This window comes from Bidens hawaiensis, unplaced genomic scaffold (assembly GCF_021521415.1).
Source record: "Bidens hawaiensis isolate Kalapana, Puna unplaced genomic scaffold, B.hawaiensis_p1.1 tig00015451_1, whole genome shotgun sequence".
Lineage (NCBI taxonomy): Eukaryota > Viridiplantae > Streptophyta > Magnoliopsida > Asterales > Asteraceae > Bidens > Bidens hawaiensis.
Window position 1 is genome coordinate 409,798 of NW_027492381.1, and position 71,604 is coordinate 481,401.

The following is a 71,604-nucleotide window of genomic DNA, read 5'->3' on the forward strand; positions in this document are numbered from 1 at the left end:
CCAGGGCCAGGGGCTCCAGCGGGGGCTCCAACACCCATCTTATCCAGTTTATCTCTCTGCCACACATCACAATATTATTGGCTGGAGCCCCCACTCGCGCCCCCGTTGGAGCCCCCCACACCCCTCAGCCTAATTCACGTGGCCATGTTTCTCACAAACTCAAACATCTGTTCATCCACGTGTCTTTAATCTCATAATTCAGTTTAAAGGACATGAATGTGCCACGTAGGTTCATGAGTAAAACAACAGAAACAAGTGGATCAGACTCTAGGGTTTCAACTTTAAAACTATATTATAATTATAATAATAAAATATTATTAATTTATTATTATATCTGGTTTTTGTTCATTCCCAAAGAAGAAAACATTTTATTTTTAATACTATTTTATTATATGGCTATAGACAATGGTCTGATTTTTTAGGTAGCATTTATGTTGTTTTATGATCGTTTATTTTATTTTATTTATTAATAGCGTTTGGATCTATCACTTATACAGATCGTCTATACTGATTTTAACGTTTCATGTCTAACTGTCTAAGGAGAAAACCCACCACTATGAGAAAACCTTGTTGAGTCATATTTCGAACCTGAGTCCTCAAGGATCCCAAAATTATGCCAATTGCTTATTATCGTTTATTTACGTTCGTGAATGTTCTTTGTGTTCATTTACGTATATCTGTTTATGTTAATGAACTGTTTGGTATAAATTTTTAACCACTTGACTACGACGTTGGTATTAGGGTTCCGACAACCTCAATAGCTGAGGCTTTTATTAAAAACTGTTCATAAATGCCTAATCTAAGGTTCCATAGAGGTTTCGATAAAAAAATTGAGTTTTCCGGTGAAAAATGTGAGTTTTCCTGCCAAAAGCGTTTTTCATACGACTTGCAACTAACGGTATTAGGGTTTTGTTATCGTGGACCGTTTTAAACAAATACACATTTGGTTGGGACCACCACTAGCCAAATATAAAGTTGAGAATGTTATTTGCCAATAAGTTATAAGTAGGATTATTTAAAACCAATTCTCTCTCTTTTTTTAAATGAACAAAAATAAATGCAGATATTTGTTCGACTAATTATCCGTGTTCGTTTAACATTTAATAAACGAATAAGATATTCGTTCGGTTCGTTTACATGCCGGACTAGAGTTTAGTGTTTCAAATTGAAAACTATAGAAAAATATTATTAATTTATTATATTCATTCCCAAAAAGAAAACATATCATTTTATATTCATTTTACTATTCCATTTTATGTGGCTGCAAACAAAAGGTCACTGTTATTCAATTAAATATCTGATTTTTGAGGTTCACATTTGTATACCTGAAGAACAAACTTAGCTTGTGTAACTACTTTTATCAGGTACCATAACAATAATAATCTGTTACTTGAATATCAATCTTCATTTACATGTTTTTTTTAAATATATTATTATTACTTAGAATGATGTAGTTAAGTTTATAGTTTTGCACTTTATGCTTTCAGGTTCATAACATGTTATGTACTTATGTAATGTTATATTATTATTTATGAAGCTATAGATTATTAAACATGGATAATTCATCTGAATGCTCTAGAGGGTTGAATTCACTAACAGAAAAAAATGTTTTGGATCATTCGAACCGAGTAGGAACTCGGTTTGGATACTTTAAGGAAGATGATGATGGTTCGGTTGAATCGAAAGATGTTAGTTTGAGACAGTGGTTGGATAACAATAAGCGTGTTGTTAACGCGCTTGATTGCTTGCATATATTTATGCAAATTGTTGAAGTTGTGAACTTGGCTCATTCTCAAGGGTTTGTGGTACAAAATGTTAGGCCCTCGTGTTTTGTCTTGTCGTCGTTTAATCGTGTTTCGTTTATAGAGTCGGTGTCTTGTTCGGACTCAGGATCGGATTCTTGTGAAGATGAATCGAATAACCCGAAAACGGAATTTACTGGATTGGTTTCGTCATCGGGTCAAAGTCAACTTGAGTTAGATTCAAAGTCAAATGCATTTCCAATTAAACAAATATTGCAAATGGAATCAGATTGGTACACTAGTCCAGAAGAAGCTGTCGGTGCTGCGAGTTCTTGTGCGTGTGATGTTTATCGATTAGGGGTTCTTCTGTTCGAGGTATTATTATTATTATTATTTTTTGTTTAGTTTAAGATAATTTGTTGTTAAATCATATGAAACAGAATTGTCTAATGTTGTGATTTAACTTTATAGTTATACTGCACAAGTAATTCAGCAGATGAAAGAAATGCAACCATGTCTAGTTTGAGACATCGCGTGTTCCCGCCTCAGTTTTTATTAAAATGGCCAAAAGAAGCTGTCTTTTGCTTGTGCTTATTGCATCCCGAGCCTGCTAGTAGACCAAAAATCCAGTGAGTTTCGTTTAAATTACTTCGGGTTAATATCATAAAAAACCAGCATACTTTCAACATAGTTTTGGTATATTAAAGTCGTTACACTCGTCTAGAATGCATGTACTTGTGAAAAAACATTTAAAAAAAATAACTTGTTACCCTTTAAATTCATCATAATAAGATATATAACTTTTTTTTTACAAAATAAGTTGATTAGACAAGTGTATCAACTTTAATATAGCAAAATTCGGTTGAGAGGCTTTTTCGTGTTTTTTGACACGCGCACGAAACTTTTATTAAAATTATGTTAAGGGGCTTTTCCTAAAGACCATGAGAAAGTATGTTGCTTTTTAATGATATTTTAGCGGTTGCATGTTCTTATGATAATTTAATCTTGTGTGTTATTAGCGAAGTGCTGCAAAGCGAATTGCTTAATGAACCGAGGGATAGTTTAATGGAACGTGAAGCGCTTATAGAGATTAAAGAAAAGATTCAAGAGCAAGAATTATTACTTGAATTTCTTTTAACGCTGCAACAAAGAAAACAAGAATCTGCAGACATGTTACGCATGACGGTTTCGTTTATATCTTCTGATCTACAAGAAGCTACAAAGTTACAAACATGTATTCGTGCAAAACAAGGTTTGACTTCAAATGACGATGACTCTGCAAGCTCGGGATCCAGAAAACGAGTCAGAAATGCAGATCATCAAGAAAACGCCATCTTGAAAAACTCTCGGTTGATGAAAAACATCAAGAAACTAGAAGCAGCCTACTTTTCAACCAGGCGCAGGGCGTTTAAACCATCGGTCAAACCAAGAGTCAAACCGTTGACCAAAATTGGACCGATGAGTAGTGATGGTAAAAGGTCTGTTGCTCTTACAGAAAAAAGCCCTGCTAATAATTTTCAACCGGTTAACCAAGGCAAACAAAGTGGATGGATTGGCTCGTTTTTAGACGGTTTAACTAAATACCTGTCGTTTAAGACTTTAAAAGTCAAAGCGAGTTTAAAACAAGGCGATCTTTTGAATTCTTCAAATCTTGTATGTTCACTTGGTTTTGATCGAGATGGAGAATTCTTTGCGACCGCGGGTGTGAATAAGAAAATTAAAGTTTTTGAATACGATTCGATTTTGAACGAGAGCCGTGACATACATTATCCGGTTGTTGAAATGTCGAGTGGTTCTAAGTTAAGCAGTATATGTTGGAATAACTACATTAAAGGCCAGATTGCTTCAAGCAACTTTGAAGGTGTAGTACAGGTAATGTTACATATATATGTAAATATTAGAAATTTGAAAATTACAAATTCGGTCCTTTAGTTGTAGGGGTAAAATTATCATTTACAAAAAAGTTAACAGAAAATATAACATCTGTTAATGGAAAGGACATAACGTGCTACAACTTTTCAAATAAAGTATGAAAAATTACAAATTATGTCTTCTAGTTGTAGGGGTATAATTGTCATTTTAAAAAAACTTTAACCAAAAATCTAACTTCAGTTAGTGGAAACTGGAAATCATAATGTGTAACGACTTGTCAAATAAAGTATGAAAATAACAAATTATGTCCTTAGTTGTAGGGGTATAATTGTCATTTTAAAAACGTTAACAGAAAATATAACTTCTCTTAGTGGAAATCATAATGTGTTACAATTTGCAAATAAAGTATGCAAATTACAAATTATGTCCTTTAGTTATAGGGGTACAATTGTCATTTAAAAAAACGTTAACGGAAAATCTAACTTCTGTTAGTGGAAATGACATAATGTGTAACAAGTTTTCAAATAAAGTATGCAAACTACAAATTATGTCCTTTAGTTGTAGGGGTATAATTGTCATTTTAAAAACGTTGACGAAAAATCTAACTTCTGTTAGTGGAAATTACATTGAGAGCAGCTAGCCCGTCATCAGCAGCAGCAACTTCATTAACCTTCTCCACAACCGGATGAGAGAAAGCAGCATACTGGTTCACAGCTTGGTCATAGGCAGCCTCAGTATCAACATCGTGTAAAGGAAATTTGGAAGGCGAGATGCCTTTCTCTGCAAATCCTAGGCCAAGTAAGAAACCAGCTTTTTCTCCATCCTCATGAGAAGCGTTGAGGGCTGCGCTCATGGCATCATCATAGGATGTGTTCGCGAAAATCCGATGCACAACCTACAAAAAAAAAAAAAACTTTTCTAAGTATAAAGAAAAAGAGCAAAAAGCAAAGAATTATGGAGCTATGCGTACCTGCGGCAACGCTTCTCGTAGAAGCCAATCGTTGTTGGATAAGGACTCTTGAAGGATAGCTTGAGCTTGATCGCGTGCGCGTTCGGCCTCATTCTTATTAAGGTTGGCAAGCAACACTTCCTTGGCAGCAGCCTTCTCAACGCCTTTAAGCTTGCGCTCAGTGCGATCAAGCACACCCCTCTGATCCAAGAGCTCCTGTAGCTTCTTGGCGTCCTCCAAAGCCAAAGCCTCATGAGCCTGCTGAAGCTTCTCCAGTTTGGCTTTCAGTTTCTCATTCTCAGCGCGTAGAGGCTCAGCAACGGCTTCAGCTTTTGTGGCCCTTTCAATGGCATTACGCGTCGTTTCCTTAGCCAACCTAAGTTGTTCATTAACAACTTGAGTAGCCTTGGAACGGGCCTCATGCCTAGCTTGCATTTCGGCCTCAAGATCCTTAAAGGCCTTCTCTTTCTCAGCAGCGGTGGCGGCAAGCTTCTTGTTCTCTTCTCTCAGCGATCGCACCTGAGCCCCCTCTAAGCTACGCGCAGTCCTTAACTTATCGTTTTCACGACAAAGTAATTCGACACGCGGCTGCATCCGAGCAAGTAGAATTCGGAGCTCGGTGGACAACCTGCCTTCCTGGTAGCTAACCATTGCCTCCCCCAATGCACCACTTGGAGCGGCATGGCGCGTCCGGTCGACGCAGTCTGCGGCCGTCCTGAGAGTTGTTCCTCGGCGGATATTCCACCCTGGAGCATAAACCTCATTGGAATCCGAAACTGCGAAAACAGAAAACAGTTAGGAAAAAATGACAAGGATGGATAACAGGGCAAAGTAACCCCACGCACCTGTAGGGTCAATAACAGGCCGATAGCCGCTAAACCCATCACCCGAACCTAAAGGATATCCATCCAAGAGGTCAAGGAGATGGGAAGGAGGCAAAGATTGGACCCCCTCATCAACAGAGGTAAGTCTAGAGGTCCCAACTCTAAACATACCTGAAGAACCGGCCAAGGACGAAGTAGTCATTGACGCCGAATGTGACACCGTAGAAGCCACAGAGGTAGAGACCATCGGAGATGAACTCATCTGAGATGAGCTCATAACCGTGGCAGCCACTGCAGATGAGCTCACGGAAAAAGTCATCGCCGGTCCGGTGAAAGACGTGGTAAAAATGGCACTGACGGCTGGAGAAGTTGAACTGCTCAACGCAGCAACGAAAGTAGACGCCATCGTCGGCCCAGCAGCCATGACAGACGACGTCATCACCGGAACAGTTGCTTCAACGGTAGAAGCAACGGAAATAGGCGCAGCTGCCTGGGTCATCGCCTCGGATAGGTTGACCAAACCTATCGTCGTGGGTCCTGAACCACTTCCTCCCGCACCACTCTCTTCAAAAACTGAGAAGTCCACTCCTGCATAAAGAAAAACCAAAGATATAAAAAACAAAGGCGGAAGGAAATGCGGAAAAGGTACACAAAAAGTATACTTACTGGTTTTCTTGATCTTGAAAGCCCTGACAGGCGGAGATGGACCCGATGAAACTGGCCTCTTCACGCCAGTTACCTTCGCAACGCTTGGCGGCTCGGAGGTGACAGCCGTTGTCTCAACCTCTGAGACAATGGTCTCGTCACCACCACCAAGGTTCCTCGCCGCCTCCTCACTCTCAGTCTCGGAATCAGACTGATCCCCCAAGTCAACGAAGGGAGCAACCTTCGTTTTGCCCTTCACGCCAGCCGCCTTCTTTTTCCTTGCGATAAAAGGCCCATCTGCGGATCCCTCATCAGAAGATGACAAGATCAGAGGAATTCCAGCAGAAGTGTGAGCATGAAGAGGATGAGGATTAAAGAACTCCTTACCTGGCCAAGTGGCGCTTAAAATCTCGTGGCCTGGCGGGTAGACCTCTACGAATCTATCCGCGGTCTTCTCCAAAATGGGCAACTCGTTCTCATCAAGATCACGAGTACCCAACCGCGCGGGACTACCAGTCTCCCGCAGGTGCAAGAGCGACTGTAAGTCGTTCCCCTCTGAAATAAAAATGATAACAATGTTAGAAGGAAATCCTAAACCAACACAAAAGACGGAGCATACCATAAGGAATATAGTTCAAACCGTATTCAAGAACGATGGGTATTTGCGGCGTCCCAGACCCGGCATCCTTCCACACGCGGCTCATCCCAAGCATGACCATCCCAGACTCCGCGAAGCGATAAACAGGAGTCCGAATCTGGGAAATCTTGGTGAACCACTCCGTCTCCTGGTAATTGGAAGCCGGAAGATTAGGGAGTGCCCTCCCATTCTTGAACGTTATCGCAATGGGAACGACGCGAGCGGCAATGTAGAAAAACTCACGCTTCCAAGAGCGGAGACTACGCTCGGTAGTGCAGATCTTCAAACCCTTGATCCGAGTGACAAGGGTATACCAACCCTGGACGCACCTCCAGGTATAGAAGGTCATCAAGCGGTCGACTCGAGGCTCGATGTCCAAAATACGGCACACCCATTCGAAATGGCGAACTTTAGCAATTGCCATTGGGTGCACCTCTGTCAAATGAACACCGTGTTTCTCTAAAACACGGTATACGAACTTCGTTAATGGGAATCTTAGATTCCCATATATGAAGAACGAAGCGTAAACCCCTTTCTTGCCCTTAGGGGCGTCGTATACCGTCTGGTCGGCCTCCGGGAACTCTGGCTCATAGGGCTCCAGCATGAACTTCTTGACGATGTAATGGTATACATCGACAGAAAGAGTACACTGACACTCGCCAGCAGTACTCTTATCGTCCTTATCGGACGTGGACGTCGGGTTCTCGGGGTAAACGTCGGACTCCTCGATGTTAACCTCTGGGTCAAGAGAAGAAGACATTTTTTAATGTTGAGGAAAGAAAGCGGTTTCAGGAGAATGCTCGCCGGAAAAGATGAGTATTCGCCGGAAATCGCTTAAAAGGAAAAGGAGAGTGAAGTGAAGATAATGGACGAAATACACCCTCTCCCCCTTATATACTCATCGCAATGAATGCGATGAATTTAATGCGGATGAGAGAGAAAGCGCAGGCGCAATGACACGGCGACACGTGTGGATAAAGCAAGCTGGCAACAGGTGTCGGAATGGCACGTGTCATGAAACTCGCGACCACGCGCCTGAAAAAGCGTCCTGATTGACCACATGCTGCCACGTCGTCATAACTTCCCGCACATCCTGAAACCGTCAGAAGACGCCAACGTCCCTTCAACCGTTTGGACTATCCTTATCCTTTCACCAACTCTCCGAATTTCAAAAAGATTCAAGAATAAGAGGGAATATACCCCCTTACCTTGGAAAGCAAGAAACCATAAGACAAGTGCGGGTACAGTGTCAAGGCGAAACCCTTCACATACTTAGCACTTGCAGGGAATTGAAACCAAGAAGATCGATCTTATGGGCCATGCTTGCGGAAAGAGAAATAACACCCCCGCATGGCGGGAACGTTGAGAACTAGATTGTTTGAAGCTTCAAGGTGGAATTGGTTGTTTAACATAACTGATCACTATGTCTAAAACTACCAAAACCTTGTGGAGAATCTACACAAGTGAAACTCAACGCTCCCGACTTGCGAAGAGGTTACACACCTACCCGCATCATACCCAAAGATCAGGCAGAAAAGTCGGGAATTTTCTGCAAGTGACATTAGGAAAACTGCGGGAAGAATCCCCACGGATGTAACACCCCGACCGATGGCGGATTATACATCGGGGCGCTACGAATTGTTTCATTACTCGTGACACTATTTGGGTGTCAATATTTAATAAATACATTTCATTGCGCATGCGCTTAACACACCATAAAGTAACATAAATCACATATCATAACTCATATTATTCAAATACATAAATTTGTCTTGTTATATTTTAAACTAGGTCCAAAGTAAAAGAAAACATCCTACGTGTCCTCGAGTTTCCAAAAGCAGCTACAGCAAACCTGAACATGTGTTAAAATAAAACGTCAACACTTGCGTGTCGGTGAGAAATCAAGTTTAATAGATATAAATAGATAATAACAAAGCACTGCGCACAACATGTGTATAACTGGTGTTCAACATAGTGTGTAAACAGATTGTGATCAAGCCTAAATAGATCATAGCTCATAGTTCATAGCGTGCTCCAAATCGAGCAAAAACAAATAATCATTCGTGTATGTGCAAACAAACCAAGAAAATCGTAACAATAGGTCTCCCGTGTTCATCTAATGGATCCATGAAAACTTCGGAATAGGCCGATCAAAGCGGTTAATGATCAACACATACAAATATACAACACTAGTAAACGTCCATAACACATGGGTTTTGCGCACAAAATTTCATAAACAAGTTTAAGACTCAAGTTGTACGAACACATGAACATCCCAAAACGTTAAAAATAAAAGGGGATTAGGTACGAGATTACTCACTTGTAAAAGGTGCGTTGAAAGATAACGTAAGAACCAACTTTTAAACAAGCGAAAGTTAACCTATAAATAAGAGGTTATTGGTTTAACGATTGGTTTTTAGGCCTTGAATATATGCAAGTCACTTAAACAAATTATTAAAAAAAAATTATATATTATATATTTACCGAGATTTCTGGGTAGAAAAGAAGAGAAGACGGATTGCAAAGAGGGGAGTGGAGGCGTCGCTGAGGATCTTCGGCTGAGAGTAAGGGAGAAAGATTTTGGGGAGTGTTTAAGTATTTGAGTGTAGTGTTTAATTATCCAAGAAATTAGTTTTATTTATAGGAAAACCCTAGGGAACACATCCCTTGAATTGGGGAAAAAGATCTTATCAAATCAAAGCAAAAGATATCAAAAGCAAGAGATATGGTGGCAGCTGCAGGGGATGGGGAAGGCTGACAGGTTACTGTTCATAGCATGGGAGGGGTCAGTCAAAGTACTGTTCAAGACATGGAAAAGAAGATTTTAAAAGATTATGCCAGTTACTTTTTCTAACAACCAAGAGGGTTGGTAAGCAAGCTGCGCCGAAAGTGACTTTTCGGACAGATGTCAGATCTGGCCTACTGTGCCCATACCTTGGCTGGTATAGCACAGAAGATAAGATATTTCAAAAGCATACAGGCTGGCTTAAACTGGAGAAAAGACTTAAGTGTCTAGCGCGAGAAGGCTTGAGTGCGCGAGGGCGAAGGCAGACAGAACAATCCTTAGCGCGCCGCGGGAAGAACTACAATCCTTTGCGCGCCGCGGGAAGAACTACAATCCTTAGCGCGCCGCGGGAAGAACTACAATCCTTAGCGCGCCGCGGGAAGAACTACAATCCTTTGCGCGCCGCGGGAACAGTTCGTCTCGCGTATCGCAGGAACAGCTGGTCTTCACGCAGGCTTCCTTGTAAGGAGTCTGGCGCGTGGAGCTGCGCAGACATCCTTAGGCGGGAAGAACCAAAGGACAAGCAAGGAGTTAAGAGAAAAAGGGGTTCAAGGCTTAAGGGTTAAGCAGAGGGGCGGGACGGCGACAAGAGAGAAAAAGGGGCGGGACGGCGGAAAGGAATTATTACTATTAATATATATATTTGATAAATTTATAAAGATTATAATCAAATTTTAAATCTTAAAATCGGATCCGAAAACGGGTACCTGGGTCGGGTCGGGTCGGATTTGGGCAGTTGCCACAACGGAGAACCTTAAAAAACGAAAACCCCTCTTTAAAACCCCTTGCTTAAAGTCCAAAAGTTCCCCTCACTTATTAACAATTCATGAGAAGAACAATGGACTGGGGGGACTTGAAGAGGTAGGTCCCCGCAAAGCCCAGTTGGACCCGCAAGACTCACCTTGAAGAGGTACGTCTGCGCAAAGACCAACTGGATCCGCATGACCCACCATGCTCAGAGAGATGAAGACCTTACACGCAGTAAGCCAGCTGTCCCCGCAGGAAAGCCTCCCTTGGTACAGTACCCTGCCTGTTCCCGCAGCTGTGGGTACAAGCCAAGAAGGAAGGCTACCCGCACTAACAGTAAGGCTACACGCATAAGGCACTAACTCTTATACTTCAGCAATGTCACCTGAAAAAGGAATGAGCAGGGCGGGAATATTCCCGCCCAAAAGAGCCAGTCCGTACGCTTCTAGAAGATCTTTTGTACTATACCTACCAAGGTATGGACAAATGGACAAGATCTGACAAAAGCAACCCATGAACCAATCACAGGGTGACAGCTCACTGACAATAGTACGAGGAGGAGCACGCTCCAGTACAAAATGTCACTATCAGCCGCTGCCTACCCACCAACTCCCATCGTGGCACGAAAGTAGCCCATAGTTGGTGGAAAAGGAATATTATATACAGCTGGCCGTACCTGCTTGGAAACCTACCTTCGGCTATAAATACTCCAACACCTTGGAACGGTATGATCATCTTCTCTCTAGCTATTTCTCTCTATATACACTTATATTCAGAGCAACCTAGTCTGATTCTCACGCCGGAGGGTGGTCATAAGGAGGAACCCCCCCCCCCTTCTCAGTGACGAGCTTACGGTGTCTGTTTTGCAGATTGAGAAGAATAACCATCTTTGCCGGACCTAACCCTCGTGGGAAACATCTACTTAACCCTAAGATTATCCTTAATCTGTCGGGGTCACTTAGTGTTTCTTCAGTAACAACTTGTCAAATAAAGTATGAAACTAACAAATTATGTCCTTTAGTTTTAGGGGTATGATTGTCATTTTAAAACACGTTAACAGAAATTCTAACTTCTGTTAGTGGAAACTGGAAATCATAATGTGTAACAACTTTTCAAATAAAGTATGCAAATTACAAGTTATGTCCTTTAGTTGTAGGGGTATAATTGTCATTTTAAAATACGTTAACAGAAAATCTAACTTCTGTTAGTGGAAACTGGAAATCATAATGTGTAACAACTTTTCAAATAAAGTATGCAAATTACAAATTATGTATTTTAGTTGTAGGGGTATAATTGTCATTTTAAAAACATTAACAGAAAATCTAACTTCTGTTAGTGGAAATGACATAATACGTTACAACTTTTCAAATAAAGTATGAAAATTACAAATTATGTCCTTTAGTTGTAGGGGTATACTTGTCATTTTAAGAAACGTTAACAGAAAATCTAACTTTTGTTAGTGGAAATGACATAATGCGTTACAACTTTACAAATAAAGGATGTTTTTTGTAGTTATTGTAGTTAATTTCAATATGAAAGTTTCAGATATGGGATGTGACACGGAATCAAGTATATAGAGAACTAAAAGAGCACGAGAGACGCGTCTGGTCAGTTGACTTTTCCTGGTCAAACCCGACACTGCTGGCAAGCGGGAGCGATGACTGTTCTGTTAAGCTTTGGAATATCAATCAGGCAATTTGAAAATTAAACGTACTGCGGTTATTTATAAGAAATAAATAATAATCTAATATCTTGATGTATAATAAGTTGTTTTTTTTTTACAAATGTTTATACTGCAGGGAAAAAGTGTTGGTACAATTAAAACAAAAGCAAATGTGTGTTGTGTTCAGTTTCCAACTGATTCTGGTAATAGTTTGGCGTTCGGGTCGGCTGATCATAGAGTTTATTATTATGATCTGAGGAACCCGAGTGTGCCAGTTTCTACGTTAATAGGACATAGTAAAACCGTTAGTTATGTTAAGTTTGTTGACTCGTCAACTCTTTTATCGTCTTCAACTGATAACACTTTGAAGCTGTGGGATTTGTCCGAGTCAACATCACAAGTGGTTGACTGTCCCGTTCAGACGTTCACGGGCCATACGAATGTTAAGGTATGCTTGTTTTGACTTTTGTTGACCTGCTATGTATCGGTTTCGGCTGGATTTGTGCACCTCTAAAGGCTAATATCAAAATGGGCCCATTTGGACCTGGCCCGACTTGACCCGTAGGGTTGAAATGGGGCTGCAATACTTTGCATTGACCGGTTTGAACATGGTCAAACCGGTCCCAAACCGGTTATAACCCGGTCAAGCTCGATCCTTTTCCCCTCAAAACCCAGTTCCAACCCGACCCGGTTTTGACTTTTGTTGACTCGCCACGAACAGGTTTGGGCCCAAAATCAAGTTTGTGCACCTCTAGTGGCTAGTATCATAATGGACCCGTTTTAGGCTAGCGAGTTTTATAAGACTGACCCATTGTATAACTTGAGTTGACCCAAATTGACCCGCTGTATAATTTGAGTAGCCCCAAATGAACCCATAAGTAAACAAAAATCCAAATCAACTCATTTATTTCTTTATGAGTTATGTAATTTTTTTTCTTTATTTTTTTTAGTATTTTAAACTGAAAAGCAGTGATTACATTATTTAACTTTGTTTTTTTTTTTATTTTTTTTCAGAATTTTGTTGGTTTATCTGTATGTGATGGTTACATTGCTACTGGTTCCGAAACAAATGAGGTACTTATTTTATTTTTTTAAATATATGTGATTACAAAATTATATAAAAGATCAAATTTTTATAAAAATATATATGAACATGGGTCAGGTGGTTGTGTATCACAAAGCATTCCCTATGCCTGCATTATCATATAAATTCAACACCACGGATCCGTTATCAGGAGACGATATGGACGATTCAGATCAGTTCATTTCATCTGTGTGTTGGCGCGTTCAGTCGTCCACTTTGGTTGCTGCAAATTCAATGGGAAATATTAAGCTTTTGGAAATGGTTTAGTTATATCCAAACATTTTCGTGCTTCGGTTTCCGGACATAGGAAGCTGTACAGAGAGAAATTTTGAGTGTGTCATGTATTGTAGATAAAATTTAGTAGACAAAGGAAAATCTGGTGGTTATTTTTGTATATTTTGTAACATTTGGTAAAACATTTATAAGTATGCACATTGTTTTCTCACATTTTTGTTCTCATGTTATTAAAATGGATGTAGATGGAGATGAATAAAATGGTGGTAAATACCACTAAAAAAAGATTATATTTTTTATATTTCTAACATGTTCCAAGCAGGGACAAAGGTTAATTAGGGCCAGGGGTGCCCCCCCCCCCCCGGTATTTTTGCGTGGTAGTGTAAATTAACCATTTTTTCGCTTGAAAATTTGTATACACAGTGTAAATTTACTCGTTTTTAGCCGAAAATTTGAGCCCCTCCCCACCCACCCACCCACAACAAACTTGTTCAAGCTTCGCCACTGCCACTTGTTCCAAGTGTTTGATTTTGATTATAAGGTTGGTTGTTACAGAGGGGCTTTAAACCAATAAACCTCAAGTTAAAGCGTCGCGTCATTGTCACGTAGGCAGTGGGACTTTAATTAACACACCTCTTTAACCCCCTTTAACACAACGTTGCGGTTTAAAGCCCCACCATTTCTTCTTTACTGCGATGTTACCACATTAAAGCCCTACCCATTTAAGCACAGGCTTTTAACGCCCCGTATGGTGTGCTAGGCGTTAAGGCCATGCCACGTCATTTTGGCGCCTCCTGACAGCCCCACAACAAGCCGTCTAAGGTGTATATTGGTTCATGCATGTGGGTTTTTATATAAAGTTAATAAGTTATACATTAAAATTGATATACCAAGTATGTTGATTCAAAGCCAACAGTTTTTGTTAAGTTTTGGTGAAATACCAAGTATTTAGAGGATTAGGGACTTCCATAACTGAAGTTTAGTTAATTTTGGTGAAATAACCTAAAATGTGCAAACGAAAACCAAAATGATGTAACGTTGTTTTATTGGCGATCGTTGATTTTTTATATAAATTTCTTGAGAGGAACGCAATTAAGGGTGCGTTTGGTCATGGAACTCTTTTTTTTTTTTGAAAGATTTGGAATTTAAAGAGTTTGAATTTGCAATGAATTTAAATAACAAAACAATCATAAAGCAATTTGAATCTAGAATTATATAACCTTTTTTATTAGTAATTTATGATTGTAACGCTTGATTTAATATAATTTGGTTTTGAGAAAACATGATTCATTAGGATTAAGTAAATATTAAAAGCAGAAACAGTCGTTGTAGTATAGTGGTAAGTATTCCCGCCTGTCACGCGGGTGACCCGGGTTCAATCCCTGGCAACGGCGTTTAACTTTTTTTCTTAGCCATTGTTTTTGTAGAAAAGTCCACTGTTTTGATAAATAATGTTTAAATCCAAGAAATCTTATTTTTGTAATATAATGATGTTAATTGCTAGGGCCGAGTGGTGTAAGAATCCATTATTGTACAACCTTTTATCAAATCCTAGCTTCTTACTAAGATTGTTTTATTGATAATAAACCTCGTTTCAAAAAAAAAATTAAAATTCCATGTTAAGCATTGAATGTTTTATTATGTACAAAACATGTTGAGAAATAACGTTAATAAATTGAAGAAAGACTTGACCAATCTATTTAAAAAAATTAAGTTTTTTATGAAGTAAAAGTGTTCTCCATTCATTTTTAAAGTAAAATTATTTAATAGTAGTAAGAATCCAATCTAGATGCGTGTATAAGACTTGTTTTTACTAGTTAAAACTTATAATCGAGAGAATCAACCTAAAACTAGATGATTCTTATAATGTTATAATGATCAATGTTAATTGAATTATAGTTAAATGTATCTTAATTGCAAAGTGTGCTAAATATCTTACTCTTTAGACTTGAGTCGAATATATGATTTGGATGACTTTTGTAAGTTTCTACGTTTAAAATCGAAATGAATCTCACATTTAAGTGTTCGAAATAAAGCTAGATATTTGGTATATATTTCTTAATCTAGATCCAATTAAATACACTAAAAATGTTTCTGCAACAATCTACACAAGGTCAATGTTTTTCTAGTTTAACAGTAATGCGAAGACATTATATTAAATACACTACCAAATCACTAAATACATTTGTACACTATCAATAGACAGATTATTCATAAATTATGATGAAAGTCTTTTGAGACTACAATAGTACGATTTAAGGTTCATTTTATGTATTAAAGACCTTTGGTTAATTATGATAAAGTCAACATGTTTTTTTCCTTAATGTAAGATGGTATATTTCTCGATAAACTGAACTAAAAGTCTAAAAGTAATAAATCCATGAAACCTAGATTTGTTGTCAACAATTGATCCCATAGATATATTTATCTACAAGGTTAGACCGATAATCAATCAAGTTAATTTCACAATTATATGTCATAACGGAGATTTGAGCCTCATATAATTTAGGTTAGATTTTGATTTGCTCTAAAATTTGATAAAATATTTCTCCGTTGCATTTAGGTTTTGACTCGGGTTAGCATTTTTATATGTTTACGAGTTTGTTTTGCTATGTCACAAACCCTAAACAACATTCAAAGCGACCGCCCCCGCAACACGCGCATGCGCGAGGGGGGGGGGGGTCAAAAATACTGGTTATATAATAAAATCAGTACATTTAATGCATAACAAAAAGACAAACACATGCATATAAAACATAGTTATCAAATATATCCACGCACGAAAGGATCATAAAACCTCAATTGTGAATGTTAGTTTCTCCTTGTGTTTCTTATTGGCTTTACCCATCTATGCTTCCTCATTTCGGATGACTCAACGACCCAATCACTGCACTTCGCATAAAGTAAGTTCCCCAAAACAATTCCAACTACAAACCCACTTCCAACTCCTAAGAACATGATCACCCAATCAGTTTTATCACTCGGGATCAAGAAACACTTATACTCGTTGTTTGTTCGTGGATTTGATGGTGTGGTTGAAATTTCACATTTCTTAGATAAAGGTGCTCCACACAACTCGGGATTACCCATGTAGGAGTTGTTCTCAAATGTAATTAATTGTTTCCCTTGAGGTATGTCCCCATGAAGATGGTTGAATGACACATTAAAAACCTCAAGGAAGCCAAGTTGCGACAATTCGTGAGGAATTTCCCTAACTAGCTCATTTTGGGAGAGATCCAAAGATTCGAGTTTCCTTAAGTTCCCCAATGATGGTAAGATACAACCCTCAAGATGGTTATTTGAAAGATTAATAGATTGAAGCCCATATAGATAATACAGTGATTCTGGGATCAACCCTTTAAAATTGTTACAAGAGAGATCAATAGCCATGAAGATGTTTAAAATATAAGGGTACTCTGTTTTAACACCTTTGTTTGTAAACGTCATTCAGTATGAAGCATAAAAACTTGAGTTTGGCTCCTCATATAACATAAAAGATGATCTTCCAAATGATTTCATCGCATTCCATGTTCGAAAGAACTTTTCTGGAAAGTGACCACTAAAATCATTACATGAAAGGTCTATGATCCGTAACTTGATGAATGGTGAGCCAACAGTAGCGAGACTTTGAATTGTACCAAAAAATTTATTAGACTGCAAAATGAGAACTTCTAAGTTGGCAAGATTTCCCAACCAAAATGGAAAGACGTCTTCAAATGAGTTACCTCCAAGAGAGAGGAATTCTAAGTCAGTACAATTAGCCAATGATTTTGATAGCTGAAGAAACACTAGGTGACCCAGGGCAGATTACGGATAATCTGTGGGTTAAGTAATGTTTCCCACGAGGATGAGGTCCAGTAGAGAAGGTTGTTCTTCAGGTGACCTGCAAAACAGACACCGTAAGCTCGTCACTGAGAAGGGGGGGGGGGGGTTCCTCCTTGTGACCACCCTCCGGCGTGAGAATCAGACTAGATTGCTCTGAATATAAGTGTATATTAAGAGATTGCTAGATAAGATGAGATATCAGATGATGTCCTTACCATTCCAAGGTGTTGGAGTATTTATAGCCGAAGGTAGGTTTCCTAGAAGGTACAGCCGGCTGAATAGTATTCCTGTTCTACCAACAGTGGGTTACGCACGAGCCATGCTGGTTGGTGGATAGGCTGCGGCCGACAGTGACAAGGTCGGCTGTATACTGTTCCTTTACTGCCGGCTATGCACTGTTCCACCAACTGTAGGCTGCGCACGTCCCACAGTAAGGGTTGGTGAGTAGGCAGCGGCTAATAGTGAAACAGTACTAGAGGGTGCTCCTCGTACTGTTGTCGGTGAGCTGTCACCCTGTGATTGGTTCATGGGCTGCTCTGGTCAGATCGTCTGTTTTGCCCATACCTTGGTAGGTATAGTACAAAAGATCTTCCAGAAGCATACGGACTGGCTCATTTGGGCGGGAGTATTCCCGCCTTGCTCATTCCTTCAGGTGACAACTGTATTTGAGAGCTAAGTGCCTTGTGCGTGTAGCCTTGCTGCGCGGGTGGCCTTCCCTGATGGCTTGTATCCGCAGCTGCGGGAACAGGCAGAGTACTTCACCATTGGGAGGCATTTCCTACGGGAACAGCTTGCGTACTGCGCGTAAGGACGTCACGTCTCTGAGCATGATGGGTCCTGCGGATCCAGTTGGTTTCTGCGCAGACGTCTCTTTTCAGGGTGAGTCTTGCGGGTCCAACTGGGCTCTGCTGGGACCTACCTCTTCAAGTCCCCCCAGTCCAATGTTCTTCTCATGAATGTTCAATAAAGTGAGGTGAACTTTTGGACTTAAGCAAAGGGTTTTGAAAAGGGTTTAGTTTTAAGGTTTTCCATGGGGATTCTTCCCGCGGAAGTCCTTGTCACTTGCAGAAATTCCCGACTTTCCAGCTTGATCTTTGGGTATGATGCGGGTAGGTCTGTAACCTCCTCGCAAGTCAGGAGCGTTGAGTCCCACGTGTGGATTCTCCATGAGGTTTTGGTAGTTTTGAACATAGTGATCAATTATGTTAAAACCACCAATTCCATCCTGGAGCTTCAAACAATGTAGTTCTCGACGTTCCCGCTATGCGGGGATGTTATTCCCGTTTCCGCAAGCATTGCCCAGAAGATCCTTCTTGGTTTCAATTCCCTGCGGAGCGCTAGGTATGTGAAGGGTTTTGCCTTAACACTGTACCCGCACTCGTCTTACGGTTACTTTACTTCCAAGGTGTTCCTGGCGTCAATTCCCTGCGGGTGCTAAGTATGTGAAGGGTTTTGCCTTAACACTGTACCCGCACCTGTCTTACAGTTACTTGGTTGCCAAGGTAAGGGGTATTTTCCCGCTTACTTTTGAATCTTTTTGAAATTTTTGAAATTCGAAGAGTTGGTGAAAGGATAAGAACAGTCCAAACTGCTGAAACGTCGTGCGACGGTTTCTTCTGACTGTGTCAGGACGTGCAGGAAGTTATGGTGACGTGACAGTACCTGGTCATTCCAGACGCTTTTTCAGGCGCGTGGGCGCGATTTTTCGGGCGCGTGGCCGCGAAATTAATGGTACGCGTCCTTTCAACAGCTGTTGCCAGCTTGCTTTTTGCCACGTGTCATAGTTTCATTGCACCTGCGATTTCTCTCTCTTCCGCATTATATTCATCGCATTAATTGCGATTAGTATATAAAGGGGGAGAGGGTTCTTTGTAATCCACACTTTCACTTTTCTCTTCATCTTCAAAATGATTTCCGGCGAAAACTCATCTTTTCAGTCGAGCATTCTCTTGAAATCGCTTTCTTCTTTCATATCTGCAAGATGTCGTCTCACGATCTTGAGGCTACAGCCCAGGAGGCTGGGGTGTACGCCGATGACAAGAGTACTGCTGGCGAGTGCCAGTGTGCTCTGCCTGTCAATCTATATCAGTACATCGTCAGGAAGTTCATGCTCGAGTCTCTCGAGCCTGAGTTTCCTGAATCCCATCAGACGGTGTATGATGCCCCCAGAGGCAAGATCGGGGTATATGCTGCATTCTTTGTCTATGGGAATCTTAGGTTCCCATTGACAAAGTTTGTGTACCGTGTCCTAAAGAGGCACGGTGTACACCTGACCGAGGTGCACCCGATGGCGATCGCGAAGATTCGCCACTTCGAGTGGGTGTGCCGGATTCTGGGCATTGAGCCCTTCGTCGACCGCCTGATGACCTTCTACTCTTGGAGGTGCATCCAGGGGTGGTATACTCTGATAACCCGTATAAAGGGTTTGAAGATTTGCGCAACCGAGCGCAGTCTTCGTTCGTGGAAGCGGGAGTTCTTTTTCATCTCCGCTCGCGCCATCCCCCTTGCCATGAAATTTAAGAATGGGCAAGCTCTCCCCAGCCTTCACGCCTCCAATTACCAGGAGGCGGAATGATTTTCAAAGATTTCCCGAGTCCAATCTCCGGTTTACCGGTTTGCGGAGTCCGGGATGGTGATGCTCGGGATGAGCCGGGTGTGGAAAGATGCGGATGCGCAAAAGATCCCGATCGTCCTCGAATACGGTTTGAACTCTGTTCCTTACGGTATGCTCTGTTTACTTTGTTTATATAGGTTTGTCTTCTAACTGCTTTTCTTTTATTTCAGAGGGGAACGACTTGCAGTCGCTCCTGTATCCGCGGGAGGCTGAGAGTCCGGCTCGGATGGGTACTCGTGCTCTAGATGAGAACGAGTTGCCTATCCTAGAACAAACGGCGGATCGGTTCGTGGAGGTCTACCCGCTAGGCCACGAGATCCTGAGCGCCAGGCGGCCAGGTAAGGCGTTATTCAACCCTCGACCCCTCAATGCTGAAACCTCTGCTGGAATTCCTCTAATCTTATGTTCTGATGAGGAATCCGCAGATGGTCCTCCGTTGGTGCGGAAGAAGAAGGCTGCCGGCGGGAAGGGGAAGGAGAAGGTGGCCTCCACTGCCGATCCGGTGCCTCGGTCTGACTCAGAGGCCGAGAGCGAGGAGGTGGCGGGGAACCCCGGTGGTGATAAGACCACCGCTCCGGAGGCTGCGACGACTGTCACCTCCGGACAGCCCAGGATGACAACGGTGAGCGGCGTGAAGAGGCCGGCTCCATCGGGTTCATCCCCGCCTGTCCGCACTTTTAGGCTCAAGAAAACCCGTAAGTACAAACTTTATTATTAACTTCATAGCTTTCCATCATTAATACTTATCTTCCTTGTGCAGGCGTGGATGTTGACGCATTCCAGGGTGGAGCGGGGAGGAGTACCTCCCCGCCCATGACGGTAGGCTTGGTCAGCCTACCTGAGGCGACGACCCAGGCGGCTGCGCCTTCGCCTGCTTCCGCTGGTTCAGTTGCTCACTCCGTTGAGCCAACTGTTCCAGCTGTGATGACATCACCGCCGGCTGTCAGTGCCATATTTTCCGCATCTTTCACTGAGCCGGCGGTTACTTTTGCTGCGGACTCCGCAGCGGCGACCGCGGCGGCCTCCACCATGCCTCCTCCGTCATCGGCAACGACGACCGATCCTTCAGGTATGCATGGGGCTTCTCGCCAACCTCTGCCTCCTTCCCATCTACCTGACCTCTTGGACGGATTTCCCTTGGGTTCAGGTGATGGGTTTGGCGGCTATCGGCCTGTTATTGATCCTACAGGTGCGTAGGGTTCTTTTGGCCTATTTTTTTTTTTATATCATCTTTTCCTAACTGCTTTTTGTTTTTTGTAGTGTCGGATTCCAATGAAGTGTATGTTCCACGATGGAACATCCGCCGAGGAACAACCCTTCGCACACCTGTGGAGTGCGTGGAGTGGGCTCGTCACGCAGCTCCCAGTGGTGCGTTGGGGGAAGCCATGGCTAGCTACCAGGAGGGTAGGCTAACCAATGAGCTTCGGGTTCTCCTGGCCCGGATGCAGCCGCGCGTCGAGCTGCTTTGTCGTGAAAACGACAAGTTAAAAGCAGCTCGCATTCAAGAAGTAGCTCAGGCGCGGGCTGTCCGGGAGGAGAATAGGAGGCTCTCCGCCGCGGCTGCGGAGAAGGAGAAGGCGTTCAAGGCCCTTGAAGTTGAGGTTCAGGCCCGTCTCGAGGCCCGTTCCAAAGCTGCCCAAGCTGTTAACGAACAGCTTCGGCTGGCTAAGGAAACTGCTAGGAACGCAACTGAAAGGGCCACCAAGGCTGAAGCTGTTGCTGAGTCTCTACGCCTCGAGAATGAGGAACTTAAAGCTAAATTAGAGGCGCTCCAACAGGCTCATGATGCCTTGGCGATGGAGGACGCGAAGAAGCTCCAAGAGATCCTGGACCAGAGGGGCGTGCTTGACCACACTGAGCGGAAGCTAAAGGGCATCGAAGAGGCTGCTGCAAAGGAAGTGTTGCTTGCCAACCTCAATAAAAGTGAAGCCGAACGCGCCTGTAACCAAGCTCAAGCCGCCCTCCAAGAAGCTCTGGTTGCCAAGGAATGGCTTCTTCGAGAAGCGTTGTCTCAGGTAAGCTTTTCATGTCTTTACGCTTTTCTTTGTAAATAGAAAAGGTTTTGATACTTGTATTTTTTTTCTTTTTGTAGGTTGTGCATCGGGTCTTCACGGAGACGTCTTATGACGATGCTATGAGCACAGCCCTCAACGCTTCCCATGAGGATGGGGAAAAGGCCGGCTTCCTGCTTGGTCTAAGGTTTGTTGAGAAAGGCATCCCGCCTTCCAACTTCCCTTTGTATGATGTGGATACTGAAGCTGTTTATGACCAAGCAGTGAATCAGTATGCCGCCTTCCCGCATCCGGTGGTGGAGAAGGTAAACGAAGTCGCTGCTGCTGATGATGGGCTAGCTATTCTTAAAGCTTTCCTTGAACCGCCACGCTCTACTGATGGTGCGGGTCCAAGTGGAAGTGGTCCTGAAGCTTGATCCTGAAGATCCCTTTCCACCATTAGCGTAGATTTTTGTTTTTGTATAGCTTCTTTTGTATGCGGGTATGCACCCAACAATCTTTGTAATATTTGAATTTGATGGAATAAATATTGTGTTAATTTCTTGCCTTGTTTATTTTACGCATGTTTTGATCTAACTTAGCAATTTCTTTAGTACTTAGATAAGTTAACTTTTTAACGTGGCAAATTATAAGTTTGTTTCGCTTCCTCTTTCATGATTGTGCGGGTATGACCGTCACTTACACTTAGTAGGATGGCTTAACTTTACTTATATCTGACCTGCATGGAAGTTTTCCTCATCTTTTCCTTTGAAATTTTCTAAGTGTTCAGAATAAGTTAACCTTTGGACGTGGTAGATAATAGGTTGAAGTTTTGCCTCCTTGTTCGTGATTGTGCGGGTAAGACCGTCACTTGCACTTACAAGGATGGCTAAACTTTACTTACATCTGACCTGCGTGGAGGTTTTCCTTAAAACTTGAAATTTTTACCGTTGTGTTTATGCGGGTTTTGCCGCCTTCCACACGTAACGACTTACTTCTTCCCCTATTTATGCGGTGAATACCGGCACATCAGTGTGGGAAGTTCATAAGTATAAAGGTAAGGCTATCAACACATTGTGAAAGGAGAATCATTTCCATTAGAAGTGGCTCTAGGCCTTTTCTTTACAAGTTTGGAATTGATCTACATATAACATTTGCGTAATTGAGCTCCATTCCATGTTCTTGGGATGGGAGTGCCATCGAGCCTTTCGAGCCGGTATGTGCCCTTTCCCAGAACTTCTTTGATAATGTATGGCCCTTCCCAGACCGGGGCCAGCTTTCCTGGGCGTTCTTGGTTCGAAGCCTCGTTGTTACGCAGTATGTAGTCTCCTACATTGAAGTTGCAGAGTTTTACCCGCGTGTTGTAGTACTTTTGCATTTGTCGCTTGTAGTTCTCTTCACGCACTGCGGCTAAGTCTCTGCGTTCCTCGGTTAGCATAAGGTCTAACCGTCTTTCCGCATCATTGTCTTCTGGCTGAATCAAGACCCTTGGTGAGGGTAAACCAATTTCGACCGGGACCATGGCTTCAGTGCCATAAGTGAGACTGAACCGGGTTTCTCCCGTACTGGCCTTCTTCAGCGTTCTGGTTGCCCAAAGGACGTGCGGAAGCTCGTCCACCCAGCCGGATCTGTGTTCCAAGAGTCTTTTCTTTATGCCTTCGACGATGCTCTTATTTGCTCTTTCCACCTCACCATTACCTTGCGGGTGTGCCACTGAGGTAAAGGTGTGGGTGATTTGAAGTTCTTTCAGCCACTGTTGTAGCTTCTTATCAGCAAAGTTGGTGCCGTTATCGCTCACCAAATTCTGTGGAAGTCCAAAACGACAAATAATAAATTCCCAAATAAATTTTTTGATATGTTTCGCGGTTGTTTGGGCTAAGGGTTTTGCTTCTATCCACTTGGTGAAGTAGTCGATGGCTACCACTAGGAACTGAACATTTCCTGCTGCTGTAGGAAATGGGCCTGTCACATCGATGGCCCACTTCTGAAATGGCCATGAAGAGGTGACTGGAACAAGTTCATTCTTCGGGCGGTGCGTGTTGGGTGCGTAGAGCTGACAAGACCTGCATTTTCTAATGTATTCCAGCGCATCCGTATGCATCCCCGGCCAAAAGTATCCCGCGTTGTTTAGCTTAGCTACAACAGCGCGTGGACCTGCGTGTACTCCACAGATGCCTTCATGTACTTCCCTTAGGAGGTAGTCAGCATCTTGGTTGTCCACGCATCTTAAGAATGGGCCAAGAAAGTTACGTCTGTAAAGGATGTCATCGATGAGTTGATAATTCAATGCTTTACAGCGTAGTTTTCTTGCCTGCGTTTTTGACTCTGGTAGTGTACCTGTCGCGAGGTATTTTATTATTGGTGTCATCCACGTTTCTATGCCGGTTTGGATGACACAAATTTCCTTGTGCGGGACCGAAGGTGCCTCGAGGAGTTCAATGCGGATGTCCTTTCCCAAGTGGGTGAAGGCTAATGATGCAAGCTTGCTTAACGCATCCGCAGATTTGTTTTCACTACGCTTGACGTGTATGACTTTGCAGTCGTTGAAATCGCGCATAAGGGTTTTTGCTTGTGCGAGGTACAGGGCCATTGTGTCGTTCACGGCCGTGTACGTCCCGTTGAGTTGATTGGCTACTAACATGGAATCCACGTGGGCTTCCAAGTGTTTCACTCCCATCTTACGCGCAATTCTCAGCCCAGCCAAGAATGCCTCATACTCGGCTTCGTTATTCGTACTTGGAAAATCCAGTCGAATAGCGTAAGTGTATTCTTGGCCTGCTGGGTTGGTTAGTTTCAGCCCTGCGCCTGAACCCTCGTTACTGGCTGCTCCATCAGTGTAGAGTCGCCAGACATCATTGATGTCTTGTGCTGGAGAGGGTTGAGCCTCTTCCTGGCACTCTTTTTCCCGCGATGCAGGCACTTCCGCAATAAAGTCGGCCAAAACCTGGCCTTTTATGGCTGGTCTTGGCTTATACTTTATCGCATACTCCCCCAACTCAATTGCCCATTTGGCTAGGCGTCCCGATAACTCGGGTTTGCGTAGAACGTTTGCAAGTTTGAAGTTGGAGAGAATGGTGATTGGGTGACCCTGGAAATATCGTCTTAACCTGCGTGAAGCGTGTATAAGTGCTAAGACTAATTTTTCGAGGGTAGAGTACCGGGTTTCTACGTCTGTTAGGATACGGCTAACATAATAGATTGGCATCTGGATGCCTTTTCGCTCTACTAGCAGGACTGCCCCGGTTGCTCTATCTATTGCGGAAAGGTATAGGATTAACTCCTCTCCCGCTTTTGGTGCTGTGAGCGTTGGGAGTTTGATCAAGCGTGACCGAATCTCCTGAAAAGCTGCTTCCGCTTCTGGTGTCCAGCGGAAGTGCGTTTTCTTTAAACAGTTTCTCAACGTTGACACGAAAGGAAACGACTTATCCGCGTGGTTTGCCAAAAAGCGATTAAGTGCCACTAGTCGTCCATTCAGTGTCTGAGCCTGTTTGATGGTAGTAGGTGATTCCATTTTTATAATGGCTTCGACCTTTTCAGGGTTCGCTCTGAAGCCATCTTTAGTGACGATGACCCCCAAGAACTTCCCTTCTTCCATTCCAAAGGCACACTTGCCCGGGTTGAGTTTCATGTTTATCTTCCTAAGCGTGTTGAAAGTTTCTTCGATGTCTTTCAACATCGCTTCTGCGTCAGGGCTTTTGATGACCAAGTCATCCATGTAGACTTCCAAGTTCCTCCCAATTTGGGCATGAAACTGGTTGTCCATCAAGCGTTGGTATGTGGACCTGGCATTCTTAAGTCCGAATGGCATCATTTGGTAACAAAATGTGCCATCGGGCGTCCGAAAAGCGGTTTTGTCCTGATCATCAACGGCTATGTGGATTTGATGGTACCCCTTATACGCATCCAGGAAGCATTTAAGGCGAAACGGTGCTAACGAATCCACCTTAAGATCAATTTCGGGTAACGGATAACAATCTTTGGGGCATGCTTTGTTTAAGTCCTTGAAATCTATGCACATGCGCCATTGTTTGTTATTCTTCGGTACCATAACGGGATTTGCAACCCATGTTTGATATCTACTAACGCGTACGATGCCTGCGTCAAGGAGTTCCTTGACTTGGGTTCTACACGCGTTAGTTTGTTCTGGCCCCATTACTCTGCGCTTTTGTACGACTGGCGTAACAGCCGGATCGCATTTGAGCTTATGCTCTGCCTTACTTCGGGGTACACCAGTCATGTCAGCTGGTGTCCACGCGAAGATGTCAGCGTTTTTCTGTAATAAGCGCTTGAGTAAGGTGCGTGTGGGATCAACAACTGTTGGGCCAATGGAAACGGCTTGGTCAGGGTATTTGCCGTTGAAGGCCCATCTTTCCGGTTCGGTGATGGTTGGTTTAGCCATCTTTGGTTTGGGTTTAGATGAGACAGATGCGATGCATACCTGGGGGATGCCGGTGATCATCGCTACACCCTCAGCTGTTGGCCATCCCATCATGCCGTGGACTGAAGATACCACGGCGTTGAATCTTGCCATCCCGTCTCTTCCGAAGAGAATGTCGTATGTGTGGTGTGGCTTCCTCATTACGACAAAATCCACGTCTTCTGTGTGTGAGTGATTCTCGTCCGTAAGAGTGACGGGGAAAGATAGGAAACCCAGGGGGGTGTTTGTGCTGCCGTCGAACCCTTCCATCGAGGCGTAGATCGTTTCCAGGCGTTCCTTGTCTTCGTCATCTAGCTTGTCGAAGAACTGCCTGTACATCACCGTTGACGAGGCGCCGTTGTCAGCAAGAGTGCGAGAAGTGATGTAGTGTCCCAGCTGGCTTTTGATGACGATAGGGCCTTCTTTGCTGGGTCCTCTTGGCACTCGCGGGAAGCGCACCTCGGCTTCCTTCCACGCGCATGGTTCTGTCGCTCGCCTTTTTCTTCCTCTCATCTTACCATGAACCATGTTGATGCTGATGTCAACGGGCTTTCGTCCGTTGCCTCTGTACCGGTTGTCATTCCTTCCTCCCTTCTTGATTGATGCCACAAGGTGTGCAAGTCTTCCATCCTTGACGAATATTTCAACAATATCCTTCAAGGATGTACACTCTTCCGTACTATGACCTTTTGTCCCGTGGAAGTCACAGGATTTGCTCTGATCCGCATTAGGTCGCTGCCGGATCATTGGAGCTTTTGGCCATGGTAGTTTTTCGGTGGCAAATATTTCCGTGACGCTTTTGGTGAGTGGCGTCCACCGGTGTTTTCGGCTTGAAGGGTGTGTGTTATCTCTTCCGCCAACAAGAGGGTGAGAGCTGGATGAGGTGTCAAAGTTTACCCTTGACTGCCAAATACCTAGCTTCCTCTTTTTGTTCTGCCGGGCGATCCGAACAGTGTTTTCTCTAGTCCTTTGCGTGTAGAGGTGTGTACTCTGGGGAAGATCCCTTCCCAGTTGCTTCTCCGTATCGGCAAAGCGCTTGGCCGCCGTCATGATGGTATCCCATGTGGATGGCATGCCGTCCTTACCCGTCAATGTGCGGATAAGCTCTGGGTATTCGGCGCCCTGGATGAAAGCGGCGCGAACAAGATCTTCACTTTTGTTGCCCAGACTTAGCTTTTTGGAGTTGAAGCGAGTGATGAAGTCTAGTAAAGATTCATCCTCCTCTCTCACGCAGTTGAGGATCGTCCACTGTTCTTCAGTATATTTCTTTTGTTGGCTGAAGTGTTGGCTGAACTTGTTTTGAAAGTCCGCCCAATCATAGATGTAGTGGACTGGTAAACGATCGAACCATGCCCTGGCCGCTCCAACCAGAGTCATCTGGAACATATAACACCACGTGGGTTCTGTCCAGTTGCTGACGGTTGCCCCCACAATGAATCTGTTCAAGTGGTCGTCTGGGTCGGATAGACCATCATAAGTGCCGATGTTGGACATTTGTTTGGCACTTCTCGGGGCGATTGCTTCCGCAATGTCCCTTGCAAACTTTGACTTTCCTGCATTCGCAGCAGTTGGTCTAAAGGTTTTGGAGAAGTCACGCGGGTTTCTCTCCGCATTCGTTGGTTTAAAGGTTTCTCCAAAATTCCTTGTCGGTTGGAAGTCCGTTTCCTTACACTTCCCTTTTGCCTTATGGCGAGGGTTTGCGTCGGTATCGGATTCTTCCCGCTCATCTTCTGAGTACTCGCACTCACTGTTCATATTGAGATGTTGGCGAGTACTGCTGAATTCGTCAGCCTGTTGAAGTGAACGCAAGCATTCATCCAACTCATCTTGGAACTCTTTCTGACGTGCTTCGGCCCATGCCTTAACTTGATCTAGTGTTTGGCTAGGGACCCTCGTCCGTTTCTCCAACTGGGCATCAGTGAACCCCCGTGAAATATTGTTTACTGCACTTGTCCCGGCTTGGGTAACCGGGGTAGTGTTCGTAAAATTTGTATAACCGCCGGTGTTCCCAGTTGCTGGGGTTGTGGTCACCGGGGTTTCTTGGTCACTTACTGGCCTTGGGACCGGAGTAACGTTAACCATTTCTTCAGAAATTTTGAAAAAACTAAGAATTAGTTCTAGCTTTTATGCACGGATGGCGCCAATGAAGAAACACTAGGTGACCCAGGGCAGATTACGGATAATCTGTGGGTTAAGTAATGTTTCCCACGAGGATGAGGTCCAGCAGAGAAGGTTGTTCTTCAGGTGACCTGCAAAACAGACACCGTAAGCTCGTCACTGAGAAGGGGGGGGGGGGGTTCCTCCTTGTGACCACCCTCCGGCTTGAGAATCAGACTAGATTGCTCTGAATATAAGTGTATATTAAGAGATTGCTAGATAAGATGAGATATCAGATGATGTCCTTACCATTCCAAGGTGTTGGAGTATTTATAGCCGAAGGTAGGTTTCCTAGAAGGTACAGCCGGCTGAATAGTATTCCTGTTCTACCAACAGTGGGTTACGCACGAGCCATGCTGGTTGGTGGATAGGCTGCGGCCGACAGTGACAAGGTCGGCTGTATACTGTTCCTTTACTGTCGGCTATGCACTGTTCCACCAACTGTAGGCTGCGCACGTCCCACAGTAAGGGTTGGTGAGTAGGCAGCGGCTAATAGTGAAACAGTACTAGAGGGTGCTCCTCGTACTGTTGTCGGTGAGCTGTCACCCTGTGATTGGTTCATGGGCTGCTCTGGTCAGATCGTCTGTTTTGCCCATACCTTGGTAGGTATAGTAAAAAAGATCTTCCAGAAGCATACGGACTGGCTCATTTGGGCGGGAGTATTCCCGCCTTGCTCATTCCTTCAGGTGACAACTGTATTTGAGAGCTAAGTGCCTTGTGCGTGTAGCCTTGCTGCGCGGGTGGCCTTCCCTGATGGCTTGTATCCGCAGCTGCGGGAACAGGCAGAGTACTTCACCATTGGGAGGCATTTCCTGCGGGAACAGTTTGCGTACTGCGCGTAAGGACGTCACGTCTCTGAGCATGTTGGGTCCTGCGGATCCAGTTGGTTTCTGCGCAGACGTCTCTTTTCAGGGTGAGTCTTGCGGGTCCAACTGGGCTCTGCTGGGACCTACCTCTTCAATAGCTTACCTGTAAGTTGATTTTCGCTCAAATCAATCTTCTTCATCGGATTTCCATGCATAAATGTATTCATCATTGGGCCGTGAATGTTATTTCTTTTAAGATCCAAAACAGACAAATTGCTTAAGTTTCCTAAACATGAAGGAAGTATTCCAGTCAAGTTATTAGAAGACAAATCTAGGTAGCGAAGAGATTATACTTCACATATCCACGGGGTAATTCTCCAATCAAATTATTGTGTGTTACATCATAAACAAGTGTGGTTGGTGGTGGAGCTGGAGGCAGTCCACGTAGTTGATTTTACCCAAGCTCTAATACTTCTAAACGAGCCCATGGAAGAAAATTAGGATGTCGATGGAAGCCGGTTATGGAGTTGTATGTAAGTTCAAGCCCTAGTAATGTTTCTTTGATATTATTCAAAATCCATTCTGGTACAAGGCCTTCAATTTTGTTGTTGGGAAGTAATAAGTATATTAATTTCTTTTGGAGGCGTAAAAAGGAAGGGAACTTTGTCAATTTGCATGATGAGAGTCCTATGACTTCAAATTCGGGTAAGTTTTCCTCACTAGTATGGTTTTTGGTGGTGACAAACGATAACCTATTCCCATCTAAATACAAATATCTAAGTTTGGTGAGTCCTACAAACGTATCTAGCTCTAGTCTTCCACTAAAATTGTTATACATTAGGCAAAGCACTTCGAGACTTTTGAAATTGGAGAGCGAGCTTGAAATTTGTCCTTGCAGTTGAGTTTCAATAAAGTATATCATTCTTAATCGGGTAAGGTTCATAAACGAAGATGGGATGTGACCAAAAATGTGATTTCCCATTAGGATGACCATGTTAAGCTTGGTTAAGTTTGCAAGGGATGGTAGGATTTCATCGTACATAGTTATTTGAACTAGAGACATCGATTCAAGGTTAATTAGTTTGCTAATCCAATCATGCATGCCTCGCTTCTCACAAATTTCCAAACCAGTAGGTTTTGAAAGATGACTTGGATATGCAAGAGCAAAGGCCCACGCCTCATCTTGACCGAGAGACAAGGAAGTGAGTTGTGTCATGTTAGAGAGCGAAAACGGGATGCATCCCGAGAAATAGCATTCATCAAGGGATAGGTATACCAAATGGTTTAGTTTGCTTATGGATTCTGGTATACTTCCAGCAAAACTTGTGGAATACAAATCCAAATGCTCAAGTAAGGTGTTGTTTTGAAATTCTGGTAAAGAACCCGTGAGGATGGGATTATTTGCCATGTTAAGAAATTTGAGCTTGGGTAAATGAAGTATTTTTGATGGAAATTGATCTCGAAGCCGACAACTTTCAAGATCAATTGACCTCAAATAAGAAAAGTTAGATAAGAAAGGAGGTATGAATGAACTGATGTCAACACTTGAGAGATGCAGTTCTTCGAGGCTAGTCAAGTTTTGCAGCAACTCCTCGAAGCTAGGACTTTGAAGCTTTAGTGGATTCCATGACAGATCTAACAAAGTCAACTGCATCAAGTACGAGATTTCAATCGGGATTTGGCCAGCGAAGCTAGAATTGGATAGATCAAGCCTTCTTAGTTGCTTTAGGCGAGCTATCTCTGATGGAATTTGCGACTCAACAAAGTCGTTCATTGATAGATTAAGCATTTGAAGATGAACAAGATTGAAGAGTGAACTGTTGGACTTCATAGATCCATGGAGAGAGCTTTGGCTTAAATCGATCCCAATCACATGGCCTTTATCGCTACACTTCACACCATCCCACAAACAACAATCAAAATCATGATTTGATGTATTGCTTGTGATCTTCCTCCAAGAATCAAGCTTTAGAAGCTTACCAACATCAAATGAAGCATAAGGTTGATGTAGAAAGCTTTGCTTAAATTCAAACAAAGCTAAACACTCTTTGTGATGGCTTAATAACGATGCAATGCATGGGCTAGTGACCAATAAGTATATAAAGGAGATGATTTGAATGAAACTGAAAGCCATGAAGAAAAGTATCTAGGTTTAGTTTGATCATTTAATAATTTGCGCATATATATTAAACGCTAGCTTGATCGTTACTAGATAAGAAATGAACGATGGAGAAATGGTGATGAAAGTAATCGTGGGCTAATTGATTGTGAACGACTTCATTGTCTTACTTCCTTGAAGATTATTTTGTTATAATCGTGATTGTACATTGCATTCAAATCTTTTTGTGGTTATAATACTTTGGTGGACCGATTGCAAACACTATATGTGACGTCTTCCCCTTGTCTTTCTCTTGGTCTTGTGAATATTATCAAAATATCAATTGCAACTTGTTCTCTTTTGAATGGAGATCGGAATTATTTCAGCCAAAGCTCTTACTCTTGTTATCTTTCGTGAATGCCGGTTCTTATGTCAGCTCCCATGGATCATGAAATTTACAACACTGATAAATTTCCTATAGCTTGAATAGGGAAAATGATAAGAAGAGTATACCACATCAACAGTTTTATGCAAAAAAAAAAAACATTTAAAAAATGGTGGTGAAAAACCATATAAAGATTATATGATATATATCTAACATGTTCCAAGTGTTTGATTTTGATTATAAGGTGTATATTGGTAAAATTTCATTTCCAAGAGGGTTCAGCCAACTAGATTTTGTGTGTGATGACTTATGATTGTAATGTCTCGTTTGATATAATTTGGTTATAATAAGCTGTACCGTCATTAAAATTATATATGTTTTTGAAACCAAATTTGTCGTAGTATAGTGGTAAGTATTGCGGGTGACCCGGGTTCAATCCCCGGCAACGGCGAAATTTTTAATTTTTGTTATCTGGGCTTAAAGTTCTTCATAAGTCAAATTGTTTATTGGGCCTTTGGTTTTGTAGAAAAGCCCACTATTTTGTTAACTAAAATTAGTGGTGCACAAAAACCCCGAACTCGGAACCGGACCCGAAAAAAAAACCCGGAACCGGTTTTTCTAAAACCCGGGTTTTTAATACCCGAACCCGCACCCGACCCTATCCGTACGTATGCATTTTGGCACTAAAACCCGAACCCGAACCCGAACCGGACCCGATTTGTACCCGATAATACCGAAAACCCGAACCGGTTCCATACCAAGAACCGGGTTTTTCCAATACCCGAAACAGGGTATTTCAAATACCCGATGTATACACGAAAAATACCTTAAAAATACCCGAAAAATACCCCTAAAAAGTGCAAACTATTAAAAAACCGGAAAAACCCGTAACTAGGGTTTTTCAATACCCGATAATAGGGTATTCAAATACCCGGTTTTAGAATACCCGGTTTTATACCCGACCTGAACCCGATGAATAGGTTATGGTTTTTAGAGAAAATGCCCGACCTGAACAGACCCGATTATTACCAATACCCGGTCATACTGAACCCGGGTATTTAAAAAACCCGATTTGTGCACCTCTAACTAAAATGTCTAAAATCAAGAAATATTATTTCGGTCTAAACTCAACTTTATGTAATCGTTTTTGAAAATCTTTACTATATATAATGCAACACATGAGGGCAAATTAAGACAACATCTTTTAAGTAATTTACAAGTAATAAAACACATGGTACAAGTTTAAACAAGGATAAAAATGTCATTACAACATCAAAACTCACGTTTTATTAGACCATGTGTACTGGCCGCGTTATGGCCGTGTTATGGCTCCAAAACGCGGGGAGAACACCTCCCCCCACCCCCCCCCCCCCCCCCGCGTTATGTTGAAGTGAATTTTGGGCGCGTTGTATCTAAAACGCGAGAATGGCACGCGAATCAAAAAATGTTACTGTTGGGGTTAATGGAGCCGTTGGATTTTAAAAAAAAAAATTTAATTATATTTATACTATATAAACAAACCAAACTCATATTTTTTAACACATTCCTTCCAATTTACCAATTTACACAAATATTTATATCTTTTACACTAATATTTCTACCATCATGTTTCCAAACAACAACCAAAATATTCTCCGTTTCGGTCAATATGCCCGTCAAGCCAACCAAAATCCACAACTGAACCAATCTACCGCGCCGACGCCAACCGTACCTGTCCCGCAAATGTATCACCCGCAAATGGCCGCGTACTTTGCACTTCTACAAAACTCTATGCCAAATGCGGTGCCCGGTTTCCAAAACCCATCGACAAACATTTTTGCGGGTTCGGGTTCCCAACCCGCCCCGGAGACCCAACCCGAGGTCGAGTTCGTGCCGGAGACACAACTCGAGGGCGGTTCGAGCCAACGCGGACGTTCGAAAAAACACGCAAAGAAGCCCGCCGGCGAACCTCGGGTTAAAAAGACGGTGATATCGTGGAGTATCGATGAGTGCGTACTATGTGCTCGTGCTTGGTGCCAAATATCGGAAGATGCCAAATGCGGTAGGTTTTTAAAACGCATATATATTTTTTTTAAATTTCTTATAATAAACATTAAACTTGTAATGTTTTTATTTTTTTAGCGAACTATCAAAAAACGGGGGTATTTTTGCACAAAATTATAGAGAGGTTTCACAACCTTGGCGGGGACTCGCGTCGAGAAAAAGATTCGCTACTGTCGAAATGGGGCGACATAAACACCAAATGCATGGCTTTCCATACGGTTTTCTCTCGGATGAATCGAACTAGGAGTAGCGGTGTCTCGGACGCGGAAGTCATGAATAACACGTTGGTTGAGTTTCAACATAAGGTCGGCGGGACCTTCAACTACTTTGGCATTTGGAAAGACCTCTTGAGGTTTCACCCAAAATGGGGCTTGGTGATGGATGCCGAAGTCGAAGCCGAAGGCGAAGGTGGTCCGCGTAAAAAAAGTCTAAAACATCATCTTCGGTTGATCCAGACACGCCCCGTTCCGACGCTCGAAACTTCAACTTAAGCGATAATGACCCCGTGAATACTACCGACATGCCTCGGCCGGGGGGTAGAAGAACCAAAGGCAAAGGAAAGGGGAAAGGGGCCGGTTCGTCGTCGGCAACGGGTTCGAATCCCGAATTGGAAAGCCAAATCCAATTAATGAACTCTCGACTCCAAGATTTACACCAACTCGGAACCCAACGACTTCAAGTAAATTTGGACGCCGTCGACCTACTTCGAAGGAATGAGATGGACAAAGACATCGAGATTTTATCAAACGAGCTATCCGAAGACGACCCGATAGTTCAATCTCTAAAAGCCACTCGACGAGCGAAAATTTTAGAAAAATAAATGAGTTTTAGTTTTATTATGTTAATTTATTTGGAAGTTTAATGTAAATTTTAATTTTATGTTAATTTATTTAAATGAATTATTATTTAAAAAAACAAATAAAATTATAATGACTGGGCGCCACGTGGCGCATAACCCATGGATGTGGAGAGTTATGATTACAGCCTGTTTTTGTACAAAACCATAACTCTGACTGGACGCCACGTGGCGCATAACCCCTGGATGTGGAGCTTTACGACTACACATGGTCTTAACTTCTTTTAGAATAATAGTTACAACTTCCCCCCCTCAAGTAGGATCAACTTTTTGTAAATTTAATGTATATTTACAATTATTATCCTTAATCTTTTTGTAATGTTTATTTATATTTTCACTTTTAACCCAACTTCCCCCATGATTTTTAAACGTTAATAACTTTTTTGTATGTTAATATTTTTTTTTTAAATTGCTCTATAAAAATGAGCATATTTTTCTCAAATTTCTTTAATTTGAGTATGATATTGCTATAATTGTTTTTATTTAAAAAAATAACATTTTCGTAGGGGTGTTTGCGGTATGGTTTTGATGGTTTTCAACTTAAACCGTGAACCAAACTGTTAGTAACAATATTTTGTCATTGTAAACCGAAACCGAACCGTTGAAAATTGAAAACGGCTGGCCAAAAGCTAAAGAAAAAAATCAACCGTGAAATCAACCAATGACCGATTTTAACAGTTTTACGGCTTCAAACCAAATAATGAACACCCATAAACTTGTTACGTGATTACCAAGTCTATGTTTCCCGCTGCATCGCGCGGGCACCCGTCTAGTTTAATCTAATATATCACGGTTTAAAGAGTTAAAAATGAAAAACTTCGGAGTTAACATGTTAACTTTTGAATGTTTTATTATTTGCAAAACATGCCAAGTAATATCGTAAATAACTTGAAGAATGTAGTAATAATCCTATCTAGTCGCGTGTACGAGACTTTTTTTTACTAGTTACAAACGATAATCAACCTCCAACTAGATGATTCTAATAACGTAAAAATGTAAAAGTTTGTGATATAACTGTAGTCTTATAGTTGAGTAGAATATATGATTTGGGAGACGTTTTTTAAGGTTTACAATCAAAATGAATCTATATCTAAGTGTCTGAAATAATCATAAATATTTGGTATATCTTTCTTAAACTAAATCCAATTAAAGATACCGAAACCGTTTTGTTACAAACAACACAAACTTAATGTTTCACTTTTTTTTAACGACGAAGATATTATATTAAAAACACTAGCAAGTTGCTAGAGAAATTTGTACACCACCAATTAATAAACCGTTTATTCATGGATTTTGATAAAAACAGTTTAAGGTTCATTGTATATTTAAAAAACCTTTGGTAAATGGCATACATTGCATTAGGATTCGATCAGCTTAGACTTGTTTAATCTATATGTTAAAAAAATAAAATAAAATAAAATCAATCAATGATATTCGTTTTCAACATGTTTTATCCCTTAATTTAAGGTGGCGTATTTCTCGATAAAGTGAATTAAAGGTAATAAATCCATGAAACCTGGATTTTTATGTCAACTGTCGAAACATGAAAATGAATCTGACCTGATCCATGACGATGTTTCCACGGATGTCAAGATGAATGAACCACGTCTTGATCTTCTTCTTCGGTTGCTTGAGATCTGCAATGGCCTTTTGGGGGTGTGGAGGTGACTGCTAAGAAATCTCAAGGATCTCTTGTTTACAGACACAAAAATGGTTATGGTGGTGTCTCTTATTGAGCATGACCTTTAATAAGGAGGTAGAGACCTCCTTATATAGAGAGCCTCATGGCCACCAACATGGTACCCTAATGGGCCTAGCCCAGTTAGGGTTACCTCCATAAAACCCCCTCAGCCCAATATCATTGTATTAGTCTATATAATAAAATAAGCCAAACATAATAAATTCAGGGTCGTAAAACCGGGTTTAGTACCATACCCCTACAAGCCCCCCAAGTCCAGTGTTGCTCCTAGGCGTGCAAGCGTTTAGGTGGAGCGCTGGACTTTATAAGGTGTGTTAGGACATGAGGCGGTTTTTTCCCTTTTCTTCGGCCTTGTCTTTATTGTCTTTGAGTTTTGGGAGGTTTTCTCCATGATGGTGACATGTTGTGGTCCTTATGGTAATGATGGTGCACTAGCATGAATAAGATATAGCACGCATCATAACAATAGTGGAGCGGGGCCTGATAAAAGATAGAGTGCGCGTCTCGATAATAATGTAATGTAACTTGCGCGCGAGGCAGCTTACGAGCTATAAAAATAATAAAGCTTGCGCGCGAGGCGACTCACGAGCTATAAAAATAATAAAGCTTGCGCGCGAGGCGACTTACGAGCTATAAAAATAATGAAGCATGCGCGAGTTGCGGCTTATGAGCTACAAAAATAATGAAGCATGCGCGAGTTGCGGCTTACAAGCTGTAAAAATAATAAAGCTTGCGCGCGAGGCGACTTACAGGCTGTAAAAATAATAAAGCTTGCGCGCGAGGCGACTTACGAGCTATAAGAATAATTAAGCTTGCGCGCGAGGCGACTTACGAGCTATAATATGATGATAATGACTGGCCCACAAGGGCCTCTTCTGCGCAGGATGACTATCCCGGCTTGTCTTCAAAATAATAATGGAGGCACAAACGGCCAGATAATAATAATAATGTCATAGGTGCTTGTGCGGCTCGTAGCCGAACCTGCAAAAACATATCAACTAAAAGCGGATGTATTACAAGGTTCCCATCCTCGGGCAAATTATGAGGTGTGCCCAACCTACGTTGGCGCGTGGCTGTTTGGGATATTATTAAGCTCCCGACCTTTATGTTTGGCGCGTGGCCATGTGGGATATTATTAGGCTCCCGACCTTTATGTTTGGCGCGTAGTCGTGTGGGATATTATTAGGCTCCCGACCTTTATGTTTGGCGCGTAGCCGTATGGGTTTATAAGGATTCCCAACCTTTGAATATGGCGTGTAGCCGTGTGGGTTTGAGGATTCCCAACCTTTTAGTTTGGCGCGTAGCCGTATGGGTTTATAAGGATTCCCAACCTTTGAATATGGCGTGTAGCCGTATGGGTTTGAGGATTCCCAACCTTTTAGTTTGGCGCGCGGCCTATGGGTTTATGAGGATTCCCAACCTTTAAGTTTGGCGCGCGGCCTATGGGTTTATGAGGATTCCTAACCTTTAAGTTTGGCGCGTATGTGATATGCGCCACGCGTAGATGTGATATGCGTGAGCATATGTGATGCGTGAGCATATGCGATATGCGTGAGCATGTCATCTACGCCACGCGCAGATGTGATATGTGTGAGCATATGATATGCGTGAGCATACGTGATGCGTGAACATATGTGATGCGTGAGCGTACGTGATGCGTGAGCATATGATATGCGTGAGCATACGTAATGCATGAGCATATATGATGCGTGAACATATGTGATATGCGCCACGCGCATAGGTTTGGCTTTGTGTCTTCATGACATCTTGATTTTAAGCCTCGTCTATATTTTGTGGGTTGACCCGCCCCGCTCGATGTTAAGGCGGGTGCATACCCCCTTCAAGCCCCCCCAGTCTAATGTGTCTTGTCTCGCGCGAGCGAGATAAGATAGATATTAGACTAGTTTGCTTTTTCAATAGGGCTTGTTTTTTTTTCTTTTTCCTTTCTTGCACGCGCGTTGCGCGCAATTTCATCCCTTTGGTTAAAACGAATCGTCAATATACGTGGTTGGTTGGTGTTGGATCGCGGTGGTGCGGTGCTCGGCGCCAGCGCGCATGTGTGATGGCGCGCTGCTGCTTCATAGCAGTGGCACTCATGCATGGTGGGACGCACCATGGCGGCCAGATGGTTATCCGCGGTGGCGTGTACGCGTGGTGGCGCAATGACCTTACGAGGTGGCGAGGTTCACTTGTCGTGGTGCGAATGAATGTCGACGGAATGTTAATCCGCGACTGTGCGCATGTTTGGTGGCGGATTATTGACCCGTTGTAACATCCTAAAATTTTAATGTTAAATAAAGAAAGTTATGTTTAGTGATTTCGCGTTATTAATTATTGGATATCGAGTAAGGAGCGGATCATGGACTCGGATTAATTGAGATGGGTTAAATGAGAATGGGCCTTAGGTCCATGGGATTTAAGGGATATAAATATCCCCTAAACCCAAAAATATCTTTCATTCCATCACACTCCAAAAAGAAAAACACACACACACACCTCACACAACTTCGGCGGTGGCCGAAGAGAGGGGCGGCAGATCCGAGAGAGAGAGAGAGAGATTAGTTATGGCTAACAAGTAAGCGAGATCCAAACAAGCTCAAAAAGGTATGATTCTTGATCTTTGAAGTTTAAAGATCCAAGTTTTATAGTTTAGATACGACCGAAAATGGTTGGGAAACGTAGTGGGTGATGTCGAGCCATAGCAAGGGTGTTAAAATCGCTCGAAATGCTGGTCAGAAACTTAAACAGCGGCTGATCTGGGCAACTTCGCCTGCATCTGGGCAACTTCGCCTTCAAAGCGATAACTTCGCCTTCAAAGCGATATCTTCACCTTCAAAGCGATAACTTCGCCTGAGGCCAAGTTCGCCTAATTGATAACTTCGCTTACGGCTAAGTTCGCCTGATGACAACTTCGCCTAGAGCTAAGTTCGCCTGAGGCTTAACTTCGCCTAAAGCTAAGTTCGCCTAAGGTTTAACTTCGCCTAAAGCTAAGTTCGCCTAAGGTTTAACTTCGCCTAAAGCTAAGTTCGCCTAAGGTTTAACTTCGCCTAAAGCTAAGTTCGATTAGGAAATAAATTAAAAACCTAATGAAAAATATGTTAAGACAGTTAATGGAAATAAAATTTTTCCAAGCTGACCTGGCAGTTCGACCCCAGCCAGGGGCTCTGCCCCTTGGACCCTGCTAGGGGCTGCCGCCCCTAGACCCCGCTGCTAGAGGCGCTGCCCCCGGACCCCCGTTCGTTGTGGGTAGTAGTTAAGACTGGAAAGATGATATGAGTAGTGATAGTTGTTTGATACGTGTACTTGTTATACAGTCAGCCGTGCACAACTGAAGAAAGGGATTACGATCAACGGTGAACGTAACCGTGTTCAGGTGAGTTTCTAGCCCCATTTATGTGTTATGTTTTCGGGGCTGTGTGCATACTCAATATGTTTGTTAATACGCTTATCCTAAGAGATAAGTGTATGCCTTATGTGAATAATGTGAAATGTATGAATGATTGCTTGATGGTACGTGAACGATCTTCGGATATTGCACGTACTGTCAGGTTGTAACGCTATGTGTAAGGTAAGTATGATATGTATGCTTATGTGTATGAACGTGATAAAGTTAATAAAAGAAAGAAATGACGGTTGCATGGTTGTATGGTTACGAAAAGGGTACCGAGCCCTAATAATACTCGAGGTATGATGTATGGTTGTATGGTAACGAAGAGGGAATCGAACCCTACTAATATTCGAGAACTAGGGAACCGAACCCTATTAATATTCGAGGAAAGAGGGAAACCGAGCCCTAATAATACTCGTGGAAAGAGGGAAACCGAGCCCTAATAATACTCGTGGAAAGAGGGTACCGAGCCCTAATAATACTCGAGGAAGGAGGGTACCGAGCCCTAATAATACTCGAGGAAGGAGGGTACCGAGCCCTAATAATACTCGAGGAATGTAGGGCGTAATGCTCTTTATAACGTAAGATATGAAGGTAAGTTAATACAAAAGAAAGTATGAAAGTATGAAAGTATGAAAGTATGAATGAAAGAATATAAGTTTATGTGTATTGTATAGTGTATGATTAACTAGAACTCACTCAGCGTAGCTGACTTTTAGTATGCACGCAGGTGAGTAGGATGAGGCAGCTCGCTTGAGGAGACACGTGGCATTGAACAAGAGCCTGGCATCTGAAGACTTATGATGTTTTAATTTTAATGCGTTAATGTTGAAAGACAAAGGATGTTTTGAGACAAGTTATGAATTATGTAATGTTTTATGAAAGTTTTATATTCCGCGTAAATGTTTTAATTAACTCTGATGTTTAGAACTGTGTTTATGAGTAAATCCAAAACGAAAGTTGGGCTACCGGTAACGGGGCCTTACACCTGTGACGACGCATCGTGATCCGTGGTGACGCGCTGCTGCTTCATGGCGATGTATTGAATCGCGGTGGCGCATGCGTGATGGCGGTACATCGAACCATGGTGGCGCATGCGCGATGGCGCGCGCGTGTGCTTGTTGAATATAAGGTATGCTTACACATTGAAATTTGAACAAGGTTGTAAGGAAATTATTAAGTACCCCTTAATAGTTGTCATATTTCAAGCTATTTTGCGATATTTTAAATATGCTGACACGCGCCTTGGCATTTCGTTATTTCTCTTTTGCGCGACGTTATCGTGCATTTATTATAGGGAATTATGAATGAGTTTTTTAGCCTTTACGTGTCAGTATGTGTTACTCTGCCTATATCCATTATAATCCTATGCGCGGCCCCGACCTGAAACCTCAACAACTATGTTTTGGCATGTGCTTTGCCTTAGTTGTGCTTAGGTATGTTATGGTCCAGCTGCGCAATACGTGGGATGGATGCTATGAGTAATTTGAGCTAAGGCTCATATTATTGGGCTAAGGCCCTGACGTTTTAGAGTTAAAATTCGTCAACGCGTCTGAGCTTGAAGCTCGCGCATACATGTTTTACTTCGTTTTATTTTTAGTTTGATGTCAATATAATGTTGTCATATTGCTCAAATTAATAAAAGGAAGTGTGAAACATGTATGCAAAAATCAAAATCAGGCTTGCACATGCATGGCGGCGGAGTTGTGACTCGCGGGCGCGCATGCATGGTGGCGAAGCTTGATCCTTGGCAGTGCGCATGCACGACGGCGGAGTGGTGACTCGCGGGCGCGCATGCATGGCGGAGAGTTACGTGGGCATGCATGGCGGCGAGTCTTTTGTGCAAAACCCACATGGTGGTTTCCGCGGTGGTTTCCACGGGCGCTCACGCATGTCGGCGGAATGGTGACCCGCTGGCGAGCATGCATGGTGGCAGTCTTCTGCGCAAAACCCACATGGTGGCGGTCTTTTGCGCAAAACCCACATGGTGGTTTCCGCGGAGTGAAAATTCGCGGGCGCGCGTGCATGGCGGCGGAAGTCTCCGTAATCTAGACTAATTTTAAACCTAAAATCCAGGTCTGTAATCCAGGTCTAGATCTGTAAATCAGATCTAGATAGATCTGAAGCTCGGAGCGGAGAGAATTTAAAACCATCACAGATCCGGAGGCTTGATCATCCGAATCAGGTAGTTTCTTTTTGGATCTACAAATCCTTTTCAGCTTCATTTTTGCACAGATCTGGAAGCCTCTTTTAGATCTATGGATCTTTTTGAGCTTTAATAGAACAAGTCTTGAAGCCTCTTTCTGTAAACTTCCAGATCTGGGTTTTTCTTGGGAGAGATCTGAAAACCGAGACGAAAATCGAAGGGTAGTTCATTGCCGTCCCACGGATGGCGCCAATGTCGAAACATGAAAATGAATCTGACCTGATCCATGACGATGTTTCCACGGATGTCGAGATGAACGAACCACGTCTTGATCTTCTTCTCCGGTTGCTTGAGATCTGCAATGGCCTTTTGGGGGTGTGGAGGTGACTGCTAAGAAATCTCAAGGATCTCTTATTTACAGACACAAAAATGGTTATGCTGGTGGCTCTTATTGAGCATGACCTTTAATAAGGAGGTGGAGACCTCCTTATATAGAGAGCCTCATGGCCACCATCATGGTACCCTAATGGGCCTAGCCCAGTTAGGGTTACCTCCACAAAACCCCCTCAGCCCAATATCATTGTATTAGTCTATATAATAAAATAAGCCAAACATAATAAATTTAGGGTCGTAAAACCGGGTTTAGTACCATACCCCTACATCAACAATTGATCTCATTGTCTCTAATTGCTTTAACAGCATCTTAGCTTTTGCTTAGAGATTTCACAAATGATGTATGAAAGTCAAGATTATGAGGTAAGGATGTTTGGGTACACAAAATGCCAAATAACAAGCTACTTTCTCATTCTCATGTCCTTCCTTCTCACTATGTTACTAAAATTATTAGTAACATAGACGATTTAATATAGAAAGTAAATGATGATAATAACCCAAAGATAATGGGTTCAAACCTTGGTTGTGATATTTATATCTTACAATGATTCATTGCTAAGTGATTCAAATCTTAAAGTTTATTTTATTACTCTGTTAATTTAATATATTTATATTTGTTAGGCAAGTACCTTTTGCTTAGAGTTAGTGAGAGAGAAACACAAAGTTAAAAGTATTTTATTATCATTCTGAATGGGGATTGATAACGGATTGTTTACATCGTATTTATAGTGATGTCACTAATAGTGATCCCCTATAAGGACCACTTCCTATCACTATCTTAAAGGTACTCCCGTTGTCTTGTAGATCTGCCTAAAGGGTCGCTCTGTTATGTCGATGTGATGTTTGTTAGCTTGGTCATGTCGACGTGATGATGGCTTTGTTATGTATTTTGGGGTGTTACACCTACAGTTGTGATATTTATTTTTATCAATGATCCCTAATTTAAGTGTATCAAACCTTGGTTGTAACGTCTGTTTTTATTACTCTACTAATGTTATAGATTTATACGTGTTAGGCAAAGAGCAGAGGGCATGTACATGTAGAACAGATAGAATTAGATCCCTTCGCGTCACTAAAAATTTCTCTTGAAGAATTTTTTTCGTGCTTATGGGCCTATGTGACATTTATGTGGAGGAGGGAGAGAAGAGAGCTTAGCAGGCCTCACAGGTTGCATAGAGAACGTGGCAGTTCATCGTGGTCGATATGAGAGGGGGGGATGCATTCGTCGGCGTCCGTGAAGAATGAAAGAAATCGATGGATAGAGGGGTGACGTCAACGTTGAGAAAAGAGGGATGTTCTTAAACCCCACATTAGAGATGCTCTAAATAATTTATACTAAATTAAACATTGGTCTTGACAATCAATGTTGGCAACCTATGTGTTATATAAAAGTGACAATTTAAGGTTTTAACCCAAGAAAATGACACTTTATTTTTTGCTTTTGTTTGTGGGCATATACTTTGTGTATGAAGACTGTTGTATGAGGTATGGAGGGGCACAAAGAATAGTCCAATGACCCTAGTGACTTGTATGTTTGTGATCATAGATGCTCACATGTTTTTTGTTATCATCCTAGAATGATTGATTCTTCAAAGATTGAAATGCCATATTAACCTAACCTCTATAATTCACATAGTTAGTTGTCTCATTCATTCGATAACGTAACGCACAAGAAAAAGAAAATCATATGTTACTTAATCGGTATGCCTTCGGTCTTTTAAAGCAAATATAGCTTCATCTCATTCTATGAGTGTAATTAGATCTTAGTTGTTACAGTATTGTGTATTCAGAGGAACTAGAAATTCAGAATATTGTTTTCTTTTTCAGAAAAAAAATAATTTACAAAAAAATATGTAGTTTTGAACATTGGGCCTAACAAGGATATTTGGGTTATTGAAAATGTAATGAAACCTAATGTTTATGACGTTGGGCCGTTAAGTAAATCCAATAAGGCCCAACTTGAGATTTTCACCAAAAGTCAAAATTGCATAAATACATGAAAATAAAGTCAAAGTTGACTCATGTTGTAACTTGCAATCATCCCGGTAGAATAGTAAAATCTCTACAGGGTTATGTAAATCAGACCAGCCGGCTGGTTCATTTCATATTGTCGCAACAATGACTTAACGGCGGTGGTTCGACACGAAATTGAAGAAAAACTTGAAACATTTGAGAATTTCAGAAAAATTTATATTATAAGATTCTCAAACATATAAAAAAAGTATATAAGTATTATTCATAAAAATAAATAAGAAATGTTACAAGTATATAAACTAGGTTACTACTTTATGGGATTTACCTTTTTTTTCCTCTTAAACATATAACCAAAAGCTTGATTTCAAATATGACACACACACACATTATCTTCATAAAAGTAAGAAAAATAGTTCAAGTCAAATACTTAATCTCCTTGTCCCCTATAGTTGCTTCTTTGTTTCTCTTCTTAACCCCACAAAACAATAGCACCAAAAAGTCTTTTGTTTCACATCCATCACCTTTGGTAAGTTGCCACATCACTTTGCCATCCTTTTAAAGAAAATCAATTTGGTGTTATTATATATGTATACGCATATCAATACAATATATACTCGTTTCATTGCCATTCATATTGCATAAATTACAAAGGGGTTTTCTTAGACATTCAATCATATTGATTTGAACACGTTATTACAATCACTTAGCTCATTCATATACCTCCAAACTAGACAATTTAGACACGTGTTGTAATGTTGATTGTTGATATACAATTGTAGTTGATTTAGACACACCATTATAATACCGGTGCACTATTTAATAAACTTTGTTGTATACTCATAGATAATAAAGTATTTATTCTATTAAAATAGTAGGTATTTAAAAGTTATGTGGCCTCTATATTGAAAGTAGCACTCTTCTAAAATCGAAGAGATCGTGAACTTTTCTTACATGTTTGAATTACATGTTTGAAGTACAAAATCAAATACTTAATATGCAATGTTTAAATTATTATAATCGTAAATTGCTAACCTATGTATTTAGAGAAGCGCTATCCAAAAATCTATAAAATCTAGAGAGAGATCGAGATTCGAAGAGAGAATAAAAATATGACAATCCTTTTTAAAGGCCTAAAAGTAATGTTTTAAAAACCGATTCGTACTAAGCAGTTGAACCGGTAATACCGGGTTTCATATATGAAACCAGTATTTTGAGCTAGGTATTTTTATGCGGTTTGCTAGAACATCTAACAGGTGTTTTTTTTATTTTCTTTTTTTTCTAAAATACCGGTTTAAACCAGCAAACTGGTTCTAAGACCAAGAGATTTTTGATATTTTGTGGCCCGTATTTTTTAAAATTACTTTTAATCTAGCGATTAACATTGAAAAGAATAAACTTTTGAATTATTGTTGAAATCGAATGTTTTTGTATTACTTTTGATTATGGATTTTTGGATTATATTTAATTATGGAATCACATACTTTTGAGTTACCTTTTGCGATAAAGTTGCATTTATATAAAACTATAAAATAAACTATTCAACCCAGTTGAACATCCCACCGATTATACCATTTTTAGCTTAACCCGAAACATTGCATGTAAGTGAAATAACAATCCGACAACAACAACAAAAAGGATGTAAACACAAACCTTAAAATACATAAAGGACCAAATCACACAAACCACTAAACTCAAATGGTTGAACTGCAAACTCAACCTTAAGTTGACACAACACAACACAACACAAACATTAGATTCTCAACTCAAGTGAACATTAACATTAACTGAAGAAGCGTGTATCGACTTACTTGTATACGATCAACGTTCCTCGGGTACGAGTATGCTATATCACCGATGGTTTTCCGAGATACGAGTTCTTCCACCTACAAAACGAACAGCACCGTGAGCTTACCCCTCAGAAAGGGACAGAGGGGTTCTCTTTGGGGTAACCCTCCGATGTGAGAATCAGGTATTGTAGAAGATGATAATGATGTGAAAATGAGTAAAGGACTTAGAATATATTTTCTTTTTTTTTTCCACTGTTGAGGTGGTGTGGTATTTATAGTATTAGGGATTCCAATGATTGGGCTCAGACCCAATTAGGGCCTTTTTGGCCTCCTCCTATTGCTTCGCGCCACGTGTACTTAGGACACCTGGTGCTTTTTCATTGATTATTCTCTGACCAAGGTATTTCACCTGACCCATGTGCCATCACGTGGTGGCACATGGGCTTTGCTGAGTTGTCCACCCTTCATTGGCAGCTGTCAACATCAGCACATTCTTTATTCCTTAAAAGATACCTTCTGGAAGGTTGCCTGATGAGTACAATCATGGTTGTCCTTATCCTGATTTGGATTAGACTATTGTCTCATTTGTTGTGTGTCGCTTACGCGCGGCCTTTATGCGCCTATCCCGGGGATGCGCAAGGTCTTCTCCTTATTTTCACACTAAATGTGTGTGTTGTGTGCATATGTGATATGCATCACGCGCAGATGTTTCATGTGCTTGCGCATAGGTTTTGGCTTTGTGGGTTGACCCGCCCCGCTTGCGCTTGCGCTTGCACATATGTGATATGCGCCACGCGCAAATGTTTCCTGATTTCAAGCCTCTTGTCTATAACTTGTGGGTTGACCCGCCCCGCTCGATGTTAAGGCAGGTGCATACCCCTTCAAGCCCCCCCAGTCTAATGTGTGTCTTGTCTCGCGCGAGCGAGGTAAGATAGATATTAGACTTAATAGTTTTCTTTTTCAATAGGGCTTGTTTTTTCTTTTTCTTTTCTTGTACGCGCGTTGCGCGAAATTCCATCCCTTTGGTTAAAACGAATCGTCAATGCACGTGGTTGAAACGAATCGTCAATTTCACAGGGTGTGACTCGTTGCGCTTATGCCATGAAATACTCAGACGAGTTTCAGACCCTTGTGATGGACTGTAATGCGTCGTCGCGCTTGGTGGGTCGGGCCGAGGGGTTTAAAGATGGTTATGAATATGGCATGTTAAAGAAGAATCCATCCGACTACCCTTATCAGCTCGACGCTGTCTGCGCTGACATGGCTGAGGTGGGGGAGAAGTACTTGAATACTCCGATTCTCATCCTTGAGCAGGTATTTTAACCTTAATGAGTTTACTTGACTTATTTTCATAATATTTTGTACTTATGCTGTTCCTTGTGACTTGCAGATAGCCGCGCTTGCTGACCAGCCCGATCTTGGCGCTTTAAAGAAATTACTTGATGAATGTGAAGAGACTGGTGGCAATGATGATGGCGCGGGCAACGCTACCTCTGCCAGCGGCTCTGGCGTGGCCAAAGGACCTACTCCTGACGCTATCATGACAGAAAACGACTATATTCAAGACGAATAGCTTGATTATGGTAAGTTTGGGGATGACGAGGAGTGGGCTGCGCCAGATGCTGAGGGAGGAAATAATGATGAGGAAGATGAAGAGGCTGATATTAACATAGAGACTTGAAAAGCCCTTCTTGTTTTTTTTTTTTTTTTTTGTGTTTGTAGTTTTTACCTCATCATTTGTAAATTTGTAAACTTCTATGTTTCGGAATGAAATTTTGTTTTTCCCTTATTCGCATCTTGCGCATTCCCAATTCATCTCTTTATATTGCATGTGTTTGCTTGTTGAATATAAGGTATGCTTACACATTGAAACTTGAACAAGGTTGTAAGGAAATTATTTTTACTTAATCCTTAACAGTTGTCATATTTCAAGTTATTTTGCGATATTCTGAATATGCTGACACGTGCCTTGGCATTTCATTATTCCTCTTTTGCGCGACGTTATCGTGCATTTATTATAGGGAATTATGAATGAGTTTTTTAGCCTTTACGTGTCAGTATGTGTTACTCTGCCTATATCCATTATAATCCCATAAGCGGCCCCGACCTAAGACCTTAACAACTATGCTTTGGCATGTGCTTTGCCTTAGTTGTGCTTAGGTATTTTTATGGTCTAGCTGCGCAATACGTAGGATGGATGCTATGAGTAATTTGAGCTAAGGCTCATATTATTGGGCTAAGGCCCTGACGTTTCAGAGTTAAAACTCGTTAACGCGTCTGAGCTTGAAGCTCGCGCATGTATGTTTTACTTCGTTTTATTTTTAGTTTAATGTCAATACAATGTTGTCATATTGCTCAAAATTAATAAAGGGAAGTGTGAAACATGTATGCAAAAGGTAATAGAACGCATATTAAAATAGAGCGTATCATTATTCATAATGGCTTACAAAGCCTTGATTACAAACTTGACAACTTTTACATGAAACATTTTCTAAGTTGTACTGCGTTCCATGTGCGCGGGATCTTCTTTCCATTTAAATCTTTTAAAGCGTATGCGCCTTTTCCCAATTCTTCCGAGACTTGATAAGGTCCCTCCCAGTTGGGAGACATCTTTCCCGGGGGTATTGCGCGACTAGCTTCATTGTTCCGAAGGACAAAATCATTCTTCTTGAAGTGGCATTCTTTCACGCGCTGATTGTAGTATTTTTCTAGCTTTTTCTTGTATTTGGCTTCACTGATGATAGCCGCCTCTCTGCGTCCCTCAAGTAAATTGAGATCCAACCTCCTTTCTTGCTCGTTATCCGTCTTACTCATCATGAGCATTCTATAGGATGGGCATCCAATCTCTGCTGGAATCATAGCCTCCGTTCCATAGGTTAGGCTGAACGGTGACTCGCCATTGCTGGTTTTGCTTAATGTCTTGTGCGCCCACAGGACATTAGGTAACTCCTCGACCCATGCATGGGACTCTCCCTCCAACCTTTTCTTCAGCCCATTCAGCAAGCTTTGGTTCGCGCATTCCACTTGGCCATTCCCTTGAGGGTGGTATACTGAAGTGAAGACCTGATTGATGTGCAATTCCTTGAACCAACTGGATATCTTCCTGTCAGTGAATTGTTTGCCATTGTCGCTCACGATTTCCATGGGCAGGCCAAAACGGCATATGATGTGGCTCCAAATAAATTGCTTCATTGCCTCGGCTGTGATTTTTGCCAGTGGCTTGGCTTCAACCCATTTTGTGAAATAGTCTACTGCCACTACCAAAAACTTTACTCGCCCTGGCGCTTGTGGTAAGGGACCCACAATAACGATTGCCCACTTGTGGAAAGGCCATGCAGAGGTCACCGGAATCAAGTTGTTCTTTGGCCGCATGGTATTTGGCGCATAGCTCTCACACGCTTTGCATTTTTGGATCTCTTTTAACGCGTCCAAGTACATACCTGGCCAATAGTAACCTGCGTTCATTGCCTTGGCGATCACCATGCGCGGGCCAGCATGTATTCCACAGATTCCTTCTTGTATCTCTCTGATCACATAGCTTGCTTCCTCAGCGTCTAGGCATTTCATGAGTGGTCCAAGATAAGAGCGTCGATATAACGTACCATCGAGCATTTCGTAGTTCTGCGACTTGTGTCTTATCTTCCTCGCCTGTGCGCGATCGTCTGGTACCTTTCCCTCCTTCAAGAATTCCATTATTGGAGTTATCCATGATGAAGGTGTTGTATGAATTACAAGAACAGACTTCGCTCCCACTGACGGGTTGCTCATTACTTCCACCCTGACATCTTTGCCAAAATGATCGAAGCTGGTTGATGCCATCTTGCTTAGCGCGTCGGCAGACTTATTTTCACTGCCCGGAATGTGTATGATTCTGAAAAAGTCAAATTGTTTGGTGAGTTTCTTCGCCTGCTCTAGATACAGAGGCATGGTGTTCTCCTTGGCATCATAAAGGCCATTGACTTGTGCTGCTACCAGGTATGAATCTACATGAGCCTCTAGCTTTTTAACTCCGAACTTGTGCGCGATGCGCAAACCAGCCAGCAGGGCTTCATACTCGGCTTCATTGTTGGTGCTCTTGAAATCCAACCTGATTGCGTAAGTATACTCATGATTTTCTGGATCCACCAGTTTGAGGCCTGCGCCGGACCCTTCGTTGTTTGAAGCTCCATCAGTGAATAATCTCCAAACGTTTTCTTCATTATTGGCTTGCGGAGGGTCTACTTCGCGCTAAGCCTCTTCGACTTTTCCTTCAGGGATTTCTGCGATGAAATCAGCTAAGACTTGTCCCTTGATTGCTGGACGAGGCTTATAGGTGATCGTGTGCTCCCCTAATTCCAGCGCCCATTTTGTCAGCCTTCCTGAGAGCGCGGGACGTCGCAAGACTTGTTGGATGTTGTAATCAGTCAGGACTTCAATAGGATGACCATTGAAATATCTGTGAAACTTGCGCGACGCATGCGTTAGTGATAAAACTAGCTTTTCTATGATGGTGTAGCGCGTCTCAGGATCTGTCAGCACCCGACTTACATAATAAATTGGTGTTTGGACTCCCTTGCGATCCACCAATAATACTGCGCCAATAGCGCGCTCTCCTGCTGACAGGTACAACGTTAAAGTTTCACCAGGTAGTGGAGCTGTGAGCGCATGCAGATTTATCAGACATTCTTTTATCTCGCTGAAAGCTTGCTCGGCCTCAGGCGTCCACTTGAATTGGCTTTTCTTTAAGCAATTTCTCAATGTGTTAATGAATGGGGTAGATTTGCTTGCATGGTTTGCTAGGAACCTGTTAATTGATACCAATCTACCATTCAACTTTTGAACTTCCTTCATGGTGGATGGTGAGGGCATGCCGAGGATAGCCTCCACCTTCTCTGGGTTCACCTTGAAACCATCCTTGGTGACCATTACGCCGAGAAATTTTCCTTCTTCCACGCCGAATGTGCATTTGCTCGGGTTGAGCTTCATGTTTACTTCCTTTAGGCGCCGAAGGGTTTCTTCGATGTCTTTGAGCATTTGTTTTTCCTCCCTGCTTTTAATCACCAAATCATCCACGTAGACTTCCAAGTTTTTTTCCAATCTGCTCGTTGAAAATTGCATCCATGAGTCTTTGGTAAGTGGCTCCTGCATTCTTCAAACCAAAGGGCATTTTTGTGTAACAGAAAACACCCTTGTCAGTTCTGAAAGCAGTCTTGTCTTCATCCTGTGGTGCCATTTGAATTTGGTGATAGCCCTTATAGGCATCCAAGAAACATTTGAGCTTAAATGGTGCCACAGAGTCCACCTTCATGTCAATGTTTGGGAGGGGGTAACAATCTTTTGGACACGCTTTGTTGAGGTCCTTGAAATCAATGCACATTCTCCATGACCCATTGCTCTTCTTTACCATCACAGGATTGGCTACCCATGTTTGGTATCGTATTGGGCGAATGATATTCGCGCGCAGTAGATCTTCTACTTGCTCGTTCATGGCCTTTGTCTTCTCGTCTCCCATGACTCTCTTCTTTTGAGCAATTGGCTCCACGGACTTGAATGTGTTGAGAGAGTGTTGCGCCAGGTCTCGCGGAACCCCAGTCATATCAGAATGTTGCCACGCGAAGACTGACATATACGTTGTGAGCAATCTTTTCATTCTCACTCTTGTGTCATCTGATATCGTAGCTCCGATTGTGATTGTTTGTTCGGGGAATTTTGGGTTGAGAATCCATTCCTCTGGCGCGTTGTTTGCCACTGGAAGCTTCATTCTCCCCTCTCGAGGTATACTTATTACTGCGCATAAATGATCTCGGTACACAAATGTTACTCCTGTTGGTGTTGGGAACCCCAACGCGCCATGCGCTGGTGATGGTATGGCGTTGAATTGGGCAATCGTTCCTCTACCCAAGATCATACTATGGCATGAAGTGGTGGGCAAGACCAGGAAGTTGACAATTTCAGCTCGCTTGTGCTTCTCATCCCCCATAGTTAGTTCGAATTGTATCTGACCTAGGGGGTGAATAATTTCGTTTGAGACACCCGAGATTGGTGCACTCACAACTTCAAGCCTTGCTTGGTCTGCTGGATCCAACTTCCTGAAACATTGCTCATACATGATGTCTGACTCACTACCGGTGTCCACCAGGACTCTTGACACCTCATAATGAGCGATGTGTGCAGTGATGACTAGAGGGCTGCTGATAGACGAGCCTCCTCTGATTCTTGGAAAGATTACTTGTTGCTCGCGCCAATCCCCTTGGATTTACGCGCTTCTCTTCCTCGATCCTTGCCCTTGCCTTCTTCCTTCAGCTACACGGATTCTTTTGAATTTTTTACTGGCTGAGGCTCCGTCTGGTTGTTCGTTCTCTGGTCTTGGATTTTTTACCAGGTGAGCCAACTTGCCTGATTTCACATCTTTTTCGATCGCATCCTTCAAATGATGGCATGCATCAGTGTTGTGCCCTGTGGATTTGTGAAACTCACAATATTTGCCACTGTTCGGTGGTCCCTTATGGAGTAATGGCCTGGGGTTTTTAAACTGGACATTCTCTGTGCTTAACACTTGCGAAGGTGTTTTGGTGATGGGAGTCCATATTCTTGGTAGAGGTCTGTTAGGCTCTCTACCGCCTTCCTTCTTGTCACCTTCTCCGCGATTAAGAATGTCTTTTTGGGGTTGGGGTGAACTTTGTTGCGCTTGCTTTTCCGCAGGAGAATAATTGGTTTGTTGCAACCTGGACCATACGGAGTTTTGTTTGCGCCTCTTTTCATTGTTGTGTGGTGCTTCTGTTTGATGCCTTTTATCTATTGCTCTGTCTTGGGCAATTTGTTTTTCATTTCGCGCGAAGACTCGCAATGCTTCCATAAGCTTAGCCCAAGTGGTTGGCATGCCTTCTCTGCTCACGAGAGCTCTGCGGAGTTGATCACTGTGCGCACCTTGTATAAAGGCCACGCGCAAGAGTTGTTCAGTGATGCCTCCAATTGCAAGAGATTCCTGATTGAAACGAGTTATGTAGTCTTCAATGGTTTCATCATTCCTGCGTACGTAGTGCATGATGTCATCAGGGTCGCGCGTGTGTCTGCGCTGCTGTACAAAGTGAGCCTGGAACTTTTCCAATAGCTCTTCGAACCCATCGATTTGTTCTGTCGGCAAGCTTTCAAACCAGACACGCGGTGCACCCGTGAGGCAGCGAGCAAACATGTGACACCATGTTGGCATTGTCCAGCTTTCTAAGTTTCCAGTGTTATAAAAACCTTGTAAGAAATCATCTGGATCTGTTGTACCATCGTACTTGCCTAAACCACTTGGCATCTTGGTTTTGTGTTGAATGGGAGCCTTCGCAATGCGCTCAGCGAATTTTGAATGTTTTACCAAGATGGCTGGCCTATATGGTGTGGTTACGTCCACTTGCCCTTTCGCTTGTGGGTTGTATGGTGTGTATAAATCCATATCAGCTTTGGCTCCAGGTGCTATGTGCATGTGTGCGCGAAGCTGTGAACCTCCTGCATGAGTATCTCGCGTCTTCTTCATGCTGTGCACCTCTTCCTCATCACTAATATCAGCTTGTTCGGTGTGAACAGAATGACCGTCTTCCAGAGCGCGCATCTTTTTTGTTGTTCCCTGAATGGTTTGTTTATCAAATGCGAGCCTTTGTGTTAAATCAGCTAACTTTTTGTGTTTTACCAACTCATTGTATTTGTCCATTAAACGCCGTTGTTCGTTTATGAGCCATTCTTTAGGGTCATTGGTTTCAACTTCTGGGCCCATTGGTCCTTTTTGTTTTGTACCAGTCAGATTTTGGAACGTGAGATCGTCTGGGGGAGTTTCAGTTTGACTATGAGGTGTTGTGTTGAAGGGATGGTTACTGGTGGTGCGCGCAGTGTCACGCGGCGCCCTCAGAACCTGATGTCCCTCATTAACATCCTCAAGCTCATTATCCTCCAGAACTTGATCATTGTTTCGAACACCGGAAACCATGGTGAAGATTTTCAGAGAGAAAATTGATGAAATAGTGGTTTTGTTGCCGTTGTAACAGGTGATGGCGCCAATGAAGAAGCGTGTATCGACTTACTTGTATACGATCAACGTTCCTCGGATACGAGTATGCTATATCACCGATGGTTTTCCGAGATACGAGTTCTTCCACCTACAAAACGAACAGCACCGTGAGCTTACCCCTCAGAAAGGGACAGAGGGGTCATCTTTGGGGTAACCCTCCGGTGTGAGAATCAGGTATTGTAGAAGATGATAAGGATGTGAAAATGAGTAAAGGACTTAGAATATATTTTCTTTTTTTTTCCACTGTTGAGGTGGTGTGGTATTTATAGTATTAGGGTTTCCAATGATTGGGCTCAGACCCAATTAGGGCCTTTTTGGCCTCCTCCTATTGCTTCGCGCCACGTGTACTTAGGACACCTGGTGCTTTTTCATTGATTATTCTCTGACCAAGGTATTTCACCTGACCCATGTGCCATCACGTGGTGGCACATGGGCTTTGCTGAGTTGTCCACCCTTCATTGGCAGCTGTCAACATCAGCACATTCTTTATTCCTTAAAAGATACCTTCCGGAAGGTTGCCTGATGAGTACAATCATGGTTGTCCTTATCCTGATTTGGATTAGACTATTGTCTCATTTGTTGTGTGTCGCTTACGCGCGGCCTTTATGCGCCTATCCCGGGGATGCGCAAGGTCTTCTCTTTATTCTCACACTAAATGTGTGTGTTGTGTGCATATGTGACATGCGCCACGCGCAGATGTTTCATGCGCTTGCGCATAGGTTTTGGCTTTGTGGGTTGACCCGCCCCGCTTGCGCTTGCGCTTGCACATATGTGATATGCGCCACGCGCAGATGTTTCCTGATTTCAAGCATCTTGTCTATATCTTGTGGGTTGACCCGCCCCGCTCGATGTTAAGGCGGGCGCATACCCCTTCATTAACAAACATAACATACATACAATACAAACCTCAACCTCTTCAAATTCTCTTGTTTGTCTGTCTGTCCTTTAACCCATCAATGGAATCTCAACCCGACCCATCTCCGGCCAACTCATCCACCACCACCACACCACCTTTAACTCCAAAACCCATTTCAAGATCCGACCCAAACCCATACCCGACCATGTTCGTCCAAGCGGACACCACTTCATTCAAACAAGTAGTCCAGATGCTTACCGGATCATCCAAACTATCCATCCCACCCGTCAAAACCGGTCAACAGAAGAAACAAGGCTTCAAACTCTATGAACGTAGAAACAGTTTGAAAACGGACTCATGATCAACCCGTCCGTGCCAAAATCCGGACACGGACAAGAGTCTTCGCCACGTGTCCGGGAATTGTTGTCTCCAAGCATTCTTGATTTTCCGGCCTTGGTGTTAAGTCCGGTGACACCGTTGGTTGAAAGTCCGTTTAATAATAATAATAATAAGTCGGAGGAGGAGCGGGTGATCGCGGAAAAAGGGTTTTATTTGCACCCGTCGCCACGGGCGGCGACGGCCGAGCCGCGGCTTTTGTCACGTCACCACGGGTGTTGGAGTCATTGGTTTAAAAATGTGTACACGTCAATATTGGACATACCCGACAGCTGACATGAGAGAGGTAAATCACGTGTCACAGAATGATTAGTGATTATGATTAAGGTTAAGAATTTAAGTTTAGAGATTTTTTTTTCTTAAATTGTACAATTTGGGTCTCTATATAAAATTAAATAAAATAATAATTGTTATTTTCTTAAGTCTTAACTCTTAACTACATGCTGAAAATAGAAATGGACCTAATTGGTGACTTTTTTTTATATCTTTGCTTTTTAATTTACTTTTTTATTATTTTTAATTTAATGCAACTTTTAATTGTTTTGTGATTCTATTAGTTTATAGCTTAGAAATTTAGATGAGATTGTAATAAGTTTGTGAATATTGGTTGAGAGAGTTTAATGGAATGAAAAAGTTAGGTAATTTATTTGTTCAAAAAGGAAGTTGCAACTATAAAGCTTGCTTCCATTGATGTCTATTCTACACCTAACAATAACCACCATTTAATGTACAAAAACGGTTACAAGACCTAATTGTTTATGTGTAATAATGTGTTTTTATGTTCTTCTGTTTGTATTTGATTTTAAAACACGCACAATAAATGTTTGAATAATCAAAAGGAGAGCTTGATGGATGAAGTAAGGCGATTGGTTCATGGTCTAATTGGGAATAGACCGTTTGAATTTGATAGATCAGTTGATCATTAAATGTTTGAAATACTTAATAAGAAACGTCTTGATTGATGAAGGGAAGACGAATGGTTCATGGTTCGATCACTAATAGACCACTTGGATTCAAATAGGTCACGTGTTAAGAAACGCGTGAATCACACAGAAGGGTCGTTGATGTACGGTTTAATTGATTAAATGTGCTATGTGTAGATTAGATTAGTAAACAAGCTAAGACCAATACAAACATGTTTCATGTTGATTGACATGCAACAATAATGTAAGATGATAATTTTACCTTTTCTAGAGTAAATGATGATCTCCAAAAGTTTTTAAAAAGATATTGCTAAAAGAATGTTAGTTGAAAAACCGTGAGAAGTTATGTAAAGCGGATTAATGTGTTCATAGGGTAACGTTTTTTTATCTTGATCTCTTTATTAACATACCTATAGTCATACTAAATAAATCCTATGTTTTGGATCTAATACCTTGTTAATTTTTAAAATGTAGTCATTAATTAAAACTTAATCTCCCTATCTCCATTACTTCATATGGTTTCTTACAACCAATGACACCTCTTTTTCACACCTAACAAGAAGCATAGGCTGACTCTACAACTCATGTTTAACTTCTGAGGGGTTTAAGTTGACTTAAAAACTTATATTCCAATTCTAAGAAAAAGAATGTATTAAGCCTTGGTTCTTATTAAATTTTAAACGACTTTATGTTCTAGACTTTTCAATCAAATTGATCACTTAATGGGTATGTTTGGCAAAACTAGCTGGTAGATGTAGCTGGAAGCTGTTGGCTGGTAGCTAGAAGCTGGTGACTGGAAGCTGTAGCTGGTAGCTGTAGCTTTTTAGATAAATTTAGATGTTTGGCAGAGTAACTGGAGCTTTTAATAAAACATATAAAATTACTAAAATGGGCATAATTAAAAACAATAATAGTAAATATATTTATTTTGGAAGGTTATTTAAGTAAATTAACATATTAAAAGCTTGTAGCTCTTTCTAAACGCTACTAGTGGAAGCTTTAAGCTTTAAGCTTTTTCTCATGACCTAAAAGCTTTAAGCTCTTTGAAACAAACAAAGCTTTTAATTGAGTAGGAGCTTTTAATTAAAAGCTTGAAGCTTGAAACTCCTAAAAGCTCCTAAAAGCTTTCTGTCTTGAACGTACACAATAGTTGAATGAGTCATACATTGTAAACCCACAATGAATCTTCAAACAATCTCAACCAAACCCAATCGTTGGATCATTAATCGTCAAGACCAATCTCAACCAAAAACCTAATCTTTGGACCGAGCCCACGACCGATTCTTTTGTTGTACTATATGGTTCTATGTGTTAGTAGAATTTGTTACAAGAAAAGATAATAAGATCTCGCATTACTAGCTAAATACAAATATATACAAATTGGAATATAAAACAAGAATATTAATATTTTACATGGAGAACATAACTACATGATTAATATTCTTAAACAGTAGATTAATAAAAGAGTTTAAGCAAAAAGAATTGAAAAGCAAATAAAGAAAGGACAGTGGATAGTTGCATCGGATTCACGTTACAAAGACTGTGAAAAGTAAATGCTTTGCCACACATCAAACCGGTTTTTTATTTAAATATTATTTTTATTTATTTTTCAACAACAAAAAAAAGTAGTTACTAAATTCTAATACAAGTGTCACATGTAGCATGTTTCAGGGGAAGTTCTAGAACACAATTTCAAGGGTTGTGTAAAAATCTTTTATTAACCGTATATTAGACGAAACTTTTTTACTAGTTTCGCGAGTGCAGGCACCCGGTAACGCATTTCGCGCATACCGGCGGCTAGTTAGGTATTTGCGAGTCCCATGTCCTATTTCGCATAATGTGTGTGCTGGTCTGGGATACCCGTTTGATGTGCACCAGCGCTCGATTACGTGTTTTGTTCGTACAAGCGCCTGGTTACGTGTTCTGTGTTTCGGTCCCGGTTTCGTGTTACAAACATACTAGGCCGGATTACCCCTTTGGTATGTATAGCGCCCGATTACCCATTTGACGCGTGCGGGCGCTTGATTGCCCGTTTCGTTCGTATCGGCGCTTAGTAACGCATTTCACATGTGCCTTCACCCGGTTTTTAAGTTTGGGTTTTAGGTTTTAATTAAGTAGTAGGCTCTTTATCATCTTGAACTTGAAGTTGGAATATTTAAACTTGGTGATGAACCGATGTCATCGTTTTCTTTTATTTGACGTTTAAAAATGTTTCTAATAAGAGGTTGTTTACTCATCTTCAAAGTTCCCTAAACAAAATTTGAACCGAAAACCGAATATCAAAGTTTCCAAAACAAAATTTGAAACAAAAACCTAATATCAATAATCAATTCCAATATGGCAAGTTACACATAAAACTAAAAGCTAATCAATTCCAATTTAAACATAAACCCTAAATACCTAATCAATTCCAATTTAAACATAAACCCTAAATCCAAAATTAATTCTAATTTAAACAAGAAAATGAAAAATCTTAATGGAAAGATGGAGAGGTGGGCGGTGGCTGTGGACTGTGGTGATTAGTGTGGTGTTGTCGAGGGGTCTAGACGTAGTCCGGTGGCCGGCGTTGTGGTGTGGAGTGATCGGAGAGGCGGCGGCTGGCGTTGTGGTGTGATGTGGAGGCCGGCGTTGTGGCGTGGTGTGAAGTAGTGAACTCAAAATTGTGAAGCAGTTGCTGCTGTTGTAAATTGATTAGTGAACCAGTTTTGGTTTGGGCTTGGGATTTTGATGGGTTTGAAACTTGAATTGGGAGGGCTTAAAATCATAGGGGTAACGTTATTTTTTTCAGTGGTAACAAAACACGAAAATCGGCCGACTTCTTTTTACACTGCCGTTAAAAAATCGAGGGGTAGCTGCCCTCTATGTATGTCCGCCACCGCCATGTTTCATTCAATTCAAGAACACAATATTAAGTTTATGTAAACCAACCTCAAATCTCTGAAAAAGACTTGATTGTCTTAAACCCATGATTCTCGGGAAACGGTCGTTTCCGAGTCGAACCAATATCACAACCTCCAAACCTAACACCAAAGTAGTAGAATTAATATATTATGAGATTATGAGATAATATTTGATCATATGGAACAAAGTTTCGGAATAAATATATGAGTGTGTTCTTTACCAGCTGCCATTGCAACAACCGCTTCTTGATAAACATCGGTCACAAACAACATTTCAGATGGCTTATGAACTCCGAGTGATTCTGATATTTCGACGTAACTTTTTTGTTTCGTTCTTGTTTCTGCATCAAGCAATTACGAAATGAGGGTTTGAATAGGGCTGACATATCGTGTATACACGCACACGATAAGACACGAACATAAAATGTGTATACTTGTACATGACACGAAAACTTATCGTGTACCCGTATCCCAAACACGAACACGAACCTGTTACTACCTAGTATACACGATAAAACACGATAAGAGTTGTTTAGAAACACATATTTGACAACCTGTTTAGTGAAACAAAAGTCGTCGAAAGCTCATAAAAGTCTTAACGATGAGGCAACAAGGTGTGACGAACGGAGGAAGCAACAGCGGCTGCGAGGCCAGAGTTCAGAGGCAGTGTTGATGGCCGGAATTCATAAGAGGAGTTGTTGGCCGGAGAGGTGTTGATAGCCGGAGTTCCAAAGAGGGAATGTCGTGAGTGGTGGTGGTTGAGAAATAGAGAAAAAGTGTTTTAAGAATTTAGGGTTTATGATAACGTAGGGCATTCACATACAATCCTCTATGTTCAAATCTATAATTACACTAATAAAACTACATTTCTTCTCTATTTTCAATTAAATAATATTTTTTTATATTTCTATCAATATATTTTCTTTCTCCTTCACTCAAAACCATTTTCAATAAATATTGAATAATTTATAAGATACTACAGGAACTTTTTAAATATACAGAGAAACCCACTCACAAAATTTGATGGGATGAATGAGAATGCTCTATAATTATATATCTATTTAATTATAAAAATCTAATCAGATACTTAACTTGTACTTAACAGGTAAACAAATGCCTTATATTACCTGTTAAAGTCGTGTAGGTACATGTTTTGTATTCATCTCTTAGTATAAATTGTAAGCCCTAGGTTTGATGTTAATATTATAAAATCAAGATTGAGAAACAATAATATAAATACCCAACTGTGGTGTCAAAAAATCAACTTAAATAGTTTCTTAAGTCCCCGTAATCTGTATATCCAAATAACAGCCTTTGTGCTGATTTGCTTATAAATGTACACCTAATGAACACATATATTTTCACCTTGTAAATGAATCGAACAAACCTGAACACAACATGTTCGTGTTTGTTCATTTAACTTAACCAAACAAACAATCGAACGGAGTTTCTTTTGTTTGTGTTCGCACGTTAAGAAAATGAACATGTTTGTTTATATACAAGATACATGTTAAGATCATGTAGGTTCCCGTCGTGTACTTGTGTACGTATCTAAATTTTCAGCCCTGGGTTAGCTCGTTGGAACCGTACACCACCAAATCAACACCGCTTGCTCCAGTTAGTTTAGTCACCGAAAAACATGGGGGGTAGGTCAAGGGTATCATAATCAACTTTAAAACCACCAAAACCTAGACACTGATCGATTTCTAGGTGGGGTAATAGGAATTGGACTTGCAAGGAATTGGAATCCAATTCCATTCTTGATGTGTTCGTTTGACATGTGAATTGGAATCTATCACCACGAATACCCACCATCTCTAGCCAACCCCAGACGTTAAAGTCAAGAACTTGGGTCAACATTTAAGTCGTGTTCGAGTCGACCGACCGAGTCTATGGTCCGGATCTATGTTTTGTTTCGCGTTCGGGTCGAGGTCGACGTTACGGGGTCTCGCATATGTTGGTGATCCGGATCGTGTTCGAGTCGACGGTCGATAACGTGTCCAGGTCGTGTTCGTGTCGACAGTACGTGTCGCATTCAGGTCAATAATTGAACCGAACGCGCTTTGACGTGGAGCGTGGAACCACACACGCTTTGACGTTGAGCATGGAACTGAAATGGAGCGTCTAACATAACTGACCTGGAATGTTGAAACGAACTGGCCTTGAGCGTCAAACCAAACATGAAATGGCTCGGAGCTTCGAACCGAACGCAAATGAACCTGGAGTGTTGAACCAAGGCGAAAGCGTTGAACCGAAATGAAGGCGAATTGACCCGGGGGTCGAATCGACTCGAAGCGCTACGAATTGGATTGCCAACCCGAATGCGAACATGTTGATCGATCAAAGATTCCAATGAATTTACTTGGATTCCTCTACATTTTAGAAGGATTTTGAAATTCTTTGGTTCAACACTCTAAAATAGAATTAAGATTCCAATTCTAACGAAACAAACATGCCAAGCCGTGGGATTTTTTTTCCAATTCCTTTGAAATTCCGCGAATTATGTGAAAAAAGCGCATCCTAAGTTGAAAGTTGGGATTATCGTGTTACGTTGGCCAAAGTTAGGATCGTTAAAATCCAAACTCATTCATAGCCGTTGTTATTATGATTGTTATATTATTATTATTATATTAGTTACTAGCTTTTAAACCAGTGTATTACACGGGATTTGTCAAACTATTAAAAATAAATAAGGTTCATTATTTAAAAAAAATAAAATTTATGCTATGTGTATTTATAAAAATAAATAAGGTCCGATGAAAAAAATATACTCATTCCACCTTTATTCAATGAATTTTGTTCTTTAATATAAAAAATCCAGCATAGAATGAAAGAAATATGTATAAAATCCTCAAAATTACTCTACAAGATACAAGTTTCTATTATTAAGAATCCAGCCGTGAAGGGTTAAGCCCAGCCCGTTATATATTAAAAAACTTTAAAATTTAAAGACACAAAAATTGACCCCTTAACGTGTAAAATTTGAACCGTTAGTAAAAACTTTTACTTGATCAGTTAAGTAAACAAAACTGATTTGTTAATGAGACTAAAAAAACCTTTCTTTTAACCGTTAATGAAACAAAAAGTTGACCCGTTACCGAGTTAAATTTGACCATACTAAAAAAACATTTGACCCGTTAATTAAACCAAAAATAGCGTAATATCATAATTTGGATCCAGCTTCCTCTACCAACACCACACCACCAAACCCGATTATTATTATTATTATTATTATTATTATTATTATTATTATTAAAGGAAAGAGGACTGCTACGGTATGTCTTTAAGCTTTCCAATTTTAGTCCTTGAATTTTATATTGTTATAATTTAGCCCCTCAAAGTTTTAAACTATTTTAGTTTTGAGACATGACACTTTTTTTTGCTAAACTTTTTTTACTTTTCATTAGCATCTCAAGGTTTTTATGGTTTTAGTATGTGTCTTAATTTGTGTTTTTCTTCCCACATAGTTATTTGTTATTACTTATACATCTAAGTTATTGATCCTTTTGTAACGTTTAACATACAATATTTTTAAAACCTTTTTAGTATACCATCACGACATGCTCCTATTTTTATCTCTTTCATGTTGTTAAACGAAGTTGTACTCACAATAAGTTATATAAGTAGCGATGGCAACGGATTATTATTCGCACTACAACTATTTTATTATAAACCATATATCGAGTGTCGGTAGCACATCAATCACATAATGAGTCGAACTAATACCAACCAAGTTCTTTTGATAGTTAGATAAACTTTTATTTTGTTGTGCCAAAGTGTTATTCGTTACGATGTGCTTGCATATTTACGTTTTAATATTCGGATACGTTGCCGAGTTCCCCGCGCAAAGCGCGTCCGGAACACACTAGTTATTATTATTATTTCTAAGGTCAGTTTCAGGCTGGATATTTCAGAAAGCCCAAGCCCATCAGGGTTCGGTTGGAGTTCTTATAAAAGCGTTTTATTATAATATTATTATTATGGAAAACATTTGAAACTTAGTTTTTAATTAATAATATTAACAGAGCTCGTTCGTCGTCTTCTTTCTTCTTCACACAAACCGATGGAAAACATTGACAGCGGTTCTGCTAATTACGGAGACGTTAGTATTCAGTCAGAATCTTCAGTCAAAAGCTATTACCGGTGCAATGCGTAGTGACGGTGGATGCTTCAAGTGTCAACGTTGATAGTGCCCAAATGCTGTTTAAGTATGCTACCAAAGAATCCGTTGTTGATGTTCAAGGAATCGTAATAGTTCCCCCAAACCTTATTAAAGGCGTATCTCAGCACCAGGTGAAGTGCACTTCGTTTCTCTCTGTCTGCTAGTTTGTATGAATGAAATACTAGTTAATAATAATAATAATACCACATTTGCTTTGCTTGCAGGTTGAAGTACATGATTTACGCCCATCAGTTTGTCCCAATTTTGTGTGACTGTTTTGTTGTTATGCAGGCTGGAGTCCAAATCGTTCGTGTGAATCAGGACACACGGTTAGACCAAAGGGTTATCAACTTGCGCACCCTAGCAAATAATGGGATTTTTAGTCTCAAGTCCCGCATATCAAATGTAATTAGCATTTCCTTTCCTGTTGCTTCTAAATTACTCTGCATTGAATTTCAGTTTACTATTCATTGCTTGCTTACTGTATTATGTTTGTCAAGCAGCATATATAACCAAAGCCGATATTGTTTTCTGCAGTTGTTTGGACAGATTCTGCTGGATCTAGATTTTGTCCAGATTCACACCCCAAAGATACTTCCACGCGCGAGCGAAGGCGGTGCTGCTGTTTTTAAACTCGACTACAAAGGAAAGCCTGCATGTCTCGCACAGTCGCCACAGTTTTACAAACAGATGGTAATATCTGCTGAATTTGGGCGTGTCTTTGAGGTTGGCTCCGTTTTCCGAGCCGAGGACTCCTACACACACAGGCATTTGTGTGAATTCGTCGGTCTTGACGCCGAAATGGAGATTAAGGAGCACTATTTTGAGGTATGTACAGATTACTACTTGTTGTATAATTAATTAATTTCAAATAAAAATAAATTCATCACTACTGATATATATAGGTGATGGATGTGGTTGACCATCTGTTTGTTGAGATGTTTGATGCTTTGAATGCAAAATGCAAACAAGAACTAGAAGCCATCGACAAACAGTATCCCTTTACACCATTGAAAGTAGGTTAAATTCCTCTCTCGTTTATTATGTTAATTTGTTACATCTATGATATTAATATTCTGAATGTTCCCAAGAGATCTCTATCTCATCAACTTCAGTCTGAACATTCGACATTGCAGATGAATTTAGAGAAAGGATTATAAGAAAGTTCAGTGCTTTATCAGAGAAAAAGCAAAAGGATGATCAGGGAATAAAGGCGATAAAACTTCAACTAGAAGACCTTGCGACTATGATATTAATATACTACTGTTGTACGTTAATGTTTTCTTATTCAATTACGCAGTACTTGCGGAAGACCTTGCGACTCACTTTTGAAGAAGGGATCAAGATGCTTAAGGTTGGTAAAACTGTGCTAGTTCTGTTAAGATGTTGCGGTTTAGTTTTCTTTACGCTTTGAGGAGTGAATTTGTATTTTAATTATTCAGTCATTCTGACCCGACCCATGTTTGATAAAATTATTCCCGTGTAGGACGCTGGTGTTGAAGCAGATCCGCTCGGAGACCTTAACACAGAGTCAGAAAGAGCGTTAGGGAAGCTCGTGTTGGAGAAGTATGTGAAGTTCTCAAACTTTGACTAACATTTTTTTATATAATAGTAATAATATTAGTGTAATTATAATTACTTTTACTGTATTATCAGGTTTGTTAGTTTTGTTTCCCTTTTTTAATCTTGTTAATTTTCTTTTTAAATTTTGACTGATTGCAGGTATGACACCGACTTTTTCATACTGCATCGGTACCCACTCGCAGCAAGGCCCTTTTATACGATGCCTTGCGCCGACAACGGTGATTATAGCTGCTCTTTCTATTTGTATATTTAAAACTGAGAAATTGTCAATTTGTATATATAAACTTCATTTGTTGCGTTCAGGAGAGGAGATCATCTCTGGGGCCCAACGATGCACATACATTCGCTTCTGAAGTCTTGGGCAAAAGAATGCGGGATTGATGTCAAAACCATATCGGCGTATATTGATTCTTTCAGGTAGATACTGTTTTCCTCATCTTGGGTTTGGGTCGTTTTAGGGTAAAGGATAAATTTGGGGGGAAATAAGTGCACCTCTGATTGATATATTGACATATGTTGGGTATGGGTCATACTGGTTGGTTGGGTAATGGGTCAAAACAGATTTAGATTGTTGATCCACAAACCTTTTGGCTTTTCTGCAGATATGGTGTACCTCCACACGGAGGGTTCGGAGTCAGACTGGAACGCGTGGTGATGCTTTTTTGCGCGCTCGATAACATAAGGAAAACTTCACTGTTTCCTCGTGACCCGCGGAGGCTCCAACCATAAGTACACATTTTGCTGAAAAACTAGTTCGGTTCGATTAGTTTTGCTAAAAAAGTAGTCCGGTTCGATTGATTTTTGCTAAAAAAACTAGTTCGACCCGATTAGTTTTGTTAAATAAGTAGCTTGGTTTGATTAGTTTTGTTGAAAAACTAGTTCGGTTCGATTAGTTTTGCTAAAAAAGTAGTCCGGTTCGATTGATTTTTGCTAAAAAAACTACTTCGGCCCGATTAGTTTTGTTAAATAAGTAGCTTGGTTTGATTAGTTTTGTTGAAAAACTAGTTCGGTCCAGTTGTTAAAACAGGTAGTTCGGTTTGTGGTTTGTGGTTTTGGCATGGGCATATTGGTAATTTCAGGTTCTCTAACTAAAATATGACTTCATGTATTAAATATGACCTAGTTGTTTTTGTGTAGTGTGTTTATGCTCATTTGTTCATATTGTGTTTTAAACGTGTACAATTAATGCTTGACACATCGAAAACGAGGGCTTGATAGATGAAGGGAAAGCGACCGTGTGGATAGACCGTTTGAATATTAATAGATCAGCTGCGCAATAAATGTTTGAAATATTAAATAAGAAATCTCTTGATGGATGAAGGGAAAACGACTTATTCATGGTTCGAACACTAATCGACCACTTGGATTCAAATAGGCGACATGTTAAAGAAACGCGTGAATCACACAGAAAGGTCGTTGTGCATGGTTTGATCGGATTGACTATTCTATGCCAATATTTAGTAAACAAGCTAAGACCAATACAAACATGTTTCATGTTGATTTACAACAATGTAAAATGATACCATTTTAGAGAGAAAAAGATTATTGATTTTTAAAAGTTATAAAGAAGTTTGTAAATGATGATCTTTGCTAAAAAATCTTAATTGAAAAACAGAGAAGTAGACTAATGTGTGCATATAATATAGGGTAACATCACTTTTACCTTAAATCTCTTTACTTAACAAAACTTCAAGTCATACTTGGATCATATGTTTTAGCACTAATACCTGGTTAATTTGTTAAAACTAGTCATTAATAAAAGGAAAAATTTGTTTTTATTGCTCCAAACTATTTCATTTTTGTCAGCGATAGTCCTAATTTTCATTTTGGCTGGCAACGGTCCCAACTTTCATTTACGTTTCTTCTACCAGTCCACGACTAATGGAGTACTAACTCCGTTATGTAAATGCTGATGTGTCCGTCCTAGTTGACAAAATCATGTGACATGGCAGCCTACGTAGACCTTATGTTACCTTAATAATTTGACTTCTTTTGGAAACTAGGGTTTATGCTTCACGTTGTTCAGTTGGTTTTGATAAATTAGGTTTAAAATTAACACTAGAATCAGCCAAGCCGGACGTTTTAGCCGGTGAATCGGAATCAGAATTGTTATCTTCACCGGAATATGTTTCTTCCAATTCCGATGAATTCGGATCCGGTGCAACTCCCGGTATCTTACGGTCACCCTTAACAATATTATCATTCTTAGCTTTCTTCACATCTTTTTCAACGGCTGCCGAAGACGGCGCCAGACGTTTACTCTTCGCTGGCGGCGACATGGATACCGTTTTGGAAATCGCTTTGGATTCATCTCCTTTAACTGAATTGGAATGCATTGGTACGGAAGAGATAGGTTTGACGTTACGTCAACGATGATGGGCGTTAACTTGGAATCTGAATCGGTATCGGCGTCTGTCTCTTCGTCTTTCGATGAAGGTGGATCTGGATACTTCCAGCTTGGCTGATTCTAAGTGGACCTTTTGTGGCATCAGGGATTTTAAAATGTTAAGTATAATACACAGACATAAGGTCCACGTAGGCTGCTATGTCACATGATTTTGACAACTATGACGAACACATCAACATTTATATAACGGAGTTAGTATTCCGTTAGTCACTGACTGGTAAAAGAAACGTATGTGAAAGTTGGGACCGTTGCCAACCAAAATCAAAGTTGAGACCACTGCCGATAAAAATAAAATAGTTGAGACAAATAAAAACCAATTTTTCTTAATAAAAAAAATACATTAATCTCCATATATCTTGCAACAAATGGTGTATTTAGTTCACACACCTAACAACAAGCATAGGTTGTCTTCAACTCATGTCTACCTTTTGAGGGGTTCTAGTAAAACGAAATGTTTTAAGCCATGGCTTTTATCAAATTTTTAACAAATTTATGCTCTAGACTTTTCAATCAAATTGATCAATTGATGTCTTAAATGTGCAAACTAAAGGACCTTTTCAAGTACACAAAAGTTGAAGTACATTACCAACATAGAATCTTCAAACAATCTCAACCAAACCCCATCGTTGGATCATTAATCGTCACGACCAATCAATCAATCAATCATGCCCAGTAAAATCCCACCGACAGCAAAGCTATAAGTAGGGTCTGGGGAGGGTGGGATGTAGGCACACCGTACCTCTATCCAAAGGAATAAAGAGGTGGCTTTCAGAGAGACCCTCGGCTCTAAGTACATGTGTATGAAGCAAAATAAAGGAAATCAAAGTTTAACAGTTATATAAAAACTACTACTAATTATAATAATATTAATAATCGTCACGACCAATCTCAACCAAAAACCTAATCTTTGAACCGAGTCCACGACCAATTCTTTGGTTGTCTCATATGGTTCTGTGTTAGTAGAATGTGTAAGTTACAACAAAACAATATAAGATATCACATTACTAGTTACTACTTAAATAAAATAAAAATATACGAATTGGAATATAAAACAAGAATATTAATATTTAACTTGGGGAACATTACTCCATGATTAATTAATATTCTTAAACAGGAGATTAATAAAAGATATTAACAAGAATATTAATATCAAACAAGTTTTTTATTTAAATATTATTTTAATTTATTTTTCAACAACAAAAGGTACTTACTAATTTCTGATACAAGTGTCACATGTAGCATGTTTCATTCAAGAAAACAATATTAAGTTTATGTAAACCAACCTCAAATTTCCGAAAAAGACTTGATTGTCTTGAACCCGTGATTCTCGGGAAGCGGTCCATTTCCTGGTCGAACCGATATCACAACTTCCAAACCTGACACAAAAGTAGTAGAATTAATATTATGATTAAGAATAATATTTGATCATATGGAACAAAGTTTCAGAATAAATATATGAGTGTGTTATTTACCAGCTGCCTTTGCAGCAACCGCTTCTTGATAAACATCGGTCACAAACAAGATTTCTGATGGCTTATGAACTCCAAGTGATTCTGATATTTCGACATAACTTTTTGTTTCTTTCTTGTTTCTGTTATCAAGCAATTACAAAATTAGGGTTTGGTGTTTATATAGAATCAAGATTGAAAAACCATAATGTAAATTTTACCCGACTGCGGTGTCAAAAAATCCACTTAAGTAGTTTCTTAAGTCCCCGTAATCTGTATATCCGAATAACATCCTCTGTGCTAATCTGCTACCGCTTGAATAAATGTACACCTATGAACCACAGTCGTTTTCACCGTCAAATAGCTTGTAAATTAACCAAAAGTCGTGTTTGTTCACTTTACTTAACCGAACAAACAATCAACACGAACAGTTAAGCGAACAGAGTTTTCATTTTCGTGTTCATACTTCGTACGATAAAAAAATGAGCATGTTCATTTATGTTCGCTCTTTAACAGTATGAACGAACATAACTAAACACCGACGAATGAACATCACTGAGCTAAAAGCCTACAACTAGGTAAAAGTAATGTGAATAACAAAGTGTTGGGCCTAAAAAGTTATTAAACCTAAACTAAGTTGTAAACTTGTAAGTTGTAATTGACTTGAAACTATAAATGAATATATTAACGAACATAAGCAAACAAACTTAATAACTACCAAACACAAATGAACGTAAACAAACGAACATCAACGAATTTAAATTAATATTCCCAAAACATAGATGAAAAAACGAGACATGTGTTCATGTTCGTTCGTTTAATTAAATGGGCAAAATTTTTTGTTAGTGCCCAACTGCCCATTCGTTTATTAAATAAACGAAGTTCCCGTCAAAGGGTTTACAAACTATTCACTGAACGTTCAATTTGCTTACACGCCTACCAGCAAATAAGATAAATTACTAAAAATATGCTTAATAGAACGGCTAAAACGTTTACGAAAAATCCATACAATATATAGAACTAACCTTAATCCCAGAAGCATGCCATTTTTCAAGTGCGCGAGGTACATCATCAAACACGATTCCTTTAAGTTCATGTTTTTCAAATCCAGTGCGCCATATGTGACCCTAAATAATGATACTCAGCAACTTTGAATAAATCTAATTAAAGAAATTAATAACGTATTCCACGTGTTAAAATTTGCTTACTTGCAACTGTTTTAATGAAGTAATTTTCCTATCGGATTTGATCATTCCTTCAACATTAGCAACCAAAGCAGCAATCACCGCCTGTTTTCCCGCCGCTTCAGACGGAATTGGAACCGCACCCACAACCCCATGTTTTAAATCATCTTCTACCTGCATATATATGAGGCAATATTACAACCAATTATATATACAAAAATAATAATAATATTATTAATTAATGAAGCTTACTTGAGATCGCAACAACTTAATATCATCTTGTGTGAAATCAGTATCATATGTGTCTTCCAAATGTTTTTGCACATTGTTCTTGGCATATGGGAAAAGAACATCTGTCACAAATGATATCGGTGTTGTTGTCCCTTCAATGTCAAGAACAATACAACGCTGGAAAAAAAATGATAAATTATTAACGAATCATTATAATTTAAACATGTTTGAGTTAATTGTAAGAGCCCCTACCTTTTGAGATGACGTGTCACCTAAAACCGGTTTGGATCTTTGAATTGGACCATGACTTGGAGTTGACCAGTCAAGACCTAATTGATGAAGCTTTATTGCAGCTTCAAAGAGATAGTGGTAGCATTCAGACTGAAAGATTGACAACATGTAACCTCATATAAATACACTAATGCATATAACTATATACTTCAATGACTAGAAAATAATACACTAATACAGACCTGAGTTTTGGCACTAATCCAGGAATCACCCCATACATAAATACCATGGTTTCGTACGAGTACCGCGGTTGTTTTCGGGTACGCTTCAATCTGTTGATAATTAAGTAAAATTTTCTTTAATCATCAACTGTTTTCAAATTTAACCAAAATAACATTAAAATATGCAGTTAACATACTGCTGCAGCAAGAGAATCGGTCAGCTCCCTTTCATGAGCAGTGTTTTCAATTATAGGAACCACAAGCTCGTCATAATAACCATGCCCTTGAATTCCTTTAATCATCTCCATATGAGTGATCTGAACAAATCAAATCACAAAAACTTATACTCATCATTATTATCATTAAACAAAGCAATATATAAAAATAAATGGTAACTATATTGAATTACCTTAAACTCTTTTGCCAAAGGATCAAGCATTGTCACAAGACAAGATTCCATTCCGTGACTGTGAATTACTGCACCAGCGTTCCGCATATGATAAGCCTGGAAGACACAAAAACATCTGTAAATCAAAATTTGGAAATGATTGATTACAAGTCACACGATTATATTAGAAAGTACCTTCATGAAAAGAGGGGCGCAATCTGAACATTTTGGAGCCTTGTGAGGGTACGGCTTCGGTGATGGAGTAAACAAAATATCGCCACTAGACGATAACACATACATATCTTCTTCCACCATTCTTTCCTTTTGCACACCTATATGATATGTGTCAGTTTAAAGGTAGACATTTATAATTATAGTAGTTTAGTCAGTTGGTTAGCTTAACAAATCAGGTCAGATGTGTTAATAAAACGTTTTAATTCTTCTGCGCCAAACTAATTTTATTGCGGTAAATGATAATGGATGTGAAATTGAACTAGGCTGTTCATCAAATTTTACTAAAGTTGACTTTGCTCATTAAGTGTTAAATGAAATGCCTGAACAGATTAGAAGTGAAGTGTGCTTGTCAGAACCGTCTCTGAGAATTCGAGTGCCCAAGACGAGTACTATAAAATCGGCCTCATATAATTTTTTTTTTCAAAAGATCAACGAAAACTGTGATACGAATAAATAAATAAATAAAAAGTCATTGACTTATTGTAGCAATAACGCTTTTGGGCCTTTTGGTTACTGGAGCATCAAACTCTCATTATATAAAGTTTATTTTTTTAAAATACATATAGATTTTGTTTATAAAAATATTCCATTCCCTTATCAAGACCAAGCCCTAGACGCCGGCCGAGCCCTGTATGGGTCGAAGACGGTC

The 71,604-nt window shown here is 40.8% G+C and overlaps 4 protein-coding genes, 1 non-coding gene and 2 pseudogenes across 8 annotated transcripts in view; 4 read left to right on the top strand and 3 right to left on the bottom strand.

Moving 5' to 3' along the window:
* The first annotated feature begins 1,666 nt into the window (after positions 1–1,666).
* Positions 1,667–13,377, top strand: LOC143549238 (protein SPA1-RELATED 4-like). Of its 2 annotated transcripts, none has more exons than XM_077040183.1 (7): positions 1,667–2,117; positions 2,214–2,371; positions 2,762–3,614; positions 11,747–11,893; positions 12,001–12,312; positions 12,879–12,938; positions 13,027–13,377. In XM_077040183.1, exons 1-7 carry the CDS (start codon positions 1,758–1,760, stop codon positions 13,213–13,215), a joined length of 2,079 nt encoding a protein of 692 aa, XP_076896298.1. In that variant the 5' UTR covers positions 1,667–1,757; the 3' UTR covers positions 13,216–13,377. The 2 variants fall into 2 exon arrangements, 1 of the variants encoding a protein (XP_076896298.1); XR_013138110.1 differs by having other exon boundaries at positions 1,685–2,117; positions 11,747–11,911.
* A 1,127-nt stretch (positions 13,378–14,504) lies between these two features.
* TRNAD-GUC (transfer RNA aspartic acid (anticodon GUC)) lies at positions 14,505–14,576 on the top strand. The gene has a single exon. It is a non-coding gene; the product is annotated as a tRNA-Asp (tRNA).
* Positions 14,577–15,993: 1,417 nt separating this feature from the next.
* LOC143549224 (receptor-like protein 34) lies at positions 15,994–16,629 on the bottom strand. Its single transcript, XM_077040174.1, has one exon. The coding sequence runs from the start codon at positions 16,627–16,629 to the stop codon at positions 15,994–15,996; it is 636 nt and encodes a 211-aa protein (XP_076896289.1).
* Positions 16,630–29,446: 12,817 nt separating this feature from the next.
* LOC143549225 (receptor-like protein 42) lies at positions 29,447–31,126 on the bottom strand. The gene has a single exon (XM_077040175.1). The coding sequence runs from the start codon at positions 31,124–31,126 to the stop codon at positions 29,447–29,449; it is 1,680 nt and encodes a 559-aa protein (XP_076896290.1).
* Positions 31,127–44,358: 13,232 nt separating this feature from the next.
* Positions 44,359–71,604, bottom strand: part of LOC143549239 (putative bifunctional methylthioribulose-1-phosphate dehydratase/enolase-phosphatase E1 1) — a 28,911-nt gene continuing 1,665 nt past the window's right edge. The window contains exons 2-13 of one of the 2 annotated variants that reach the window (XM_077040184.1): positions 70,917–71,053; positions 70,743–70,838; positions 70,531–70,650; positions 70,355–70,444; positions 70,134–70,262; positions 69,903–70,058; positions 69,675–69,824; positions 69,492–69,593; positions 68,688–68,797; positions 68,491–68,609; positions 58,894–58,985; positions 44,359–44,526 (exon numbers count right to left, since the gene is read on the bottom strand). In XM_077040184.1, coding sequence (XP_076896299.1) covers positions 44,389–44,526; positions 58,894–58,985; positions 68,491–68,609; positions 68,688–68,797; positions 69,492–69,593; positions 69,675–69,824; positions 69,903–70,058; positions 70,134–70,262; positions 70,355–70,444; positions 70,531–70,650; positions 70,743–70,838; positions 70,917–71,053 — 1,439 coding nt within the window. In that variant the 3' untranslated portion in view covers positions 44,359–44,388. Of the gene's footprint in view, positions 44,527–58,893; positions 58,986–68,172; positions 68,395–68,490; positions 68,610–68,687; positions 68,798–69,491; positions 69,594–69,674; positions 69,825–69,902; positions 70,059–70,133; positions 70,263–70,354; positions 70,445–70,530; positions 70,651–70,742; positions 70,839–70,916; positions 71,054–71,604 lie in introns of those variants that run through there. The other variant, XM_077040185.1, reaches the window with a different exon arrangement.
* LOC143549206 (VQ motif-containing protein 4 pseudogene) lies at positions 54,680–55,318 on the top strand (annotated as a pseudogene).
* Positions 63,293–65,342, top strand: LOC143549217 (aspartate--tRNA ligase 2, cytoplasmic-like; annotated as a pseudogene). The gene is made up of 8 exons (XR_013138104.1): positions 63,293–63,432; positions 63,565–63,855; positions 63,933–64,043; positions 64,328–64,381; positions 64,514–64,593; positions 64,750–64,860; positions 64,910–65,028; positions 65,214–65,342. The product of XR_013138104.1 is annotated as an aspartate--tRNA ligase 2, cytoplasmic-like (transcript).

Coding starts and splice junctions, on each gene's coding strand:
- LOC143549225 (XM_077040175.1), bottom strand. CDS start 31,126: ATGGCTTTCAGTTTCATTCAAATCATCTCCTTTATATACTTATTGGTC.
- LOC143549238 (XM_077040183.1), top strand. CDS start 1,758: ATGCAAATTGTTGAAGTTGTGAACTTGGCTCATTCTCAAGGGTTTGTG. Junction 2,118..2,213: donor TAGGGGTTCTTCTGTTCGAG/GTATTATTATTA, acceptor TTAACTTTATAG/TTATACTGCACAAGTAATTC. Junction 2,372..2,761: donor GCTAGTAGACCAAAAATCCA/GTGAGTTTCGTT, acceptor GTGTGTTATTAG/CGAAGTGCTGCAAAGCGAAT.
- LOC143549224 (XM_077040174.1), bottom strand. CDS start 16,629: ATGACGTTTACAAACAAAGGTGTTAAAACAGAGTACCCTTATATTTTA.